General features: G+C 44.1%; 1 protein-coding gene and 3 long non-coding RNA genes across 9 annotated transcripts; all 4 read left to right on the top strand.

Moving 5' to 3' along the window:
* Window positions 1–10995: 10995 nt before the first annotated feature.
* On the top strand, window positions 10996–44244 carry LOC123627249. Of its 6 annotated transcripts, none has more exons than XR_006731219.1 (5): window positions 10996–11051; window positions 11998–12175; window positions 13484–13548; window positions 35414–35457; window positions 44130–44244. It is a non-coding gene; the product is annotated as an uncharacterized LOC123627249 (long non-coding RNA). The 6 variants fall into 6 exon arrangements; XR_006731218.1 differs by lacking the exon at window positions 10996–11051 and adding an exon at window positions 11586–11907; XR_006731217.1 differs by lacking the exon at window positions 10996–11051 and adding an exon at window positions 11586–11911.
* A 1505-nt stretch (window positions 44245–45749) lies between these two features.
* Window positions 45750–60624, top strand: LOC123627251. Its single transcript, XR_006731221.1, has 4 exons — window positions 45750–45838; window positions 48066–48235; window positions 59398–59500; window positions 60429–60624. It is a non-coding gene; the product is annotated as an uncharacterized LOC123627251 (long non-coding RNA).
* Window positions 53239–54612, top strand: LOC123627250. Its single transcript, XR_006731220.1, has 3 exons — window positions 53239–53445; window positions 54119–54224; window positions 54332–54612. It is a non-coding gene; the product is annotated as an uncharacterized LOC123627250 (long non-coding RNA).
* Window positions 60625–62297: 1673 nt separating the features above from the next.
* Window positions 62298–68898, top strand: LOC123627282. The gene is made up of 8 exons (XM_045536746.1): window positions 62298–62588; window positions 63462–63513; window positions 64299–64460; window positions 65353–65404; window positions 66246–66415; window positions 66821–67058; window positions 67749–67917; window positions 68025–68898. Exons 1-6 carry the CDS (start codon window positions 62298–62300, stop codon window positions 67027–67029), a joined length of 936 nt encoding a protein of 311 aa, XP_045392702.1. The 3' UTR covers window positions 67030–67058; window positions 67749–67917; window positions 68025–68898.
* Window positions 68899–71490: the final 2592 nt, after the last annotated feature.

Raw genomic sequence — 71490 nt, 5'->3', positions numbered from 1 at the left:
ATTGGCACCAATTGATCAACATTTATGGGCACATACAGAAGTAACATTCATCAGGTGTCAGGCAGGTGGGAGGGGTGAGGAGGGGATGGGTAAATCACACTTAATGGGTGCAGTGCACACTTTCTGGGGGATGGGCACGCTTGTAGCTCTGACTTGGGCAATGCAAAGGCAATATACATAACCAAAGTGTGTGTACCCCCATAATATTCTGAAACTTAAAAGAAATTTTAAAAATTTAAACATAAAATCAAATAAATTTAAAACACACACACACACACACACACACACACACACATACACACACACACAGAAGATGAACAGTATCCAGAATGCATAACTCCACAGAGACATTGCAGATTGGTAGTTGGCGGGGGCTGGGGGTGGAGGGAGGAAGGGGCAATGACTCATTTTAATGAGTACACGGTTGCTTTAGGGGGCAATAAAAATGTTTTGGAACTAGATAGAACTGGTAGTTGCAAAACTTTGTGAAGGTACTGAAGGCCACTGAATTGTGCCCTTAAAATGGTTAATTTTATGTTATGTGAATTTCACCTCAATTAAAAGAAATGAATTAGCAGAGGAATTATTTGAAATGGAGATTTAAAAAAATTCTACTTGCTTTAAAACTATTTGATGAGTGAATTCAGTTCGTGGTTAAGTCTAAATCAATAAAAATCAAACATTATTCTCATAAACAAAAAAGTGCATGGATTGATTCATAGCCTATTAGGCTCATTATCTCTGAGAAAATATGTCAATGAAGGTTTTGTGATTATTCTTCAAGGAGAGAAAAAAGAGACATCTGCATTGGGTGGAAAGTGGCACTATAGTATGATCCAAGTGAATTTGCTTTTCTTTTAAAAAAACTTAATCTGTTTTCCTTAAAATAATTTCAATTTTGTTACAAAATTTCTGTTGCTATTTGTAGAACATTTGGAGAGAAATCAGAAAACATTAATGAGAAATATAAACTACTTTCAATGACTATACAATGTAACACATATGTGTGATCAGAGTACTTAACTATTCTTTTCCTTAGGTTGCTTCTAATCTTCAATTTTATAAGGAATACTGCTATGAAACTTGTGTACATGTTCATTTTACATTATTGCAATAAGATAGGTAACTAGAAGTAGAATTAGTTTGTCACCAAGAGACCTTTGAACTCTAATATTTAGTCAGTTTGAGTATAGTTGGCCCTTTATATCCATGGGTTCTATGTCAGTGGATTCAACCAACGGCTTATCAAAAATATTTGGGGAAAAATGCTAAACAATAAAAAATAATACAACAATAAAAATAATGCAAAAAAATACAATATAACAACTATTTACGTGGCCTTTACCTTGTATTAGGTATTATAAGTGATATAGAGATGACAGAGTATACAGAAGGATATACACAGGTTTTATGCAAATGTACGCCATTTTATATTAGAGACTTGAGCATCTGTGGATTTTGGTATCTGCAGGGGGTCCTGGAACCAATTGCCCTTGGATCCTTAGGGGCGACTGTATCTGTTTGGGAAATCAAGTGTCCGTGGTCCAGGGAAAGACGGATGAGGAAGCCGCTGCAGCCCCTAATAAGAATGAGTGTGGAAACCGACACTTCAAAACTCCTGACCCGGCGGAGGAGCCAGCAAACCAGACGGAAGTTGAGCAGCGGCAGAGAAAAGAGCATTGATCAGCTTTCCATCTTCTCAGGACACCTATCCAACCATTTCATGGTGATCTTTGCTCAGGCAAATGGTTTTTAAGCATAATAGATTTTTGCTGAAGACCCAGTTGCTGTTTCAATGCAAGGGAACAGTGAGAGGCAAAGGAAGGTTATGTGAGGTTGGTTCTTCTCAACATAAATACAGAGAAGAATTTGCTGGTGCAGAATGAAGAACACATGTGAATAGAGCATTAGGATGAAAACCTCTGACGGTGTGTGAAATAGATACCTACTAGTTAGGGAAACGTCTTAGCATCAAATAGGATAATATCCTTCAATATTAATACAAAATTATAAAATGTAAAGAAATGATTTGTTTGGATAACTTAGGAACAAGGTAGTAGAATAATTCTGGAGGTAATAACTACACCTGTTTTCCTACTACTAAGGCCCTTTTCCTCCTTTCACAGCTGCTATTAATCTTGATCAGAGTTTCCCAAAGGGAGGTTCCCTGACTAATAGCATCAACATCACCTGGGAGGAAATGCAAATGTTTGCACCCTCCCTCCTACTCCACTACCCAGACCTACTGAATTAGAAACTCTGAGGAGGAGATAGGGTGCTTTGGAGCCCAGCAATCTGGTTTTTAACAAGCCCTCACAATAATTCTGGGTTTTTGTACATGAGCTTTCTGTTACATGACACATAGGCAGAGGACTTTAATGATAAGACTTTAATAATTCAATACAATTTGCTCTCCGTTAAATGAAATACATTTTTACTTCCCTGAGACATTGATTTTAAAGAAAAATGATAAAAGCAATATAACATCTGAGATCCTACATGTTTTAAGCACTATATATAAAAAAGTCTTAAAAATCATTCCATATAAAATTTTCATGTAACACACATTCATAGTTCAGTTTATTGGTAGGAATTTGTTAAAAATTTCCCTTAAAATTTGAAAAGTTAATGCCCTCATATTAGTAGACATTTAATATTCTCTATAATCCCAATCACTGTTCCTGAGCTCTCCATTTTAAAGTACTCCACTTCAGCACTTCCAACTAGACATAAATTAATTCGTTCTCAACAAATACTTATTGTGAACCTACCATGTGCCAAGTATGTTGCAGGCACTAGGAATACAGCAGAGATGGCCCCACCTTTCCTAGAAGTTACATTCTAATAATGGTATACAGATAATAAAATCGTAAATGACATAAAAGTAAGATATTTTCAGATAGCAGGAAGTACTATGAAGAACATAAAACAAGATAATGGGAGAGACAATGATTTGGGCTAGGAAGTCATTAGATTGAGAGGTTGGGGGCACCTTTCTAAGGAGGAGGATACAACCTGAGACCCCAATAGCAAGAAGGGATGATTTCTTGGAAGAGGGAACAGGTAGCATAGGGATGAACCGGGATGGGGACAAACTTGTCCAGCCCTTAGAAGACAAAGGCCAATGTGGCTAGAGCCTAGTGGACTAGCAGGACAGTACCAAGAGATGAGAATGAGGCAGATGGAGACCAGTTCATGAATGGCCCACTGAGCTATGATAAAGTGTTTGAATTCTATTGTATGTTTAGTGAGAAGCCATTACAGGATTTAAAGTAGCAAATTGACATGATCTAATTTTATGTCTCAAAAACTTAGAACAGTTACTGCTTTACAGAGAAAGGAAGGTATACTGGTGGGAATGGAAGTGGAAGACCATTTAGGAGGCTATTGGAATAATCTATAAATGAAAAGTCATGGTGGATTGGGCTAGGGTGAGAACAGTGGGGAAGAAGAGAGGAAAATGCCTTTAGGACACTTTTCAGGGATAAAAGAACAGGATGAATATTCCATTAGATGTGAGAGTGAAGCAAAGTTTTTGAAGTAAGAAAGACTAGAGGAACAGGGAGTTTGGGGTAGAAATCAAGGATTTAATTTTGGCCACATTAAGTTTGAGATGTCTATCAGATATCCAAGTGGAAAACTCAGGTAAGTTGTTGAATATAAGTCTAAAGTTGAGGTGAGAGCGAGATGTAAACATCGGGTGAGCAACAATGTTTAAAGTTAGGGATGCAGATGAACATATTTAGACAGAACTGGAGAAGAACGAGAGCTAAGGACACAGCTCTGGGGCCCTCCAACCTTAAAAAGTCACACAGAGAAGGAGGAACCAGAAGAGAAGAATGAGAAGAAACAGCCAGAAGTGAATAGGTTAAACGGGGAGGGAGTGGTGTCACATAAGCCAAGAGAAGAAGGTGTTAGAGGAAAGACTGGGCAGCTGTTTGGAATGTGATTGAGATCAAGTAGGCGGAGAGACAAAATGGCTGAGGGATCTAGCAACACGGAGGTCATGGTGGACTTATCAAAAGGGACTTCAGTAATGTTCAACAAGGAAGCCATTCTCAACGAGGATGAGGAGAGAACAAGAGGCATGGAAGTAGGAACAGTAACTCAGTAACTATAAGCGACACTTTTTTGGAAATTTTGCTGCAGACTGAAAGGGTAGCAGGAAGGGGGAGGGGAGCAGACGGTGAGGTTAGGGAAGGGGTGTGGATTATTTCAGCGCAAGTCCTGCAGTTGTGCTGTTAATCTTGTTTTTCAATGAAACAACAACAGATGATTCCAACGAATCCTATAAGTCCTCAAACATATCATATTCTCCCCAGTCTAATCAATTGGATCATAACTTCCTCCACTCACAGTCTTGAGTATTTTACTAAATGATTGTTATTAAATGGCCCTGTTAGTCCAGCACCTTTTTGCCTCACTATCCCTCTCCATGGTTTAAAATATTAATCTGTTACTGTCCTCCCTGTTAATGAGGCCGAAATACATCAGAATTAGATAACATCTCAGAAGTGCTGTAAGTCTCCTGGAAGTACCCTGTATCAGTGAGGCTTTTATTATTTTTTCCTCATTCACTCATTTCCTTTCTCTCTCTGGGAGGGCACTTTTGAGATTACATGAGGTTGGAATTTATGAGTTAAACAACACAAATACTTAACACAGTACTAGCACTTAAGGAAAAAGGGGTAGGGATCACTGGAAAATACTGTAAATTTTGGGACTAACAATTTGGTTTTGTGGGCTTTCTTCCTGAGGCTGTGTTCCAGAGAGGGCAATAAAGGGTAAACTCGTTAGTGCATCATTATCTTTTGTCTGAAGGAAACAATGTGTGGTTTCTGGGCAGCCCACTTGGTGTTTGCATTGGTCCTGGAAACATTTCAAAACAAATATATTGTTTGAACAATTCCCCTTCTTGAACATGAAAAGACCACCACTAAACCACAGAGTTGATGCTAAATTACTAGATGATGACTCCTCTGGCTCCTAAAGGTTTCTAGATCTCAGTCATTGAACTCATGGATTTTTCTAATGTGAAAGATCTAAGCCTTTATGGTAGACCTCCCATGCAGTCCGCCACCCCATGCCACCCCCCACCCCCCGTATGCTCCATGGACTTCTGAGAAGTTTGGTTTGCAATCAAGGTCATTGAGCTCTCTCCACCCCTATTTTTCCCCTAAGAGATGGGGTCTTGCTATGTTGCCCAGGTTGGCCTTGAACTCTTGGACTTAAGTGGTCCTCCCCCCAGACCTCCTTGAGTAGCTGGGACTATAGGCATGTGCCACTGTGCCTGGCTTAAACCTGACTTCTAATAGCAATTCTGTAGGAACTGCAAAATAGTCTTAGATCAAATCTGCAAATTCACAGTTATGAGTAACTATATAATTCATTAATAGATTTGATAATGAAAATCCAGTCTGATTTCTCTTTATCAAAATGAAGCATTAAATGGATGTTGGCGATTTTATTTGTAATCTGTTATTCTCTAACCTTACGTACCTTCCATGGCTTCCTTGGTGATTTCATTGGACTCTTTTTCTTTTTTTTGTTTCTTTTTTTGATTGGTGATAATCAGAAGAGCATTTATGAGGAAACCGTAAAACCACATTTGGGGCCATCTGGGAAGAAAACTCCTTTCATAAGGAATTCCAGTAAGTATAATGCCATATATGGTGTCTCTCCAAAAGAGTATTATTTGATTTGTTGCTTCTTGTAATCAGTTGTCTAGATTTAAACAACAACAGAAATAATTACCTATCTCCTGGTTTGTATTATTGCCCAATTATGAGAAAGTTCCGGGGTTGTAATGTCAGAGACCTAGAAAACTCTAAGTGCCAGAAGAGTCATCGTATAGTAACAGAGCCTTGATTCTGAGCCTGAATTGTGGGTTTTAATTTTTGTTATTATTATTATTCTACAATCCAATGATGCATTAATAACATATATTAGAAGATGGTAGTCAGGCAGGGTGATTTTGAGTGTGAGCCCTGGAGCTAGATCACCTGGGCTCTAGCCCCGTTTCAGATACTTACTATTATACTAATGAACACGTTAGCAAGTTTTTAAACCTCTTTGTGCCAGGATTTTCTCATATATTAATTGGGGAAAAGAATACCACCTGCTCATGATGTTATGGTGAGGATTAAATAATATAAATCTTCCAGAATAAGTAGGTTTGTCAATAAATATTTGTCAAAAAATGAAGTCCCATTTTTCAGATAAGAAAACTGAGCTTCCACCACTATTAAGAGCCAGGATTCAAACTTATAACTTTCTGACTAGAAGTTTCTTGCTTTTTTCCTAATATATCACAATCACTTCCCTTTACCTTTTTATAGTTTAACAATTTCCTTTCCTATTGCATCATTTTAAGTATCTAAGGAAAACTGTAAACTAAATAATATTTAAAAATTGACACAATCCATTGTTGGGTCATCTTGAAATTCTTAGTAAATTTTGTGCAAAGAGACCCACACTTTTGGTTGTCACTGAGTCCTACAAATTATAGAGATGATCCTTCATGTGATCTTATTTATTTGGAAGGTTTATCTCACAAATACAAAATGACCCAGACTTCCTGGCCCTCTAGATTGGAATTATATTAGTGATGCTAGGATAAGCCATAGCATAGATTCTTACTTCTTTTTGGGCTAAGAGACTACATAGGCTAATATTTTAAGGAAATGAATAGTATAAACAATGAACAATGAATGACAGACAATGGAGACTTGGAAGGTGGGGGAGGAGGAGGGTGGATGATGAGAAAATACAATACCCTAAAGCAATCTACACATGTAACAAAATTGCACTTGTGTCCCATAAATTTATATAAATAAAAAGAAAATGAGCACTAAAATTCTCTTAAATCCATTCATCAGACCATACTTATTTAAGAGTTTACTATATGCTCAAAGAAGTGGTTCCCAAATTAATTGCGCACGTCATGGCACATGTGCACAAGCACAGAGATGAGAACACGCAAATCAAAGGGCTCCTGGGGGTCCATACATGAGCACGTTCAAACCTCAAGGCCAAGAATTCTGGGGCTTGGCTCCAGGCCTCTCCTGGCCATCCCTGATTTCTGAGGCACATTTATAATGTCTGGCATGTGGATTAGCAAACCCTTCAATAAATTCAAGAGACATTCCATGATTTTCAAAACAATTATGAATGTGTTGAAAATAACAAAAATTCTGAAATGTGACATTATAGCTAGGAACACCCATAGTGCCAGCCAAAAATAGGAATCCTACTATATAGACTCACAACGTACCCTCAGCTTGCAAAAGCCCAAATCCTATGTGGCATCAATAAAATGCATTTTGGAGATGCTGAGAAAGTGAAGATGCTACTTTACAAAGCACCAACTTTCACCAGCAATGTTACCTCTATTCAGTTTCACAGTAAGGACAAAATTTTGTGATGCCTGCAAATCATGCCCGTTAAACTCGTTTCACAGCAGCCAAAGAGTTGGTTTTCACGTATCTAAAGATATCAATTTCTCCCAACTAAACTGGGGTATCATTGACCTACTTGTGCTCTGGGAAGGCACGTATATTCTTGGAAGGGCAAGGGAATAAAGAGATGCCAGTGTAGAAGCAAAAATCACAAAATCACAAATTTGGATAAAAATTTGCATGCATGGTTTGGCACTGCTAAACATTGCAAATTGGAAAACAAAAACTCTCAAAGTACGTATGGTCTTTACAAATGACAGCTTGCTTATATTTCTTGATGAATTTATTTCTTGACAGAAGGTCAGTTAATTCTAAAGACCAGTGTTCTTATGGGTTTTCAGGGTGCATTAAATTTTTGTTCTTATTGAGAGTATGCTGCTTTTTCCAGGTTTCCTGAATTTAGGGAAGGAACAAAGCTGATTGTCAGCTTCAAGATACATCGTCTTGGTGGAAGCCAAATATTAGGAATTGATTCATTTTTATATGTGTTAGGCTGAAAGCTCATAACTATGTGAAGGAATCTTACAATGGTTCTTTTAAAAAGCTGATATTTTTGGAAGGTGAAGATTCACTCCCTAAATTTTCTAACTGTACAATTCACATACTAGTTTAAGGAAAAACAAAGATTAATGATAACGTATGGGGCTACTTGCTTGCACAGTGAATGGTCGTAGATTGGGGGTAATTGGTATTTATTCTCACCCTGTCCATGATAATACAGGTAGCTCCTTGCTGATGTCACTGTTTGGAGACAGGGAGGGACAATAACTGAAATTTCAAAGAAAACCCTGAAATGAAGAGGAAAAGATTATTAGAGAAAGAGCCCATATTAAAATGAAAGAGGAAGTATAGAGCACAGACTCCTGAAATGACTCTGCCAGGCAAAGCCTGAGGAACACTCTGGGCAAAGCCCCACCTTGATCACAATGACTTTGGCTTGTGGCACATTCAAGGACCCAGTGAATGCTCTATCTTGGCAAAGCAGTTTTGGCGAAGTAGTAACTAAGAAGGATAGTAGAGATTTAATGGTAAATACATTCTACAGCCTTTCTGTTAATATTAACATCCAGTGGGGAAACAGAACAGGAACCACTAATAATGAAAATGTACAGTAAATTTATGAAATGATTCCAGGGAAATCTTTAGAGGTCCTTAGAGAAAGTCACCAGTGTCAGCAGTAAAAGACACCTCTATGCTATCAGTTCCTTTTATAAGAATGTTTGTCCTTGGACCTGAGAAAACATTGGCTTACATGTGTATAACTTCTAGTAATTTAGGTTACAATTCTCTCCAGTGTTTGCTGGGACCAAAGCCTGTTTGGTCAGATACAATACATCAAAATTCCACGCCCCTATTTTACTCTATTGTTTGGAGGACCTTTCCAGGAAAGAACACTTCTTCCATGTTGAAACAACTCGTGTATAAATAGATGTCTTGAGCTTTTCAAAAGAACAAGGAGCCATAGGGAAGAAACAAAACAAACAAGTCAAATCAAAGATTGTTCTTTACACCTCCTAAAAGACTTCTTTGTAAAGAGATTCAACAATGACTTTAAAAAAAAAGTAGATGATAGTGCTACTTATTTATTTTTGCATGAATAGTGTATGTACATATAGGAACATAATTCAACAATTAGGAAATGGAATACAGTGAGGAGTTTCTAGCCCTCCCTAACCCTTAGCCCAATGGGTATATGATATAATCAGTTTGTGATCATCGTTCTAAAGCAGAGTTTCTCAACCTTAGCACTGTGAACATTTTGGGCTGGACAATTCTATGCTGCAGGGAGCTGTCCTGCATATCATATTAATAGAATGTTCAGTAGCATCCTGGCTTCTACCCATCAGATACTAGTATCAGTCCCTCCCTCTCTCCCCAGATACCACACCAAAAATGTTCCCCACACATTCGCAAATGTCCTTCAGGGAGACATTTAACAATGTATCTAAAGAAAACTCTGTAAGGGTACATAAAGAGTATTCTCACTGTTTGGGGGAACTGCACAGTCATTCATTAAGTGAGTTCTGAAAATGTATTTAGCTGGTAACTTATTGATGATTCTTTATATATGTTTGCATTATTTGCAGTTCCATGCAGGGTTGCAATAAAAAATTTTATACATAGGTCTTTTAAATATAAATATGTAAAATTTTAACTTTATTATAAACTCCTGGAAGAAAAACTGCTAGGTGAAAGGCTGTGTGTTTGTAATTCTGACAGGTATTTCCAAACAGTTTTCTTTAAAGAACATACAAATTTACTTTCTCAGCAACAATATATTCTTGCCAACAGAGTGTGATGTTAACATTTGGATTTTTGCCAATCTCATAGGTAAAAATTGGTAGCTCAGTGTTTTTTTTTAATTTTCATTCCCACATTAAGAGGTTAAGTAACTTTTCATTTGTTTAAGATCTTATATATCTTTTTATGAAATGTCTATTTGTATCTTTTACTCTTTTAGACTGATTTTTAGAAGCCATTTAACTATTATGCTCTGTGTCTATTACATGCATTACTATATTTTTTTATCCAGTTCATTGTATTTTGATTTGATTTGCTTATGGAACAGGATAACCAGTTCATAAAAAACATGGTGTATGAGTGTGGTGTGTGGTGTGTGTGATGTGTGGTGTATGAGTGTCATGTGTGTGGTGTGTGGTGTATGAGTGTCATGTGTGTGGTGTGTGTGGTGTGTGGTGTCTGTGTGACGAGTGCGGTGTGTAGTGTGTGTGTGGTGTGTGATGTGTGACTGTGTGGCGAGTGCAGTGTGCGGGGTGTGTAGTGTGTGGTGTATGAGTGTCATGTGTGTGGTGTGTGATGTGTGACTGTGTGGCGAGTGCAGTGTGCGGGGTGTGTAGGGTGTGGTGTATGAGTGTCATGTGTGTGGTGTGTGGCATGTGACTGTGTGGTGAGTGCGGTGTGCGGGGTGTGTGACTGTGTGGTGTGTGGTGAGTGTCATGTGTGCGGTGTGTAGTGTGTGGTGTATGAGTGTCAAGTGTGTGGTGCGTGGCGTGTGACTGTGTGGCGAGTGCAGTGTGCGGGGTGTGTAGTGTGTGGTGTATGAGTGTGGTGTGTGGTGTATGAGTGTCATGTGTGTGGTGTGTGGCGTGTGACTGTGTGGTGTGTAGTGTGTGGTGTATGAGTGTCATGTGCGTGGTGCATGAGTGTGGTGTGTGGTGTGTGTGATGTGTGGTGTATGAGTGTCATGTGTGTGGTGTGTGGCGTGTGACTGTGTGGTGAGTGCGGTGTGCGGGGTGTGTGACTGTGTGGTGAGTGTCATGTGTGCGGGGTGTGTGACTGTGTGGTGTATGAGTGTCATGTGTGTGGTGTGTGGTGAGTGTCATGTGTGCGGGCTGTGTGACTGTGTGGTGTATGAGTGTCATGTGTGCGGTGTGTGGTGCGTGGCGTCTGACTGCGTGGCGAGCGCGGTGTGCGGGGTGTGACGTCCGTCGCCCACAGGCGCAGGCCGGCGCAGCCCTGTCCCTGCCGAGCAGGCGCCGCGTCTCTGGGGCCGCAGAGCCGCGGCCCGCGGGAGCAAGGAGGAGCCGAGCAGCGGCGCGAGCTGGGACTTCGCATCTGACACGGGAGGACCCGGTCCGTGGGCGCGTGGTGGGGACGCTGCGAGTCCCGGGACTTTTCCGAGGACTTGGTGTGGGGCGGTTGGAGCCGCGAGGCCCTGGAGCTCGGGCTGTCCTGGGACAGCAGGGCTGGTCCCGTGCTGAGGACGCGGGGCGCCCTGGCGGTGCGGCTCGGTCGCAGGGGGCACGTGGCCCTCGGCCGCCCGGGCGCTGGGACCCCGGCCCCGCCTCCCCGCGGCTCCGGCCGCAGCCGCCGCCCAGGTGCAGCCGCCGGGCGTCCCCGCGCGCCCCTCGCCCGCCCGCGACTTCCTGGTTTGCGGAAGGTGCCGCGGCGCCGGCGCAGGAACTGCGGGGGCTGCGGGGGCGGGGGCGGCGGAGAGGGGGCGGCCACGCGGCTGCTGTCGCGGAGGCTTTGGGGGGTGGGGGGCGGGCGTGGGCCCGCCGCCACCGCCACCGCCGCGGCCGTGAGGAGCCCCCTGCCCGGCGGCGCGACCCCGGCGCCCGGGCGGCGGCTTCCAGGCCGGCGGGTGGCGCTGCCAGGGCGCGGCGGTGGGAGCGCCGGTGTCGCCGCGTCGGGGGGGAGGGGCGGCCGCGGCGCCGCCCGCTGAGGGGACCGGCCCGTCCCGGGTGTGTCCGGCGGGACGGTCGCTGCCCTGTGAGGCTCCGGGAGGGAGGAGCGTTGAGGTGGAGCGGTCGCTATTTGAAGCGCTTTCTGAGCATCCAGGTCACCGTGTCTTTCTGACTTGCATTGACCAGTGTGTCTCGGCTGTTCCTTCTGCAGTTTCTTCTCGTTAACTTGGCCTCTGACGTTTGTGGACGAGGCGCCGGGTCTGCAGGGTGCCCGCAAATGCCACGCGACTAGACGGCACTTTGTGTGTGCGCTAAAGTATCCGTCAGTGGCTATGTTACTTCAGGAGATTGGGTAAAAAGCGGTTTAATAACGATGGTGACTTTGTTTCTAGGTGTCTCGGAGGCGTGAGCTGCGCATTTCCCTCCTGAAACTCCGGGGAGAATCCCCCTCCCCGCCGCCTCCCGCCGCCCGCGCCCCGTCAGCGTCGTGTGTTCCCGTCACTGGGAACGGCCTTTCGGATCTCACAGAAGCATGACTGAACCAATGTTTAACTTTTACCCCTAAGAGAGGTACTAAAGGGCATTAGGCAAATAGGAAAATTGTGTCATTTGGAACTGTTTTCATTGTTTGACATCTGGTGGAAAGGGGGAGTAAGTCCACCCGGGAGGCTGCAGAAGGAATCAGAGTTGAGATTTTTTCCCACTGAAACCGGTTAATGGTGGGAGGGCTGAGGAAATGTGTATCTGTGAATTAATTTATATGGCTTGTCACTTTCTATGTTTCTAGATCATGTCTTGTAACAAAAATTTTCTAAAAATCAGTATTTATTTAGAAGTCAGAGCTGGCTTTATTTTCTTGAAGGAGGTACGTGTTAAAAACAGCCAATGTGTAATACAGAGACACTAAAGTCTCGTCAGCAGGAATAACTGAAAGATGGTAACACTTTGGACTTGTGGTATCAGACTAGGCCTATTTTTTTACCCTCTGATGGAAAGAGAGATAAAACAGAACTCTGTTTTGAAAAAAAAAGTGTCTTAATAGATTTCAATTTACAATTTGAAATTTAACCAATGAATAGGTTAAACGTGTGGCAAGTTAGTAAAAACAGTAAGTTCTGACTGATGCAAATCAGCCTTACAGTTTGTAGCGGGAAAATTTAATCTGGGGGCTGATGTCCAGTTTCCCCAATGATAATTGGTATGAAAGAAGTCTTTTTTTGTTATCTTTCGAGTCTCTGAATAGTTTGCTACTTTAAACATGCCTAAGTACCGTAAATACATCTCAAGGAAAGTATATGCAAAGTATCCCATTCGTGGACCTTTACAAATGTCCTATGGTGATCTATTAATAGAACGTGGCAGGTGGAGCCAGGTATTCGTCATTTACACTCAGATTGCAAGTCCTTGGAAGAAAGGCTGAGAGCTTGTGTTAAGCTCCATTGGCAGGATCTAAAAACACTTAGGGACACACTGGCCTTCCAATTTTGGATGCAATAAGATAAAAGCGATGATTTGCATTTATACAGCACTTGATTTATAATGTAATTGCCCATATATTATTTGACTTGTAATACAATTATTCTGTGAAGTGGACAAGGCACTTTATTTTTTTTTTTTAAGGTAAGAAAATAGTCTCAGAGGTTAAATGCTTTGCCCCAAGTCTCAGATCTCAGCTCCTAAATATCAGTAATCTTAAATTTCTAATCTGAGAAACATTTTCATTGTTATTTCTGCTATACTGTAGTCATATAGTTACATTTAATATGTAGAGGTAAGAACAAGATTAGTCTTAGAATTAAGAAAATACAAGCTTTATGGAGATGCTTATTTGTTATAGGAAATAAATATAACAAAGTTTTTTTTTTTTTTTTTTTTTAGGGCCAATCCAGAAAGAACCTTTGACTTGGTATTGAAAGTGAAATGTCATGCCTCTGAAAATGAAGGTATGTGTGTTCTGTAAATTCTTCAAATAACTGATTGAGTCTGTCAAAGCAAGTGTTAACATTGTGGAGTACTGGAACATGATAGTATCAGAAAATAACAGTACTAAATGTGTATTCTGCATTGAGTGTCTCAGGTTTCTGGTAGTAACATAGATGCTAGGTCTTTGCCTTGGGGATATAGAAATCATGAATGTTATCTGTGCAGCTTGAATTTCAGGTGTGTGTTAAGCCCATATAACTTACAACTCAACTTTACCATGATTCATTGATAAAGTTACTGTTAGTTTTGGGAAAGGGTTTGTCTTTTCATTTTCTTTCATTTGTGTTTGAAAATTTAGCATCTTTTTAAAAACATTAAGGCAGATTCTCTGCCAGTATCAACGGAAGCTACACCAATTCCCTTCTAATGTTTCTGGAATGCAGAATGTAGACTGAGTAGCCCCTTGGGCTGGATTTACTTCAGTGGCATAGCACTTTCAGAGAGAGAGAAACAATGGCGTCACATTACTTGGAAGGGTTTCAGTTGTCAGTTCTGTATGATTTCCTGAAAATATGAGAGTATAGTACTTTAATATCATGATTGTTATAATTTCCCCCCACATTTGCTATATTGTACATGTGCATGTGTGTGTGTGGGCATGGGTAGCAGACAAGAATGAAGAATGTCTCCTTGCTTATTCTTCTAATATTTCTTTGCATGGTGCATCTTCATGGATATCTCCAGTGTAGGACCTTCCTTGTAGTGCACTCAGATCCTGGATAGCATGATGGTTAAGTGTGGGGTTTTGTGGAGACTAGTGGGCTATCCTAAAGCCTCGGTGGAAAGTTTACTGACACTCTTATCTCCAGAAACCAGCCAGCAATTATCTTCTCTTAAGCAGTTTAGAGCTGTACACCTTAAAATAGAGGAGCCCCACCCAGCTGTGGTGAAATGGGCATAGCTAATTTTAGGTAGGAAGTCACCCACATTTCTGGCTCCACCAGCCCTGCCTGCTGCACCTCTGGCCTATTTGAACTGCTGCTGTTGTCAGGTATGTCCACGGGCAGAGAGTGATCCTAAGTTGCAGGGAACATTCTCTGATTAAAGAAGTTATTTTGTGTTGTCCTACATGGAGTAAAGTTTGTCCATTTGCATTCTTTCCAGGCCCAATGAAGTCCTCTTTGCAGCATGGGTACTCAAATGGATATATTATTTTTTCAGTTCCAGTTTAAATCTATTCTGTAGTGTATTTGTTATGAATTAATCTTGAAAATAATCATAGCATTACCTAAGGTGTGTGGAATAATGCTCACCTGATGTTGTTGGTAAAATAGGCTAAATTCATTTGGAAAATGTGGATTTTTCCATAACTTTAAATTCATGCTAAAGTGATCTTGAAAGATAGATCAGTCTGCCTTATATAACATTCAATCTATGCATGAGTAAGAGAGGTTGTTACCTTTTCATAAAGACTTGTGAGTGGTTTACTCCCTCCTTCCTCCCTTCACCGGTTCCTACTGTTCATGAACTAGTCATTCCAGTTTGTATCTTCTATTCCTGCCATGCTTTTATTACTGTCTTTCTGCTGTTACTGTTTAAATCACTAGTTTTTAGAAACATCTTCATGTGTATTTTAAGTTTATCCAGCTTAGTAAAATTTGAAATATAATAAATGATTAAAGTAAGCAATTTTGGTTTCTCTAGGTTGCGATTAATACATTCTATATGGCTAATTGGCACAAAATTCTAAAGATTTTTTTAAAAGCTAAACTCACCCATGCAAAAACCAGTAACCTTTCTTCTTTTGAAGAAGGACTTAAGTAGTATGATAACTAATATTTTAGTGTCTAACAAGTTACAACTTTTTGTGCCCTAAAAGTAATGCTATCTGTAAGAGTAAAAGTAAAATTTTATGTTGAATTGAGTGTTTATGTAATGTTTTCTCAATTTTCTGTTTTATCGCTAAATCTTAAATGGATAAAGTGCAGAAATTATTTAAAAAGTTATTGGAATATTCCTATTTAACTGTCAGTACTTATTTTTATTTTTATTTTTTTTTTGAGACAGGGTCTTGCTCTGTCGCCCAGGCTAAAGTGCAGTGGCATCATCATAGCTCACTGCAACCTCAAACTCCTGGGCTCAAGTGATCCTCGTGCCTCAGCCTCCTGAGTAGCTGGGACTACAGGTGCGTGCTACCACGCCCGGGTAATTTTTCTGTTTTTTGTAGAGATGAGGTCTCATGCATGCTCAGGGTCATCTCGAACTCCTGGCCTCAACCACTCTTCCTGTCTTGGCCTCCCAAAGTGCTAGATGTGAGCCACTATACCCAGCCCTTAGACTGTTATTTTCATCTGCATTCAAAGCTGGGTCACTAACTGTGTCCAAGTTTAAGCCACAGGACAGGCAAGAGAAATACTTAAGGGAAGAAATTTCTTAGGCAAGGTAGGGGAAAATTTGATACGTCACTTTCCTTGCTAAGAACTTAGTCACACAGTGATACTACTTAGGTATAAGGGAGATTGGAAAACGTCATCTTTAACTTTATGACCAAGTGCTGAGGGAAAAGGGAAAAAACATTTAAGTAGATCAACCATCATTTGGCCACTCATGCCTGTACTGAATCGGCATCTTGTATGATTTTAGGAGCTCACCCCAGTCCAAGCAGCTTGGACACGTTATTGGCCCAAACTTGTTTTTTGTTCTTCCTTTTGTTTTTCATCCTTCACCTCTGATGCAAACCCTTACTTACCTAATTTCTAAACTTAAGCTGCTGTACGTATCAATGGATTTAAAAAGAGACAGCAGGGAAGAATGGTGGGAATGGAGTTACTCTTTGTGCTAATTCTAGCTCAGCTGGCCAAAAATGGCCAGTTACATTTGTAGTAGAAAAGCACTTAAAACTGTGAACAAGCTTCATAAAAGTGTCACATATTAGCTAAAAATTAGTTCTTACAGGAAAAACCCTGACTGGCCTCCATCAAGCCATAGCATTCTCTTTTGTAGCCTTCCGTTATGTTTCTCCCGTATTTTCTTCTTCCTTTTCTTCCCTTGTGCTTCATTTATTCTCAGAATGATTTATTTCTAACATTAAGCTTTCTTAAATTTTTAGAAGTTGGAAAGTTAATATATTTTATCATAAGCCAGATCAAATTTAAATTTTTAAAGGATGCATTGAAATTCTTGATTTTTGGTTTGTTGGAAGAAGTGACTATACAGAAGTACTTTCAAATAAGAATGTTTTGTTATAAAGCATTCTTGTTTCCAAAGTTAAGTTACTCTATAAAATAATTAATTTTTCTATTAACTATGATAGTAGTCTAATGCTGATGGATGTATTAATATATAGTATATTTATGAGTATATATGCATACTTACTGATGGAAATTTGGAAAATAAAGACATGCATATACAAGAAAATATAAATCATGCCTAATCCCATAATCTAGAAATTACCATTGGTAAATGTTTCCTTCATGTCTTGAACGTACATACAATATTGATTTTTAAGAGTCATGGTTAATTGGTTGTCTCTTTTCCATCATTTTACTTAGGCATAATTCATGGACAGAAAAGATATTTAATGATAGGCATGATAGATCTATTTAATCTTAGGTTTTGTACCATTCTGTTAACTATTATACATATATAGATTTAACTAAATTTATTTTCTTATATTTTTCTGTTTTATCAAATGTTCCTTTTAATTTTGTTAAATTTTGTATACATTTTTTTTCTACAGAAGTAGGAATGAAATATTTAACATTTCCTGCCAGTCATTGCTTATGCATTTTGTTCCAAAGTCCTCAATGTAAATGGTGTTCTTTGCCAGGCTTAGATTTTCATGTGACTCTTTTTTTTTTTTTTGAGACAGAGTCTCACTTTGTTGCCCGGGCTAGAGTGAGTGCCGTGGCATCAGCCTAGCTCACAGCAACCTCAAACTCCTGGGCTTAAGCGATCCTACTGCCTCAGCCTCCCGAGTAGCTGGGACTACAGGCGTGTGCCAACATGCCCAGCTAATTTTTTCTATATATACTTTTTTTTTAGTTGTCCAGATAATTTATTTCTATTTCTAGTAGAGACGGGGTCTTGCTCAGTCTGGTCTCGAACTCCTGACCTCGAGCAATCCACCTGCCTCGGCCTCCCAGAGGGCTAGGATTACAGGTGTGAGCCACCGCGCCTGGCCAATTTTCATGTGACTCTTAAAAGAATAGCACATACTTCTCCAAATCAGACATCTGCTATGTATAAGCATTGATTTTTTTTTCCTCATAAGAATAAATTTATTTCTTTTGTGAAGTTTGTTGGTCATGACCTATTGAAGTTGTCAGGCTAATCATCATTATAGGTTAAAAAAGGGCATGTTTATATTTCTCCTAAAATTTGGGGAATCAATTTATATTACTGTATGAACTACGTAACCCATGATTTATTCTTGAATTCTGAATACTATAGTCAGTGGTTGCACTCTTACCTCTCATGAATTCCTATCCATTGTAGCCTTTTGAACTATTCTGATTATTCTGCACAGTTTATTTTTTACATTATTCATGTTAAATATTATGGACAATTTTGAAAAAAGGAAAAAGATTCTTTTTATACCAATAACATAAAAATATCTATTTTTGTGCATTTTGTTTCAGATTTCACTATGAGCTTATTTAATATGATTATAATCATATATAATAAGTTTTCACTTAATAATTTTCAGCATTAGTTGTTTCCATGGATGTGAATTATAAGGTTATATTTTAAAAACTGTAGTCCTCCCCACAATCATTGTAAATATTCATGAACTCACCCATAACTTAACATACTTAAGGGAATTGTTTTTCTACTGACATCATATGACCAAATTTAAATTTGTTTAATGTGTTTAACATTTTACAGGTTAAAAAAATTTACAAATAGTTTTTATAAGTATGATTTGTTGTATGTATGACTTTACTTCTGTTTTAAAGCTTTAATTGAATATCTGCTTTTGGTTTACTATTTGTCTTTTGTTCAATATTAAAAACTTGTAAAATATATAAATATTAAGGGATGTGAAAAGATATGACAGTTTTCTTTTGACTTCTGCATTTTGACCAGTTCCTTCAGCGATAAACACAATAGTAAACTTTCTAATGAGAAATATCTAATATAAAAACTGCAAATAAAAAATGGTCTATTGTAATATTTTTGAATGTATCCTTTAGTTAGATTTTTAAGTGCAGGAGATTAGAATGTCATAAATAAGCCTGTGCATTATTTTAAGAGAGCGTATAGAGGAAGGGGTTGTATGTTAGTAAAATACATTTACTGACCCATGTGTGAATTGGTGACCAAGATTGTTAAAGCATTGAGTTCTAAAGGTTTTTCTCTTATCTTTATGTGCAACAATGGAAAGTTTTACCGTGTGGTCACATAACATCTTCATCAGGTTCTCAACAGGATACCTTAGTTAATTTTCAGCTGAGTGCTTGACAGGATTTTCTCTGGCTAGCTGGTTGGGTGAGAGTCTAGACACCGAGAGGCCAGGCTTTCGTTTCCTCACAATCTCATCATTGTGCGTGTTGAGTAGGAGCAGCTTCCTCTGATGTAGGGCTCCAGGCACAAACAAGGAAGACAAAAGACACAGCTTTTGTTCTCCAAGAGAGGAGCTAATCTGACTGCTGCACACTGTGAAAAATTATAAAGAGAGGAAAAAAAACTTTCCTGGAAGGTGAAGGGTTAACAGTTTAACCTCTGACCGCAAAATAAGCCAGTAAGAGGGGAAAAGTGTTGGGTAAGGTAGAAGAGCAGGAGGAGAAACACTCATCGAGGTCTGTGTGTTGTGTTTGTGAAAACAGGTCAAGCAGATGACTGTCAGCGATGGATACTTGAGTTCTGATAGTACACATGTATTTCCAACTGTGTCTTTTGACTTACAGTACTTAAACATATATTTAAACTTCTTAATTTGGAAAGTATATGTTGCAGACCACACTATAAATGCAGGAAACAATAGATATGTAATGTTTGTCTTTTGCTCTTTTTCCCTAATTAAAAAGCTGCATTACGGACTTTTGTCAAGGTATTAATATTTATTTCATTATACGAGAATAAAATCTGGATCCTTTTTATTCATTTTTCCCCAGTTTCCTTATTTAATATGATCGTGTATCTCTGCAGAAATAGAAAAGTTGGGTAGAGCACGTCTCTGGTACATATTAAGACTCCTGTTTGGTCTGTGGCATTTTGGTGCCTATTCTGTTAGTACATACAGGTCTTCAGGTGGTCAGTGTTGTTATGAAATAGTATACAAGTCCAGGTAGGAGATGGTTGTAGTTCTAGCGTAAAAAGAATTTGGAGATTTCTGTCTGATCTTATATTGATATTAATGTTATCAATACTGAGAATTTAGTTATAATCCATTTAGAACTGATGGAAGTTAAGGTGCTAATCCCTGTGTCACCTGCTGGCTTGGACCTATCGATCTGGACCAATTGCTTCTCCTTCTGTCAATCAGATATCAGTCTTGAACAATAATTAAGGTTTTCTGCACTTGGGCTCTTTGCTTGGCTGTGTTAGTGTATGTAACTCATTCCTGAGAGTAACCACGTGTAGACGTGGGTGAGCAGCTGCTTGTGTTGTATTGTTTGCGGCTGTTCTAAGGTGCAGGATGCTGTGGTGTCATCTTGTGATGACTCTCCTCTTGCTCTGACTCCCTTTGGTAGTATGAGGCGCTTGTTCCCGTGGTTGCCTAGCTTCACTTTTACTCTGAAAAACAGAAAAGGAGAAAGAGGGGGAGAAACAGAGGCTAGAGATTGTGCTGGCTATCCAGTGATAAAGTGGTAAGGGCGAAGAAAAAGGGTAGAAAGTAGAAGGTGGCAGTGAGCTGAAGGAAAGAGACAAGAGGTGAAACACGTGAAATGTACACGTTAGGTCGGAGTGGGCGGTGAGCTACTGTGCAGCACTCTAAGTTTTCAGCTAATAAATAGTTGATGAAAATTTGATAAGGAATCATTCCTTAAGACAGAAGTATGCAAGGATGGTGTAAAACAAGTGACCAGACTTAGGAAGGTCCTGGGGGTGGAATGAGGTAGATTTATGTGAAGATAAAGAAAAAATAACAGCCAGTCATTTTGCCTCATGCATTATCTCCATTCACCATGGCCAAATGTCTGCATCTGTGTCATAGCATTTCCCCCTTTTGCCTGACAGTACTGAATATGATGATAGTTAATGACGTAAGGCTTCCGAAGTGTCAGGCGCTGTTCTAGGCAATGTGTGTATGTAGGCTCACATGGTATTCATGAAATGTTTAATTATTTTTTCCAATATAAAATTAGGTGATTTTTTTTTCATAAAAATTCTAGCTTTTCTTGAAAAATCACAGTGTCTGTCAACACTGGGCCCACTTTCCACGTGGCTGGAGCTGGATGATGCTGCCTTCTTGAGAAGGGGTCTGGGGTCTCTTTTTTACTGCATCCTTGTGTTGTTTCCTGCAGGCTCACTGCACTGATTTACACCACCTGCATCTATATGTGTGGGTACACCTGTGTGCTCTAAAGGCATTTCACCTTGAAATCTTTTTCTCCCTTGTACCTATAAAGAGGGAATATATTTATGTAACAAATAAATAATTATACCTTGACTTTTTCATAGGTTTTAAAGAAGATCTTAATTTTTTAAAAGCTTATGCGACATTTAAACATGATTTTATGCTGTTTTCTAAATTCTTTGTGTTATGCCTGTGCTTCTCCACATGGAGTCTGGGGGGCTGTGGGGATCCTCTGGAGTCCTTCGGGGGTTCTGTGAGGTCAGAACTATTTTCATGATAATCCTGATATGTTATTAGCCTTTTTTACTCCCATTTTCACAAGTAGGTGGTGGACTTTTCTATAGGCTTTGGGATGAAGTTATTGCTCCAATGACTGATGAAGTGTGTACTTGGGACAGTAAACATCATTTGCAGTAACTCACCTAAACAGTAGTTCTTTGATGACCTCAGTGATATTTAAGAGTAAAAATAATTCCTGAGACCAAAAAGTTTGAGAACTTGTGTTCAACGTTATGGAGGCTAACTAAAACACATCAGCAGCCAATGTCCAAGGACAATTCTGCATAATTACTATTTATTCTATGTAATTACTGTTTAATTGACCATTTATTTCTTGAAGCGTGGTGCTTTCTTAATTAGTGATGGCTTTACCCTGTTCATTTGCTTGTTATCTTTAGTGAAAACATATAAGGGTGGAACACTTGACTCTCTTTGATATCAACAAGTATTTGATTCATTATATTGCCTTTAAATCAGAATTGATCAGACTTATATTAAAGTAGGCTAGCTACTTAAACTAAGCACGTTGATATAAGTATATTAATGTCATGAGATTTACTCTGAAAAAAGTGATATGATAGGGAAGAATTTTATATGCATTATACATTTCCATTGGCTGGAAGGAATGAAAAATAAATTCCATGAAAAAAATTGAAAAGACTGCTTTTATGAAGTATACAGAAAAAATAAAAAACATGATTTCTGCCTTCAGGATCTTTATTTAAGTGAGGAAATATAAAATAGTTAAGTAGAAGTGTAAGGCAGTATAACATATTTCAAAATAACTGGCTTAGGTGATATGTATTGCCTGGAAGCGAGACCGTCCGTGAGGTTGCAGTGTTTTGGGAAGGCCTCACAGCAATGGTCCAGAACAGAGCAAAGAATTTGGAGATACAGATAAAAGTGAACATAGTATTTGAGGAAGGGGGTACAGCATGTATTGAAGTATGAGTAAATCCTTGGAATTTGTCATTTTATGTACGTGAAAGACTGGATGCCTGGATTGAATAGAAAATTTATATTGGAATGTAGAGGGAAATAAATTTTAGGTAGGATGGAATTGGGTCAGAAGTGCCAAGTTTGCTACATTGACTGGTCTTAATATGTAGAGTTATTTATTGTGTTAAAATTTGAATATTCTACTTGAGGTATTAAATACCAACATAGATTGAGGAATTGGGTTTTCTCAGTGTAAGCAGTGAGAAGCCACTGAATATTTTTCTTTGAACAGGGGCATAATAACATTATTTTAGGCTGGGTGTGGGGTGGCTCATACCTATAATCTCAGCACCCTGGGAGGCCAAGGCAGGAGGATGGCTTGAGCCCAGGAGTTCAAGGCTCTAGTTAGCTATGATTGTGCCAGTGCACTTCAGCCTGGGCAACAGAGCAAGACCCTGTTTCTAAAAAGCAAGACAAAGGACAACACTATTTTAAGGAATTAATTTAGTGGCAGTGGGATGAGAAGAGCTAAGTGTCAGCCAGACTAGTTAGTAAGAATTTAGAGTAGGGTTAGAATATGACAGAAGAGGAATGGATGAGAACTACATTTCAAAGGAAGAACTAACATGATTAGCAGCCGATTAGATGTAGAGGATGAAGAAGGTGTGTTAAGGCTGATTCTGAGATTTTCAGCTTTGGTGCCTGGGTTTCATTAGTAGAGTGAGAAGGGTATGATCAGTTTAGACACTAAGGGAATGGTGTAATGAAGTCATTGGAAAAATTTGGCTTAAGATACGAAATTTTGCTTTATGCTTATGAACATCTATAAAAAACACTAATGTTTTACATGTGGAATTATGTATTATGTTGTAGTTTTGAGTCTAGTTTGAAACACCTGAAGCTTGAAAAAAGGCTGAAATTTTTTTTTTTTTTTCCAGAAAGATTGAGGTAGTTGTTCCCAGCCAACGCTACACATTAGAATCACCTGGGGAGTTTTAAACAAAAATTAATTGCAGACATTTAGTATGGTATGGGATAGGGTAAAGAGGCCACCTTTTTCTTTTTTAAATGATGTTCCTTAGGCAATTTAATGAACAGAAAGGGTTGAGAACCACCACATTTATGTAGAGGAAATAATTTGTGAGATACGGGAAATAGAGTTTCAGTAACAGCTTTTGGGTTTGTTTTAAATTACATGTGGTGATGTTCCAGCTTTTCAACAAGAGAGAAAAGAGTTAAGTTCTCTTGTGAGAGATTTAGTTGGACATGGGGAAGAATTTTTATTTATTTTTTAAAAATTTTTATTGATTTGTGGGGTACGTGTGCAGATTTGTTACATGGACATATTGCATAGTGGTGAAGTCTGGGCCTTTTACGTCACCTTCACCTAGTGAGTGTACTTAGTACCCATTAGGTAATTTCTCATCTCCCACCCCTCTCCCACCTCCCACCTTCCACCCCCCTGCCCCTCCGAGTCTCCAGTGTCTGTTCTACTGGGAAGAACTTTTTAAGACTGGTCAAGTGAGGCCATGGGAGTGGAGAAGGGACAAAGGAATCTGTAACTGGTTGTGATCAATTAGTTGTAAATACCACTGCACTGAGACCATCCTACTGGGAAGAACTTTGAACCATTAGATTTATTGGACACTGCAGGAGGGAAACTTGGGAGGTTCGTGGTAGTGTGTGTGCGGAGTGTAAATGGATACACCCAGTTTGGTGTAATGTGAAGGAGCCGGACACGCAGGGAGAGGGAACAAGGCCTCTTGTGACCCCTCTAGCCTATAATCTCCAGTACGTGGTTATTTTCATAGGTAAACTCATGTGACAAATAATCCGTGTGAAATTGTGTTTGCTCTTGCAGTCTGTGTATTATAGAAGTAGAATTCAGTCTAGTTGGCCTCAAAACCAGATCACTGTTTTCTATTCTCAATACCTAGCAAGGTCTTTCTAATATAATTCCCAATAACTTGATATTATGTGTTTTAAGAAAAATGAGTGAAAATTACTCTAGGAGTTAATAATTGGTAAGCATGTTCAGACTAACAGCTTTCTGTCCCTACAAGGAAATGATTCTTTTTGCCAATATCAGTGTTATATTTACCAATCATAATATTGACCTCAAAGGTTAATGGTATAAACTCATTATTAGTTAAGGAAGATGCTATCAGGGAAGATTTTAGAATTAAAAAAATGCTTAATTAGTAACAGTGAAATATTTGTTCACATCTCTACTTCTTTCATAGTATAGCAAGAGAGACCTGAAATATAATACCTGGGTTATGCTTGTTTTGCTTATCATTGTACTTTGTCATTAACAAGTTTCTTAATTTTATCATAGATATTTTAAAAGTGTTGCCCACAAGTCCGTAGGCATCACTAACTTGAGGGTGGAGATGACACATTGAAATTCAGACTCAGTTGTTGCAGCTTGATGACCTTTATCTGAGCGCCTTCTGGGTCTTAGTCCAGTTTGAGGTGTTCACTTTGGTTCCTATGTCCGTGGTCCCCCAGGGGCGTCTCACAGGTGGAGGAATCGCTTGTCTCCCTCAGCTGCTGTGCCTCATGCCTGTCCCTGCAGTCGTCTCCGTATGACTGACGCAGTCGTCTCTCCAGACCTTGCTTGGTGCTCCACCAGGATGATGCTGGTGACGCTGGCTGGTGCTGGCAGGGACGCGTGCCATCACCTTCGAGCACTGTTTGAAGTGCACCCTGTGTCACTGCTACTGCTCTTGTCACCTGGGCTGCCATTCGTGATGGTGTTGCCGGTCCTTTGTACTTTCAGCGCCACTTGATCCTTCATAGCCCGGACTGTGAGTCCAGTCCCTGCGGAGTAGGGAGGCAGCTTCTCATGGTCTGTGTTGAAGTTCTGCAGACCTAGAGCTCATTAGTCATTCTATGAAACACTTTCCACAGTGCCCGCTTGCTGACAAGGTCCCTGAGTTAGATCAGGTTCATAAACACCTGCTGTAATCCACTGGGAGAGTTTCCCTCTGACTCGTAGGCCTCTATTGCTCTTGGGATGAATTCTGTCTCAGGAGGGTGGATCATCTTATAAATCTTATATTATTTGCTGCTATATTCTTCCCTGCTATTTCACCACAGATTGTCAATATATGTCTGAATTCTAGTCCTAGTATCTATAAGGTGAAAGTTCTTTTCCCAGGATGTTCATTTAAAATATTATTTGAATTATTCAGTAGCCTCATACCTGGGCTCATTATTTTGTCACTTTTCAGTTTATGCTCAACACAGAAGCCAGAGTGATCCTGTTGAAATATGTGAGACCATGTTACCTCTCTGCTCAAACTGTTCTGTGGCTTCCTTTCCCAGAGTTCAAGGCAAGTTCTTCTTTATGACTCTTAAGGTTCTTTATGTTCTCCTTGTTTCCTCTTATCTTTCTGGCTTCATCTAGTCTCCTTTTTTCATTTAATACTGTATTTTGTACATTTTTTTTCATATGAGCAAATGTAATTTTTTCAAGACTGTAATCTTTTTCAGGGCTGTATAGTATGTCATAGAATAATAATAATATAACCATTTTCATATTGATGGACATTTAAGGTTATTTCTAAAACTTTGTCAATTGCAAACAGTGCTTCAATAAACATTGTTGTATATATTGGTCTGCATACATGAAATATATGATTTCTTGCATTTTACACTTTCCTTAGGGAGAATTATTCTTTTTTCCTGCTGTTACAATCTTTAGACACTCCTTTAGTGAGAATCTGTTCTTGGTGCATGTTTTAGTTTTTGTCTTTCTGAAAATATCTTTATTTTGCCTACATTTCTGTTTACACGGTTTTAAATGACAAGGATACTTTCTTAAAGGTTTTGAATATATTATTCCACTGTCTTCTGGCTTCCATTGCTGCTATTGAGAAGTCTGCTGTCAGTGTAATAACGTGTCTATTTTTCTAGTTATCTCTTTTCTCTGTAGGATACTTTTAAAGTTATCGACATCATTTTGTGCTTTGCAACTTCGTTATCAGGCCTCAAATGTCTTTCTTGAGCTCTAGCTTGGGCTTGTTGTGCTTTCTGAATCTGAAGCTTATGTTGTTTGCCAGTTTTGGAAAAATCAGTCTTTATTTCTTCTAATATTATTTTCTTCCCTCCCCCATTACACACACTCCATTCTCTTTGGTCTGATTTTTTAGAACTCTAAATAGATCTGTGTTGTTATTTTGGTCCCCATTTTTCTTAACCTCCTTTAGGTTTCTCACTGTTTTTATCCTTGTGCCTCATTCTGTTTACTATCTTTTGTGTCTGATTTATTTCACTATTTCTCTTCTCAATTTTATAAGATTTGCTATTTATTCTATCCATTGAGCTTTTAATTTCAAAAATTATATTTTTGAAGTTCTAGTTTTCAAAATCTGTCTTTAAAAATCTCTTATTGTTTGCTCATACTTGGAATCCTTATTTTCTTTTTTAAACATTTTAGATATTTTTATTATATATGTTGTTTCAGATAACTTTAATATCAAAAGCCTTTGAGGCAGGAGCAAAACAAAATATTTTAATTCTGTTTCTGATGGGTTATAATCACAGGTGTTTAGATTTTCTATAGTAATTTTGAATTGCAAATTTATGTTTGGCAAGACCTGAGTTGAGTATTTCTTCTTCCAGAGGATATTTATATTTGCCTCTGTCCTGTGCCTGATATGAGATCTCTCTGGGATTACAAAATCAATTCCTAGGCTTTGTAGATAAAAAGATAAGTAGTTATTGCATTTACAGTAAATTTCTTAGTGAATTTATTTGTTGAGTCTTAAGTATATTCTACATTTAATTTGATCCTAACTTGGATGTATTCTGAAAGAAATGTGACACATGGCTTAATTTGGTTCTTTAATATTTTGTTTTATTGTATTTTCATTTTAAAATATTTTTAGTAATTCTTAATGTAGCTTACAAATATTTTCATCTTAGTAAACTTTGAGTCATTTTAATAGTAGGTATGATTCTACTCATAAATTTTAGCTTATTTCCAAATTATTGAAACTGTGTGTTATATCTAGGAGTGCCAGGAGTCTGTTGCACTTCAAACTATCTTTATGTCAAATGGGAAAAGCCTTCACTAAGTTTGCATTTCTACACAGAATTATTTTTTGGTGTAATATGAAAATTAAATGTTATGAATAAAATGAAACTGTTTTATGAGAGGGTCAGTTAATTTTACATTTCTGAAGTTTCACGCTAAGGCTGTGTTTCTTTAAAATGTTTTAGTTCAAAGAGTTAAATATAAGGGATATTGTGAATAAAAATACATGTTGTCTTTTTGTTTAATCACATACTTGTAGGAAGAATTATTAAAAAACACTGTCTCATGCTAAATTAAAACATGGCCTCTTGTCTTCCTTCCTCTTTAAGGGAATCATAATAAAAGCTATTGCTTTAGGATAGGATGCACATCTTAGCTGACTAAAAGGTGTATCAGGTTTTGAATGACAGATTGTCTTTCTGCAAGCAACCTATTAACTTCTTTTTCCCCTGTGTTCTTATAAAAACTTAGTGTTGGCTTTTTATGATTGATATCTGAAAAACGTCAAAACATTGATTCTCAGTTGGAAGTTCCTTGTCATAGATTAATCAAAATTGAACATCTGTGGAACAGCATTTCTTTCCCTTTTTTGTTGTTGATTTTTTTTTTTTAACTCTCATGAAGGGCCCTTGGGACAGATGGCCCCTCACTGTTGATGGTTCGATTACCATGATCACCCACAGCTTCAGAGGAGTGCCAAGAAAAGAAATTGCTTTCTTTGTCAAGGTGTTTTCAATTCAATTCTCACCCATTAGCCCTGTTTGGTTAAGTTTGGAATTACTCTATCAGGTGATTGATGAGAGTTTTCATTTTATTATAATAGGTCTTATTTAAAAGGAGTGGAAGTAGTAAAATGATATATCTAACACAGTATGGATTATATGAGATTCTTAGAAGTTTCATTTTCATTACCTTAGTTAGAATTTGCTAATCTATGAGCAAAAAGAGCTTCCTTATTTTGAGTTGTGATGCTAATTTTAGGTTATTCTGGGGAGAAATATTTAGAACGACTAGAATTATCCATTAAGTTGTTTCTATGGTTTGCATTTCAAAAGCACCAAAATTATTTTACAGTAGTAGAAGCAGTTTGATTTTCCAGATGACTCTTTAGAATGAAGATAATCACAATGGGATCATTACATTAGATTTTATTTCTATCACTAATTATGTACATTTTTAGGATGGTGAACAAATGGACAAATTTCCAAATTTGCTTGCTTTTAAATGTGTACATCATATAAAGCAACAAATAGAAGTGTGATCTCTATTTTTGCAACTGGTTATAAAGTAAAAGATCTTGAAATAATGTTTTCATTTCTATAAGGTTTTTGTGCATGTAAGTCAAACTTAACATGATTATATGAAGAATTATTTTAATTCCAGATTGAGAGGATATTAATTTTAATACTATTAATATTCTTTACAAGGTTTCTTCACATACAGATTTCCAAGTATTGTTCAGAGGAAGTCTGTAAGATTTAGGCCATTGTTTTACAAAAAAAAATTTAAATACTTGTTTTGCTGAAAATATCTTCTTGTAGATAATTAAGTGTGAATGTACTTTAAACTAGTGTCCAGTGAATGACCATTAAAGTCAAAGGTAACCAACCAGAGCAAACTGGGTTTACTTGTGTGATGCTGTACGTGCAGCGGCGTGTTTCAGAGAGGATGTCCTGCTAGAAGCCGGGATACCTGGATTCCAGTCTTGGCTTCGATAGTTACTAGCTCCAGAACCGCAGGATGAAATATAACTTTCCTAAGTCTGAGTGGTAAAAAGTACCTTTAAGGTCCTTTCTCATTCAGAAAATTCTAAGATTCTATCCATATATAATGAAACTTTTTGTGAAAATACAAAATAAACAAAAGCCTTAAATTTTTTTACATTCACAGATACACCTACTGTGCATTTACCCTTCTGTTGTTCAAATTGGAACTTAATTGCTTAAATTCTACAAAGCAAAGCATTCTAAGAAACCACAGCAAAAAATATTTCCTCACGTATCTGACATGGAAAGGTACAGACAGATGTCTGTCTTGTTTAGATATGGACTGTCAATGTGTCTGTATGTGGTGTACATAGAGGAAATGAATAGCCAGTATATCTTTATGTTCACATAACTAAAGTTCTCCATCAATTATATAGGTCCAGTGTCATAAAACACTCAATTTTGAAATAAAATTCTTTTCTTTGGGATATGGAAGTAGAATTATCCTATTAGTAGACTTACTAGCACAGAAAGGGTTTTAAAAACATTTTGGTAGTGTTTTTCTTTCTAAAAATATTTCCTGCTGTAATTGCTCTGGGTGGTGTTTCTTCTTGGCCCTGTGAAGATCTACCTATCGTCAAATAAAAAAATATGTAATAAAGAGAATTTTTAATTATTTATTGCCATATTAGAAAGAATATTTACAATCAGGAAGTATTAAATTCCTTAACATGTGACACATAATGGTAATCGTTGTGAGAGATACATGATCTGTGCTATTAGCTCTCAAAGTCTGGTGCTTAGACGAGTAGTGTCAGTATCACCTGGGAACATGTTAGAAATGCATTTTCTCAGACCAGCCTCAGAAGTTCTGTGAGTAGGACTCAACAGTGTGGATGTGTAGACATTTCTGTTGCATGCTAAAGTTTGAGAACTGCTGAACTAGACCTTTAAAAAGATACTAAAATTCTATATTCTCATCTGCATGTTAGCTTTAAAATAATTTGTACACACATCTGATTATGTTTTATCAAGATTATTTGTAGTCTGAATTTAAGATTTTTCAGCAATGAATTTGTTTTTGTTTTCACTATTGCTTGTAGTCTTAACGTTTGTAATGTTGTGCAGTCTGTAATATTGTGTTTTTTTTATTACTGCTTTGTCAGAATGAGTGATATTTTTCCATCAATGCTGTAAATCTGTGTTTTGCTGGGGTACATGCAAGGAAAAATGGCATGGTGTTGGTTCTCTGGCTTTCTGGTTTCGCCAAGGTCATTTGTGGCCCTAAATGATTGAGATACTTCCTGAAATCCTTTTTTGCAATCAGGCTGAATATAAAATTACAATGATTAGTGGGTTTGAAAACTACTTTGGCAGATGAAATAAAAATTATAATTTTAACTGTAGTTATTAAACTTCATGCTTTTCAGTCTTTTTCATATACTAGCACATGTAGAAAATGATAGTTACATAGGATACTTGGATAAGCAGATGAGACACTGTTCTTTTAAAATCAACTTAGAGAAGCGGAGAAGGAAATTGATTCGCTATTTTTCAATACCTGCGTCTGATCACAGACGGAAAGCATTGTGTTACTCATAGGTAGAAGACCAGAACTTAAGCTGCCTAATTTCATAATTCTACTTATGCTTCCATTTATTTATTTCATCTTATTTCTCAATCCTACAGTCTTCATATATATGTAGTATATCTTCAACTGAAAATAGCTGTTTTAAAATGTATTTGCATGTTTTGGTATAACATAATATTAATAGATTTTATGGAAAAAAATTACTTGATTAGGTTTAGATAAGTAATTCATATCTATAACTATTCTATTCAAATTTTCTTTCCATCACACATGGCTGATGGAAACCTTAACCCTGACTGAATCCACCAGTTATCTTTTCTGTCCAGGCTGTTGCAGTTAAATGCCAGGTTGGACCTGTACCTAAATCGCATACTCAGCTTTCCTGAGACAGCTGCTCACACCTCCTTTTGAAACCTCCAACAACCTCTCCTGGCAGAGAGCTTCGCTTCAGAGAGCTTCCTACTAAACAAAAAAAATGAGCAACTTTTACACAAAACTCTTATTTTTGTACCACAACAGATTTACTTAGATTTATGGCTTTCTCTTCTGTTTTTCCTATAACAATGGCACACGTCCTCCAGCTTCTGTCTAAGGCTCGTCTCACCCTCCTGACCAGGATTCCAGCCCTGGCTGTGTTCTCGGGGATCTTAGGCTCTTGCTTTCGCTGGCGCTCTGCTAGCTCATCACTTCCTGTCAGCCTTTAAACATGTGCAAGTCTGTGCCCGTCTGAAATTAAAACACAACAAATCTGTCAAACTTAACCTTTCTACCCACCTTTACTTTCTTCTGCCTTTTATAGCCTTTCTTAAATAAATTGCCTCCATACAGTCTCTCTTTCCTCACACTCTTTCCATAATCTTAAATCTGCATCCTTCTTCCTGCCTTTCAATTGAAGCCCATCTGACTGTGGCTGTATGTCTTTAAATACAGTTGCAGTTCTTCAGTTGTCACTTTTCAATGTTTGCAGCATTTTTGAGGATTTCTTTTAGATGCACTCTGTTCCCTTGACTTCATGACAACACACACTCCAGCTGCATTCACCATACCTTTCTGGTGGTTCTTCCTCACCTGGTTTGTGCCATGTCTGCTTCAGTGGCTTTCCTTGCCAATCCGGCTTCATCTCTTGACGTTGTCTCCCTCCCAATCTACATTCTAGATATATTAGATTTTTTTTCAGTTTCTAAAATGTGTTCTGTTTTCTTGTAACCTCCAAGACTTCACGCATATTGGTTCTCCACTCAGTAGCATTTTCCCTTGCCCACTGTATGGCACAAATCATCATTTTCTTATCTAACCTGAGTGTCAATTTTCCTGTCCTTTCCTTCTGAAGTCCTGTAGTGGCTCTCTAAATTAGGTTAGATTTCCTTTTTATGTGCTCCTGCAGCATCCTATGCAGCTAGTACCATAAAATTTTACTGTATTATATGTTTTGATGCTTCTCTTTTCTATGAGTGGTAAGGACTCTGCTTTGTTCACCATTGTATCCCTACAGGTGAAAGAACAAAAATCACACATTTTCTTTAATGATTTCTGCTCATTTATGTTTGGAAGACCTCATTCCTTCATTAGTCATGTTTTTTGACATTATTAAGCCGGTGACTTTTCAAGTTGAGTTGAAATGTTTCTACCTGATAACCGTGCCTGAGACAAAGCTTTGAACAACTAGGTTTCCTCCATGGGTGTCGTAGGTCAGTGCCCGGCAGGGACTTTTCCCGTTTCTTTAGTACCGCATAGCTTTTTCAATGAAATGAATTGAACTTAAGTTAAATGTGCCACAAAAATGTATAAATTATTGGAAATTATTTAAAGTAAGTATTCTTTACATCTCAATTAAGAAAGCTCCAGGCTCTGACATTAGCTAGCTGTATGGCTAAGACAAACTCCTCATTGTTTTGACTTTAATTTCCTCACACTAAAGTTCTGATTCTACAATGTAGGTAAATCAAGTACAGAAAGCTATAATCATGCAAAACACTAATAGGATACATTCTACCTTTTCAAAAGTAGTCTCTGATTTGCAATTTTACAAATGTGTGATTTTAAAGATATTGTATATTTCATCATTGAATTCTACAGAATTAAATAAATATTATTCACTTATGAAAATTACAAACTTCTTCCTGCATAATTTTATAGTGAAGTAGAATCACATTAGTATTCTAAGTAATTTTAACTTTTGTTTTTAATTAAGGGCCAGAAAATGTGAAATATCTGATTGGGAAAGAAAAGAATATACTGCTGAATTTATCTTACTTTACATTTTAAAAAACCCTTAATGGATTTGGAATCTTTGTGATGGTGGCACACAAATCATACTTTAAATATTCACCTTCCAAATTTACTAATTTAATAAAAATTTGTATTTTTTTTACTACACTGTAACATTTCTTATTAAAATAAGAAATTATATTTATGTCAAAATGAAGTTATATTTTTATCGTTACTTGGTTTCTAGATTGTTGGCAGCAAAGTTTTTTTTAAAATTAAAATATGGAGTCTCTTTTGAATTACTAGTAGACGTTAGCAAGAAGGAAACGCAGTGTGTATCAGTCATCACTGGCAGCGATTATTCCCACCAGCGGTTCTCATCCTTTCACTCATAAAATCAGCATAAAATTGACCTAACATTGCCAGATCAGATTGAGTATCTGGAAAGTAATCCTCAGGGAACAGAAAATTCGGTCTTTGTGCATAAAGTTGTAGAATCGGATTATTTTTTTCAGAGCTCTTTTGTTTCTTCCTTTGCAGTACTTCTGAAAAGTTGCCACAAAGATGCATCAGATGTGCTCTAAATCTAATCACATAGGCAGGAACCAAGTTAATCCATCTCAAAATATGGATGCACATGATTATAATAAAGTTTTGAGGGCTGAAGGATAAAATTCATTTAATGAGAAGAAAAGGATATTTTCCACTTTGTGATGAAACCAGTAGATGCTATTTTCATGTATTTACTTGTTTTCCCTGTGTGGAAAAGCAGAGTGTACAGAAAAAACTGGTGGAGTAAGAGATGAGGAAAAGTGAGACAGGAAAACACACTTAGGTAAATGCTGCAAACAGTACAGGCAGACGGTAAGGGCTGCACAGCAACGTGTAAGAAACTTGTCACAAACATTTTCTCAAATGAGAACTACAAAGTTGAGTTGTTTAGAAGGGTTGTTTGAAATATTCACAGTGAAACCTCTTAATTCCATTGTTTATGAGAACATTATGTAACATTTCTGCATTATGATTTGTTTACGTGGCTATTAGTTATTGTAGTAATTTATCAAGGTAGTAACTTTTGTTTCCTATTTGATGGAGATTCCATCATATACTTTTGTCTTATGAGATTTAGATCTTAGCAGCTACCATTTTGCTAAAATTGCCACATATGTATATTTTTTCCAACTGGGAACATAGTTATCCACAGGACATTAATGTTTGAGTATTTTATGGTGATGAATAATGCATTTCAAATTTATTTTAGAAATGGAAACATTTTGTTTTACATGAGGACATAATCATTTAATATTACCTTTATAAGTTTGTAATACATTATTTTCATATAAGATGTTTTAAATGATTTATTTATGTTAACTTATATGGGAACTTTTTACTCCTTAATAAGTAAAAAGTTTAATTCTAGAAAGCATGCTTTTTTTTAAGTTAAAATATTTGAAAAATATTCTGTTAAATAAAAACACAGGAGGAACTAGCTCATGCTAAAAATGTTGCTAGACATTTATTAAAGTTTGGAATTAAAACTTTTGAAATTATACATCCTTAAATAATATTTCTTAAAAAGCAATATGGAGTAGTAGAAATAAGCTGTAGATTTCCATTGGTTGAGTACCTGGAGTGTGGATCTTTGGTCCACCAGGGCCTTTTCCTTGGAGTGGAGTTCGAACCCTGTCATATAGGTTGTACTTGTTGTTCATATTTTATCTTGGGCTTTCAAAGGTTTTTGTCAGAAGTAATAATCTATTATTAAACACTATCCTTTTAAGAGACATTTAAAGTATTCAGAAGTTTTTGACAAAATTAAAAAATAAGTGTATGACCAACATATTTATTAGTGATTATTACAACTAAAACTTCACTTTCTTATGCTAAACAGAAGAGAAGTATTGTGAGAAATAAAGAAAACAAAAAGCTGATGTGAATATTTATAAAGCAATATTGATTTATATAAATTACCAAATTACTAGCTATATTAGAAAAATTTCTCTGAACTGTCCTGCAAATACCAACTGTATTTTAAATAAGCTGCCTTTTACCTGCCTGCCAACTCACCTATTACTGCAAAGTCTAGGACTCTTAAAGCCAATATGAAGCAAACATTATTACAATTTTTGTAAATTTTTATTGGGGATTTTAAATGGAAATTTAAGCTGTATATTTTAGACTAGTCCCTGAGGGCTATAATGTATGTGATTACATGTTTACCACATTTAAAATTTTCTTTTCAAATTAAAACCAATATTTTTGTAAGCATAGTTAAAATTGAAAATTCAAAGTTCAGAATCTTTATGACATGTAAATAAAAAAGTGAGTTGCTAAAAGAAATACAGTAATGGTTTTTGATGGCCTAAGTTACTAATTTCATTTGTTATATTCCAAAGGTCATTAAAACCCTTAAAAGTTCAACATATTTAACTCAATCAAGGAAAAGAAGTGAACCTCATCAACTGTAAATGTTTCAAGAGAAATTTAAAAATTATAATTAAAGTAGCTTTGACAATTTTAAGGGTATTTAACCAGGACTGTTGCTTTAAATGTGTTCTTTTGCCTCTGTTTAAGGATGTGTGTCAATTATTTACAGATCCTGTGGTTTTGTGGAAATTCCCAGAGGACTTTGGAGACCAGGTTGGAACCACATAATTTTTTGTAAAAAATTTAAAATTGAAATATTACAATTACTCCTACTCTTGCTGCTGCTGCAGCTGCTACTACACTACACATGAGTAGCTATAATTATTTTCTCTTGATCAACTGTGAGGAAAAATCTTTCTCAGGTAATTCTAACATTTCTGTCAACTTGATGTTGGAATCTATTGATTATCTTTTTTCTTTCATTTTGAGATCTTCCTAGTTCTTGGTATAATAAGGGATTTTCAACTGAAACGTGGACATTTTTGTATTACATTACAAGACTTGGATCTTTTTTAGCTCTTTTAATTGGCTTCCTTTCTTGGGTACTACCTCATCACCAGCAGGTGGGGGTAGAAGTCCAGATTCCTCACTCGGCCTCCACTGACAGGTGAGAGGGATTCTTGTTACTGCTGGGTGGGGATGAACATGTTCTAGTGCCCTTTCCCCGTGGTCTCCCCTGACACAGTAGCAGGGGCAGAAGAGCTCACTACCCAGTCAGCAGAAAGCCCCAGCACCCTACTTGGTCTTCTCTGACACCTCCTCTGTGGGGGTGTTGGTGTGCCTTGTTAGCCTTGCCAGGGTGGAAGTTTAGGCTCCCCATTTGGCCTTTACTGGTGTGGGCCATAGTTTTGCTGTGATGCTTGGGTAGAGGAGAGTGGTTATTGTGTAAGAGTTTTCTCTCTTGTTCAGCTGCCCCTTTCCTGGTCCTGTAGCTTCTAGAGAGAGCAGGCTTTTGTTGGGACTTTTTTCATCTGTACCCATTGGCATTTCTCGGTTACCAGCTTGTTCTTCTTCAAGTCTGAGATATATGAGGCAAAAGGAAAACCCAGGGAACTCACCACCATAGCATCCCTCAGGCTGTGAAGTCCCTGGCCCGTCTGCCTTTTTCTCTCTCCCATGCAGCGTCATCTTTTTATGTATATGTGCAATCCGCCACATCTCTTACGCTCTCTTTCACATGTTCTGTCTTCAACTCTCTATAATATATAAACACACACACATATATAGTGTCTAGGGTTTTCAGTTGTACTTAATGAGTGAAACAGGGAAAACTACTTCTCCATCGTCCTGGAAGCAGAAGTCCACCTTGGCTTTAAGGGTAGTTTTTGTACATCAAATGGTACATTAGGTTGTTTTCATGCCCCCCATCCCCCAGCCTGTGCATATAGGACCCCATTGCTTCTGACCTTTGGAGTCTAGACACTGAGTTTCTTTGTGGGGAATTTTTTCTTTTTTTTTTTTTTAATTGCTTTTACAGCCTTTGTCTTTGGTCTGCAGTTTCACAATTACGTATTTATGTATGGATTCTTATTTATTCACATGATTCAATGTTATTTTTTATTCTAACAATCCTTTAATTTTCATTCTATAAAATTTTCACCCATTAATTCTTTTAATGTTGTCTCTCTACCCCCATTCTCCTATTTCTTTTTTTAATTCCAAAATGCCTTTTAGACCCTTTCCTTCAATCCTCCCCATCTCTTAAGTTCTCTATCATGTGTTCTATCTTGAACTCTCTATACTGGTGCCTGGTAATTTCCTCCAGTTTCTATTCTAATTCACTACTTCTCTCTTCAGTCTTGCCCACTTTGCTTTCTAACATATCCATTGAGTAATTTTAATTACTGTAATTTTTATTTGTAGATATTCTAGATTCTATTAATAGAAATCTATTAATTCTTTCAAGACATCCTATTCTTTTTTTTTTAGGATTCACTTCCTTTTTTATGGTATTGATCATATTGAAGATACTTTATCAGGTTGTTCTTTTTTGTGTGTTTTGCTTTGTTTTGAGACAAGGTCTTTGTCTCCCAAGCTGAAGTGTGGTGCCACTATCATAGCTCACTGCATCCCCAAACTTCTGGTCTCGAGCAGTCCTCCTGCCTCAGGCTCCCCAGTAGCTGGGTCTACAGGTGCGAGTCTACAAGTGTGCACCACCGTGCCTAGCTAATTTTTTTTATTTTTTGTAGAACAAGGTCTTGCTGTGTTGCCCAGGCTGGTCTCAAACTCCTGGCCTCAAGCGACCCTCCTGCCTCAGCCTCTGAAATTGCTGGCATTACAGGTGTGAACCAGCACACCCAACCTATCGAGTTGTTCTTTTATTGAAATCTTGAAGGACTAAAGTATAGTCTGGCTGATTCACTCCTGGTGGCTTGTTTCCTTGAGTGTTTTGTGGTCTTACGTTTATTTTTGAAGCAGCGGTGCGTGTGGGGATTGTGTGTGTTGGGTGAGGATATGTCCTTCCAGAGTGATCTGCGTTTGCTTCTTCTGGGCATCTCAGTGATACTCCTTTCTAGAGCCACCTTTATTTTTGCTAATTTCCTAACTTGGGGGTTCATTGTCCACATGGTTATTTAAATTTGAATCCCAAGCCTACTTGTGGTACCAGCCCATAATTAATTTTCAAAGGGGAATGTTTATCCCATTCTGCTGAGAGAGCAGGCAGAGTCAGGGAAGATTCCTTGCCTGCCTGAGCTAGTGAGTGTGCTTTTGTTTTTCATCTCACCCTTTCACTTCGGGCCTAACCCTGAAGAAAACTCAGATTCAGTTCCGTACTCTCTCTGTCACGTGGACACCAGCTCTTGTCCCATCCCAAACAGACACTAAAGCCAATCTCAGTCTAGCAGCCCCCCACCCAAGGCCCTCATTGCTTTTTTCAGTTTCTTCTCTGTTCTAAGCGTCTGAAGATTTCCTAAAAGCTCAGCTATGCATTTTTAAAGTATGATATACTTTATCTAGCATTTTTATGTATTAATATTTGATCCCAAAAGGTTTTCAAACCAAAAGATTTTATATTTACTCTAAATAATTATCTTTTTGTTTGCTTATTAGTTTTTATTTTTAATTATTATGGATATATAATAAGCAGTTGCACATATTTATGGGATACATGTGATATTTTGATACAAACATATAATGTGTAACATTTGAGCTACAACTGCAGTCTCCATCCCCTGGGCCATGGACTGGTACTGGAATGTGGCCTGTCACTAACCAGGCTACACAGCAGGAGGTGATTGGCCGGAGGAAGAGCCAGCAAAGCTCCATCTGTATTTGCAACAGCAAACCATCACTGCCCAGTGCCCACATCACAGCCTGAGCTCCATGACATATTTGTAAATATGGTAATTATATATCTTTTGTCCAGCAAGGTACAGTTCAATAGATATATTACCCTTTGGCTAGTTGAGACTATGATGCAAGCTGGATAGTAATAATAATAGAGTATATTTAAGCAAAATTACCATAGCAGAAAATGATGATTTTTTTTTTTTATGAGACAGAGTCTTGCTCTGTCACCCAGGCTAGAGTGCTGTAGCATCAGCCTAGCTCACAGCAACCTCAAACTCCTGGGCTTAAGAAATCTCCTGCCTCAGCCTCCCAGGAAGCTGGGACTACAGGCTTACACCAGGACACTTGGCTTATTTTTTCTATTTTTAGTAGAGATGGGGTCTCACTCTTGCTCAGGGTGGTCTCCAACTCTTGAGCTCAAGCGATCCTCCCACCTCAGCCTCCCAGAGTGCTAGGATTACAGGCATGAGCCACCACACCTGGCCTGGAACAAATATTTCTTAAAGTCCATGCTTAGCTATATGAATAGTTTAAGTTCCAGGATTACACGGATTTGTGAAATTCATTTTTCTGTGTACCTATGTACAGAAACATTTGAATCTTTAAACTGTGTTATACATTGTTCTTTTTCTCTCTTAAGACATGCTATTGCCTACATGTTGCCAGCTTCTTGACCTGGTTTTCTTCTTCTCTTTACAACTTATACAATGTATTGGGCTTTATTTCTTAAATAGAAGAGGGTATTGAACAAAACTCAGAAATTCCAACATTTGGGCTGGGCACAGTGCCTCACGCCTGTAATCCTAACACTCTGGGAGGCTGAGGCGGGAGGATCACTTGAGGTCAGGAGTTCAAGACCAGCCTGAGCAAGAGCTAGAACCCCATCTATACTAAAAATAGAAAGAAATTATCTGGACAGCTAAAAAAATATATATAGAAAAAAATTAGCCAGGCATGGTGGCACATGCCTGTAGTCCCAGCTACTCAGGAGGCTGAGGCAGGAGGGTCGCTTAAGCCCAGGAGTTTGAGGTTGCTGTGACCTAGGCTGACACCATGGCACTCACTCTAGCCGGGCAACAGAGCGAGACTCTGTCTCAAAAAAAAAAAAAAAAAAAAGAAATTCCAATATTCTTGTTAGTCTGACGAGCTTGACCATTTTCCCTTCAATTTCTTGGGTTGTAAAAGTACTCAATGAAAATGATTAAGCCTGGCATGCATTATTTATTTGTTTGTTTATTTTTATTATGGCAAAATATAGGTAACATAAAATATACATTTTATGTGTACAGTTCATTGGCATTAAGTACAGTCACATTGTTGTACAGATGTCACCACCATCCACCTCTAGAGCTTTTTCATCTTCCAAACTGCTGCTCATCCCCATTAGGCAGCAGTTTTCCACTCTCCCTCCTCCTGCTCCTGGCAACCACAGTTCTTCTTTGTGTCTCTGTGAGTTTGACTCTCATTTAAGTATTTGTCCTTTTGTGACTGGCTTATTTCACTTAGCACAGTGTCTTCAGGGTTCATCCATGTTGTAGCATGTGTCAGAATTTCTTTCCTTTTTAGGGCTGAATAGTACTCTGTTGTGTGGATATACCACATTTTGTTTATCCATTCATCCTGCTGACATAATCCTAACAGCACTATTCTTTGAGTTCAATTGTCTGTAACCATCTGAATATCATGAGAAGTTGAATAGGGTTCACCTCTGAGTGATGATGAATATAGTTCTTAAGAAACAGGCAGGGCTCAGTGGCTTATGCCTGAAATCTCAGCACTTTGGGAGGCCAAGGCAGGAGGATTGCTTGAGGTCAGGAGTTCAAGAACAGCCTGAACATCATAGCAAGAGCCCACCCCCATCCCCTACAAAAAATAAAAAATATATTAGCCAGGTGTGATGGCATGCACCTGTAATCCCAGCTTCTTAGGAGGCTGAGGCAGAAGGATCACTTGAACCCAGGAATTTGAGGTTGCAGTGAACCCACTGCATTCTAGCCTGGGCAGCAGAGCCAGACACTGTCCCAGAGTGACAGGGCTGGGCCAAATGTCAGGAAAGAAACAGACTATTGGAGCTTAATGTGGGGAGGGAAGGTAGCCAAGGTTAGGGAGTGTTTGATCTGGAAAAGGAGCGAACAAGGGAGCCAGGACTACGGAGCAGGATGTTCCAGGCCACACAACGAGCTGGGCAGCAGTGGGGCTTGGTGGTGGTGAGTCAGGATCGTGGGTGAGGGCTGGGCTCAGCAGTGGAGTGAAAGGGAGAGGGAGTTGGTGTTCTCCTAAACACTTCGGTTACTGTGCTAAGCAGAACGCAAGTTCTTTGCTAACCAGAAAAAGTGAAGTGACTCACCAAGGAAGGTTAAGTCTCCAGTGGCCTGGCACAGTGGGTGGGGGGACAGCCTGAGCACAGGGCTGGCTTTGAGGACTTGGGCTGCCCTGGAGAAGGACTAAGGCCCGCGAGGCAGCGGGGTAGCTGCCAGGCGACCGCAGCGTGGGGGCAGAGGCCTGGCGGTGGTTGGGTGCGGAGGGTGCAGGTGACAGGGGAAGGCGTGCCTGGAGCAGGATGTGTGGGGTGTGAGGGATGGGACTTGGCCGGAGATCGAATGTGGAGGTGGACAAAAAGGAGTCGAGGATAAACGTGGGGGTGATTTGCTGTGGAGCCTGGGCGGGGAGTGATGCCCCTTCCTAGGCCAGCATGGGCCTGGAGGGAGGGACCAAAAGGAATTCTGTCTTGTAAATGTGAAGTCTGCCGTGTTTATCAGGCAGTCTCATGGCCGTGTGGGGGCATCAGTGGGGTCTTAGTGAAGGAGTCTGAGCTGGAGACAAAATTGGAGTCGAATGTCACCAGGAAAGAGAGGCCAGGACCCACGCAGTGGAGCTGCAGTCCCCACAGGGCAGATTGAGAGGGTCCGGCGCTGGGGTGGCGGTGGCCGGCAGGTGCGAGACCCAGAGATGGCGAGCCGCAAAGGCGGGGTGGACGAGGACAGGAGTGCCCACTAGTTTTGGGCACACGGAGCTGGGGGACCTCGGCAGGCTGCTGCGGAGAGTGTCAGAGACGGACCCAGGGCGGGCACAGCAGAGAAGGCGGCGGAGGCAGGGCTGAGGACTGCGGGCGGCCGGAGGGAGAGTCGCCGACAGGACCGCCAGCATGTTTTTGGTTGGTGTTTTAGGATGGTAGGTGCCAGGGCCACCTCTATTTTGCTGATAGGAAAAAGATACAGCAAAGGGGGAGAGATGGGTAATGCGGGGAGAAAGCGTGTTACTGAGAGAGAACAGTCCCGCGAGTGTGCGCAGGGCACGGGGCCGGGGCTCGGTCTCCTGTCTGGTGATGGGCAGCGGTGACCGTGGATCCTGGCCGGGAGACGAGGCGGTTCCCATCTGAGGACATCCCTGTTCCCTAGAAGAGGCGGAGGGGACTCTGGGGAGCCCGCCTGGGCTTGGCGGTGGCTCTTCTGCCTGCAGATGCCTCGCCCTCCTCAGGAGTCTCAGGGCGAGGTCCACTCGGGGCTGCTTCGGCCCTGAGAGAGCGTCCTCCTGTCCCAGGCCGGCCTCCCCACCTCCTGTCGTTCCTGTGACCTGGTTTCAGACAGCACAGCTCCCCACACGTGTGTTCAGTGTCTTTCAAACGTTTCTATTTTAGAACAACGTCTGCCCTGTGTTGTGGTTCACAAAGCAAACGTGGGTGTTTTTGTGGGAAGATGGTATTTAGTAGTGAGGGTCTCAGCTGGTTGGAAGTAAAGCCAGTGTCACTCTTCCAGGTCCGTGACAAGAAGTTACTACAAAGGCGCAGCCGGGGCGCTCCTTGTCTGCGACATCACCAGGTGATGCCAGCTCCCAGGGTAGAGGAGGCCGCCCAGCACCGCGTCTGCAGCCCGGCCCTGGCAAGACGCCCTGTGTGCCGTGTGTGCCGTGTGCTGTGGGTGCCCGGGCAGGCAGTGAGGGTGTCACCCAGGTGTCGGGCAGGCAGTGAGGCTGTCACCCAGGTGTCCGGGGCAGCCAGTGCAGCCGTCACCCAGGTGTCCGGGGCAGGCGGTGCGGCCGTCACCCAGGTGCCCGGGGCAGGCGGTGCGGCCGTCACCCAGGTGCCCGGGGCAGGCGGTGCGGCCGTCACCCAGGTGCCCGGGGCAGGCGGTGCGGCCGTCACCCAGGAAGCCCCTTACTTCCATCTGGGTCTGAGAGGTCTTGGAACGAGCCCCCACCACTACTTTACCACGTAGAGAAACATTTTTACAAGGTTTTAGGTAGATAAAGCAATTCTTCATGTTTCATTACATTTCTTAACATGATGCCTGGACACTTTCCTCAAGGTTCATGAAGCTTTCTGTGTGGTGAGTTCTTAGAAGTGAGTTTCTCTGGGCGGAGATTGCCTGGGTTCCAGTCCTGGTCCCGTTACCAACTGGTAACAGGTGCTTCAGCCGCCTGGACCTTGGTTCCCTGGTCCGTAGATGAAGGTGATAATAATCATGTCATCCTCATGAGGTTATTGGAGGTTTAAATTAAGTTAACGTGAAACATTTATATTGTAGCTATTAGCTACCTATGGCAATTTAAATGAAATTAAATAAAGTAAAAAATTTAGTTCCTCAGTTGCACTGGCCACGTTTCAAGTGCTCAGGGTCCACGTGTGGCTGGTGCCTGCTGTGTTGGACAGGGCAGGTTAGAGAACATTCCTGCCCTGAAGAAATCCCGTCAGATAACCCTGACCTCAGTGTTTGCCAGCACAGACCTAGAAAGGTGTCGTCTAAACGGTATCATCAGGGGTTCCTTCCAGGTGGGAACCAGTTCAGTGAGGAGACATCACCCGGCTGCTTCCCTGCTCCAGGCCGTGTCCTCGGAGCTGGGTGCTCTGCGAGAAGGCAGGCAGCTCCCGGCCCAGCCCGCGCTGCGCTTGCCCGAGGAGAGGCTCAGCTTGCCAAAGTGTGAAGTCATCAATCAGGGTATCAAAGTGTCATGGTCAGAAATTTGTTCTTAGACACATGAGAGCTGGAAACAGCAGGTTTGAGAGTGGGTCCTGGAGTCAGCAAGGTCCTGGCTTTACCACTGGCTGCTGTGTGACTTTAGGCAACTTAATTAATCTCTCTGGGCCTCAGGTTTCTCATGGAAAAGGGGGGGAAATAGCAGTCCATCACAGAGTCCTTATAAAGCGTCAGTGTGATAAATTCCTACAAAACAACCCTGCCAGCACGTTGCAGGGTTGACTCGGTGGCAGCCATCAGCTGTCATCTTGCTCACCAGTCAATGTCTGGACCGTGCCTGGCACATACTAAGAGCTCAACAGATATTCATAAAAAAAAGGAAGGAAATTCTGTTTCCTTTTGCTTGAGCAAACAAAAAACAACAAACTCTCTGGCTTATTGTCTCATTTTTCTGGAAACAAAATGAAAGAGACCCTGGGAGTGTGTCATGTACTTGGTGCATTCAGGTTATGTGAGTTACCTTAAAGGTGTTGTTGCCATTACCTCAAAACGTTGAAAAGCAGTGTGAGTAGTGAGAATGACTAGAAAGAGTTGCTGGCTTTATAAAATGCATGTATTATTTTCACAATCTTATATTACGCAGCCGAGAAACCTACAATGCGCTTACTAATTGGTTAACAGATGCCAGAACGCTAGCGAGTCAGAACATTGTGATCATCCTCTGTGGAAACAAGAAGGACCTGGATGCAGATCGCGAAGTTACGTTCATAGAAGCCTCCAGATTTGCTCAAGAAAATGGCAAGTGACCTTTTATCTCTTACTGTTTTTCAAATGGCAAATTTGGGGGGTAACAACGTTTCTTTGAGTTTAAAACATCTATTGGAGTTTCAAGGTTATATTTAGGAAATGTAGAATTTGAGATTGTTTTTACTATAAATTTAGACTTATTTAGTGTATTTTCAGTATATTGCATTCTGCCTACAAAAGTTACTATGATGATAAAAGCAAATCTATTAACATTCATATGACTTTAGAGATCTTGGGTTAAAGTGAAATTTATTTATTTATATATGTGCAGGGGGGGCAATGGACACACACACACACACACACACACACACACACACACACACACACACACACACACACACACACACACACACACACACACACACACACACACACACACACGTCTCTCTGTTGCCCAGGCTGGAGTGCAGTGGCGTAATCATAGCTCACTACAACCTCAAACTCCTGGGCTCCAGCAATCTTTCTGCCTCAGCCTCCTGAGTAGCTGGGACTACAGGCATGCGCCACCACACCTGGCTAGTTTTTTGTTTCTATTTTTAGTTGTTCAGCTTAATTTCTTTCTATTTTTAGTAGAGATGGGGTCTCACTCTTGCTCAGGCTGGTTTTGAACTCCTGAGCTCAAGCAATCCTCCCACCTCGGCCTCCCAGAGTGCTAGGATTACAGGTGTGAGCCACTGTGCCTGGCCAAAATTCAGACATTTTAAATAACTTTAAGTTTTAGAACCAATCAAGAACTACAATATCCTAATATCGGTGTTTGATGGGATTCTAGGACTACCGTATTACATTCTTGGAAACTGACTAGTTTCTTGCTAAGAAAATAAACATGAGAGAAACACATAAGCCAGAATCATGACAGTTTTCAAAGATCTGTTTAGAAATACAGAAGCTAAGAATGTTAAAAGCACAAAAGGAATTTTCATGTGACTGAAATGTCCGCATCTTTAGAAGTGAGGACACAAGAGGCTGGAGAGGTCGTGGTTTGCCTGGAGAGCAGCGAAACAGGCCTGTCTGAGGACCGGCAGTCCCTCTGCTGGGTAAAAGGAGCGTTCATTCCTATAGGCCTCTCCACGGGCAGAGTGACAAATTGTGATACAGTCCCCTAGAAAGTACAAAGATGTGTAGATTGTACTTGTGGTAACATACAGATTGTTTGAAGAAGGAAATTGCTGCTTTTGGCACAGCCGTGCGGCCGGTGCCTTCTCCCGCTGGGCAGTCGTGCCGGCTGCAGAAGCCTCATTGCTCCTTCCGTCTCTCCAGTGGATTAAGTGCTAACACAAGATGGCAGCTGCTTTTCAGAAAAAGTTAGAATGCTTCTAACATTTTAAAAAACATAACTGACACATGTTGATTTTGTATTTACAGAATTACATAGTTTTATGTCATATTTTGTCTGCTGTTCTAAGAATGCTAAATGGGCTCCTAGTAAGTGAAAATTATGATTCATCTTCTAAATATGGTGTTGTATTTTGTTTGATATCAATTTCAGAGCTGATGTTTTTGGAGACAAGTACGCTGATGAGAGAATGTGGAAGAGGCTTTTGTACAGTGTGCAAGAAAAATACCTAACAAAATTGAATCAGGTAAAAGCCTTTCCATTAATAAACTTTTCATCTGCGTGTTTTTACTCTCTAGCTCAGTAATATCACCTTTTAATATTTTCAGGAGCAATTTGGTCAAAGAATATTCTCTCTGCGCCTGCCAAACTAAAACCGCCACTTACGGGTTTGCAGGTCACGTCCCGTGGCTGCGGTGAAAGCCGCCCTCTGGCCAGGATGGTTTCCACAGCGATGAAAGGGACGGGAGACCAGCTCGACTGGGGGGGGGCAGTCAAGGTTTCAGCCAGTGTTTGCTCTTAGAGCCACAGTCTCCCTGGGCTCCTTCGCTTAAAGGAGGAGGAACAGGCCTTTGTTCACTCTCTGTCAGCAACGTGCCGGTTCTGTTGGGCCTGGGCCACATGTAACGGCATGATGAGCGCATCCTGGAATGTTGGCAGTTGCAGATGGGGCATCATGGAGCTGTGCAGTCAGGAGTCATTTTATTTCTGAAGCTAACTGAGCATGCCTCGATTGTAACATGCCTCGTTGTTATATTTGTTGCTTTGGTAAAAATAACTTGAAATAACTCTAATAACTGATGAAATACTATGTAGTTGTCCCTTACTAGAGTTTTTATTTAAATATTACCGAACATATTTGGGTATTCACTTTTTAATCATTCAAATATCTGAGTGCCTATTCTTTGCCAAGTGCTGGGATACAAAAATTAATCACAATTCTTGCCCTCAAGAAACCATCTTTCAAGGGAGACAATCAAAAGATAATGATAATCCTGTGAGGCTGATGCAGCGATTGAGAGATGCACAGGTCCCTGGCATAACAGAGAAGCGGGGCCTGCCCCACCCAGTGTCTTCGGGGGGCCTCCAGGAGGAGGTGATGGCTGAGCTCAAACTTTCAAAGTATAAGTAAGAGTGAGCCAGCAAGGGAATGAGGGGGAGGGAGTGGCAGGAGAGAAGGTTGAAGAAAGGCAGGAGCCAGCCAGTGGCCCTAATCGAGGATCTGGAACTTTTTCCTGTAGGTTACGGATTCTCAGTGCGGGCTGGGTGCTAGAGTCGCTGGGATGCATGGGAAACTGTAATCCCAGGCCCCACCTCTAGGGACGCCAACTTCACTGGGCTGAAGTGTGGTTTAAGCATCAGGCTTTTTACATGTTCTCTCCTGTGATTCTAATGCTCGGCCAAGACTGAGAATCACTTCAGTGGCGGGGTGGGGTCAGCTGGTGAGTGACGTGGTCAGGTTGTGACTTGACATCAGTCATGTAGCAGGTGGTTATGTTGAGGACAGATTGAAGGGAGGATAAGGCTAGGGGCCAGGATATCAGTTAAGGCATTTTTGAGTAATGCGAGTAAAAAATGACTGATTAAAGCTCAACAGGGGCCGGGCGTGGTGGCTCATGCCTGTAATCCCAGCACTCTGGGAGGCCAAGGCGGGAGGATCATTTGAGCTCAGGAGTTCGAGACCGGCCTGAGGAAGAGCGAGACCCCGTCTCTACTAAAAAAAAAAAAAAAAAAAAAAAAAAAAATAGAAATTAGCTGAACAACTAAAAATATAGAGAAAAAAAGATTAGCAGGGCATGATGGCGCATGCCTGTAGTCCCAGGAGTTTGAGGTTGCTGTGAGCTAGGCTGACGCCACGGCACTCTAGCCCGGGCAACAGAGCGAGACTCTGCTTCAAAAAAAAAAAAAAAAATATCAGGAGGCGTCCCTGCCGTCTTCATTGCGGGCCCAGCCTGCTGGCAGGGTCTCCACAGGAAGAAACGTAACTAGACAAAAGAAAGTTCATGTCAAGAAGGCACAGCAACTAGGCACACGATGCCCCAGATATAAACCTACCTTTGCAGACATTTCAGAAAAACTGCTGCACATTCAGCAAACATGTTGCAGGATCCATTGAAGAGCTGCCTGGGGCCGTGGGGTGACCCAGGGTTATGGGTCCCTGTGTGCTGTGTGTCCTGCCTGCACCTGACAGGGCGTCTGGGGGGGATCTCTTCCTCCTCAGCTCCTCACTTGTCAGTGCACTTTGCACTGCCCTGTGACCTCTGTCTCTCTCTCTGTCTCTGTCTCTCTCTGTCTGTCACCCCCATGGCCAAGGCAGCCGAGCTGTGCCCAAGGCCGAGGAGGGGGTGTCCTGCCTCCTTTGTGAAGGGAGGCCACACGCCATTGAACCCCCCCTTCTGGTTCCTGTCAGGCCCCACGGGGTGCTCAGGGGTCTCATCCATCCTGCCTTCATCTTTGGTTCTTCCTCTCCCCAGTGGGCCCAGTGAGCTGCAGGAGGACGCAGAGACTGCAGGGCTGTCACAGGCACTGACGGAGCAGGGTTTCCCTCCTGGTGGTGCTGACCTGTCTGACTGCCGAGAGCCGATCAGAAGCGCCACCTCCCTGTCTGCTGAGCCTGAGGCCGAGTCTGTTCTGGATGGAGCGGGTGAGTCCTCCCGTGATGAAGCTGGTCAGTCTCACTGGCGTCCCAGGTGGCCTCACTGTGCTCAGTCCTCTGCCTGGGCTGAGTGATGTCCCTGCAGGCCGACACAGGAGACATCGTTGGTTCCCGTCAGGTGCTTGGGCAGAGTTTCCTGCACAGAGGGGAAGTGGGTCTGAGAGCTTTGCCGTCTTCCCAGCACCTGGCCGTGTCTCTGCCAGCCCGGCCCCCACTGCCCTGTGCAGGCCGCAGATGCACAGGCAGGTCCCAGCCTCTTCAGCATGTGCGCAGCAGGGTCTGCCCGAGTCTCCCCTGCGAGTGGCATCTCATGTCCCTTGCATGTCCTGGGCGGGGCCTCCACTCTGCAGGTGGAGCTGCAGCTCCATGAGACCCATTGGCAATCAACCAGGGCCTCCAAGGTCCTTGTCTTTCCCGCCCTGTCCCCAGGGTCTCTGCTCTCACCTTGGCTGTCCTGGGGCCCTTGGAAAGCTCCAGGCTCAGTCGCACAACTACCCCGCCAGGCCTGGGCTCCCGTGAGGAGGACGGGAGATGCTCAGACACAGGTCTCAGAAGGGAGCTGAGTGTGGGAGGGGACGGCCCTGCCAGGCATCACTAACCACGGGCCAGGAGAGGCCAGTTCTCCTCTGCAGTGGGGTCACAATCACGGAAGGCCACCTCCTGCGTGGCCTCCCTGCGATAGTGTGAACCGTGTGTGTGTGCAGTGCCCAGCCGGGCCGTCAGCGGTGGCACAGGCGGTCTGCCCCGCCCACCGTCCCCCTGCAGGGAGAGCCCCGGCAGACACAGCACGAATGTCACCTAAATGACACGTGGATGTTTTAGCAAGGATTTTCTCCACGTAGCCGTGCAACACCAGGCACGGAAGTCGGGAGTGTGACGGACGCTGTCCCTCGCCCTGTGCTGGGACAGCATCTCCGTCTCCGCAGCGTGGGTTGCGTAGGCTCCGCCCGGAGGGAGGAGGCTCCGGGCAGCAGCAGGAACATGCCACATGCCCAGCCGTGCTGTAACCGTCCCCTGTGGGACCAGGCTGGGGAGACCTGGCTCTGCAGCCATTCCAGGGAGGGCGGGAAGGGGGTCCATGCAGCTCAGGGCCACCAGCGAGACCAGGCTGTGTGGACAGCCCCTCGGTCTGCGTCTGCAGTGGTGCAAATGGAACGTCCCCGCGGGAGGACAAGACTCCCCGGGGCGAGGTTGGGTTAGGGACACCTGTCTAACAGTCTATGGAGGAGGGTCCGGAATCCGTGAGGGCCACACGGCTGGACACAGGAGAAACCTGACAATGATCACCCTTGACATTCGACACCATAGTGCGGTGACGCCCAGCTCAAATATTTGAATGACCTAAGGGAGCCGAGGGGAGATGAGCTTTGTGACAATCATGAGGCTAAATAAGTAAAAACGTGAAGGAGCCTTCAGGGCGTCAGGAGTTGGCCACATTCCCAGGAAGGTTCCAGACCACCTCGACCGTGCAGGGAGGGAAAGGCAGGTGGGGAGGGAGTGAGTTCACCTCCAGGGACAGTAGAGAAGGGACCAGGTGACGTGCTGGGTCCTGGGGGAGATTCCTGCCTCAGTGCCCTTCAGTCCTGCCGAGTGTGCGACGCTCGTCCCTGGGCTTCACAGTTCCTTCCGCAGACAGGCGTGTCAGGGGGAGATGTTTCCCCAGGAGCCCAGCAGGAACTCTCACCAGCTCTTAGTGAGTGTCCCACTGGAGTGACGGTTCGCGGTGGCAAACTGTGCCTTCAGTCACTATGGGGGCCACCAGGCCGAGGGAGGAGCCTGTGCACAAAGACCTGGATGCTGGAAGGTCCCTGGTGCAGGGCTGGGGGGGACAGCCTGACCCCAGGGGACGATCTGCACAAGGACAATTTGGGGGGAATTGAGGTTGGGTGAGAATGTTGGGCCACAGTGAGCAGGACCACAAGGTGGGGGGTGTGATGTGCATCGTGTTGTGGGCCGTGGAGAGGAAGGTCTTGGAGGCAGAGCAGGACGTGGTGAGAGGACTGTGGGGGCTGAGCCCAGTGAGGGACTGACAGTGTGGAGGTGGCAGCATCAGGGTCCCAGTCGGGAGGACACTGGGGAATCCAGGCGGCGATGACGAGAGTCTGACACAGTGTGAGCTCTCAGGAAGGTGACACAGAACACTTGGGGGTATCTAAGTTTGAGTGTCTTCCCCTTTTGCCAGCAGAACCAGGGAGCCCCTCGGCTTCTTGCCATTTTCACATGCAGCCACCAGAGGGCAGTGTGGGACTGCTTATGACAATGCCATTGTTCCACTTCAATACTTTTTTTACAGGTTAGCATTCAGAATGACTTCTACTGTCTTGGAGAATTTTTTAAAAAATGTTTACTTGCTATTATGCTTTAAATCATTTGGAAATAATGAAAACTTCGTAGAAGAAACAAATATAAGTTTATCCCACTGACTGGAAGATCTCTTTACACATGTAGACATGTAAAATTATCAATCAATGAGTCAAGGTGGATCTTAACTGAACAAAATATTAAAAATTAACTGAATATGGATAAATAATTAAATTTAAGAACTAAAACTAAAGGTCTTAGAAGAAAATGTAGGGGGAAATCTTTATGACCTTGGATTTGACAGTTTTGTAAGCATGTCACCAAAAGCTTTAGCAGTAAAAGAAGAAAGAAAAAAACAGATAAATGGGGCACCAACAAAATTAAAAACTTTCCTGTCTCAAAAGACACTCACAAGAGATTGTAAAGACAGCTCATGGGATAGCAGAAAATACTGGCAAATGATAAACTTATTAAGGATTTTATACCCAGAAAATATAATGAACTCTTATAATTCAAGTACAGAAACACAAACATCCAACTAAAATGGGCAAAGGAATTATATAGACATTTCTCCAAACAAGATACATGAATTGCAAAGAAGCACATGGTAGACGGTCAACAGCATTAGATATAAGGGAAACATGGAAGAACCCAACAATGAGACCCCAGTCCACACCACTAGGACGGCTATAATTAAACAGCATCAATAGTTGCGTGAGTGCTTGATTGAGGTCAAAGCCTGGATGAATCCTCTGTGATGTGGGGCTTTGCCTCTGGGCTCTTGGCTCTGCACATATTTCGTCTTCATTGGAATCATTACTTTTCTCTTTCTTCTCACACTCATTGCTTCTTCCTCTTCATCCTCAGGACAGCACCTTCCCTTAATGGCTTGGGACATGCTTCCCACCCAAATTGGTCTCACACTGACCATGGCATGGTTCCCACTGTCTCCCGTGGGGGCTGCCCTCATGGTCTCAGGCTCCTCGGGGTCCTCTGTGCTGAGCTGACTTCTGCCGGTCCCGACTGCTTTCACCTCACCTGGATGGTTTAAGGGAAAGTCCAGGACTGCAGAGAACCAGAACCAATCTCTGCCCGGGCTATCTCCAAGGGGGAGAAAATCAGAGGGATGTTTCTAAAACAATGACCCACATGAGAGCTGAGGTTCCCCAGCAATTAAATCAGAGGGAGAAACCTAAAGGAGAATGGAGGAGCTAAAAGCCAGGCTGGGGAAGTGGGGTTCCCACTTGTGTCCCCTACCAGGTGGGACACCTTATGTGGAAAAGGGGACAGTTCCCAAAGGAAGGCCACCATGGACATGGGACGTGGTCTGCTCTAGCTGAGTTGTTCCTGTGGCTATCAGAGTTCTGGGGACCTTTTCCCAGGATGTGCATTTAATGGTGGCCTTTTTTCTTACGTGAGAATCTCTAGGGATATTTCTCTGAAATAGATTCCTGGGCCTTATCTCCAGAGATGTTTTAACAAGTGTCCCAGTGACTCACATGCATGTTCTTTAGCTCTGTGTCTAGTAAAGTCCGGGATGCCTTTCAGATTCATGTTATTCTATTTAACCATCCCAAACCCTAGTGGTGACTGCTGCCCTATTTTCCACATGAGGATTATAGCCTCAAAGAGGGTAGAGAAATTCTCCTTTGAAGTATCCCTGGCCTGCGAGAAGCTGCATTTGAATCTCAGATCTGCTGAGCCGAGGCTGTGCTGTTGTTGCTTCCGCACTGACCCAGGATGGAATTTGGCTGGGACAGTGGTTGGGATGAGAGGTCTTTGGTAAAAGTGAATTACTCTTAGTGACGGGGAATGATTCACTTGATTAGTACTGACTGTTTACCGTAGCAGGTGCTTGTGGGGACACTGGAGACCTGTCATCACCAGGGCGGACAGAGTCCCTGGTCTGCTGAAGATCATCTTCCTACTGAAGAGATTATAGATAATCACCTAATATACTTCTTTTGTGATTCTGTTACATATAATTTATCCTTTGTGTATCTTTGTCACCTGAGACCAGTCATTCATTGAAAACTGAGTGTAGGTAGTAGAACTGGATCAGGCATAGTGGATCCAGCCTGTAATTTCAGCACTTTGGGAGGTCTAGGAGATAGATCACTTGAGGCCAAGAGTTCAAGACCAGCCTGGGCAACATAATACTACAGCATTTCTACAAATAATATTAACAATAATAATAATAAATGAGCTCTGGGTACTGGTGGGCACCTGTTGTCATAGCTACTCAGGAAGCTGACGCAGGAGGATCCCTTGAGCCCAGGAGTCTGGGGCTGCCGTGAGCTGTGTTCATGGCCCTGCACGCCAGCCTGGATGACACAGCAAGACCCTCTTCTTAAAGAACAAAATATAGGGCTAAGAACTATAGAACTGTGATAAAAGATATGTCCCAGGATGGAGACATCTAAGATGTTTTAACAGTGGAAATAGCCATGTTGGATCCCAAATCCCAGAAACAGAGATGTGAGTTCCTGGTGGTAGAGCTCGGTGCTTTGGACAGGGAAGCTGAGGCCCAGGCTTGTGAGGTGGCCCTGCTGCCAGCAAGGGGTGAGGGAGCTGGGGACAATCTCTTAGTCCTTCTGGGCCTCAGTTTCCCCATCAGAAAGTGAAGGTTCCAACTGCACCTCTCCCAGAGACCTTCCTGCCGGGTTTGCTCTGAGTCTCTGGGGGCTGAGCTGTGTGGTAAAGGTGCCCTGCGACCCGCAGTGGAGACCTGACCTTGGTCCCTACTGTGACTATCTCCTGCAGGGCCCTGAGCTGAGGCCACACCCTGAGAACTCAGAACTGAGGGAGCAGATGGAGGAAGGGGAGCCGGCAGGTTGGGGGATGAGAATGACCGAAACAAGGACACGGGAACGGTGGTGCAGGTGGACACACACGGGGTGAGAATGAGGACAAATTGGGTTTAGAGATCAGGAGTCACTGAGAGACGCCTGTCATCACCCAAACCCTCCAGGGCCAGACTGGGCAGAGCAGTGGGGATGGGAGAGGAGCTCAGGGCACAGGGATCCTGGGCACCTGGCCAAGGACACCCACAGGCGGGACTCAGAGCTGGTTCACACTGAGGGAAGCACCAACCCCAAGAGGAGGAAGAAGTGACCGTGAGACCCTGCCCAGCTCCAGCAGCCTCATCCTTGGGGCTGCCCTGGCAGTGGACGCCCTCCAGGTCAGGGTGGGCTGAGCAGGAGAAGGGTGGACATGCTGCTCTAGGCCAGTGACCCGGGGACAGGGGACCCTTGCACATGAAGTAGTGACACTCGGCTATTCTCTGTCCCTTTCAGTTGAGAAAGGTCTGGTGGCAGCCCAGGGAACGGGCGGAGAGGTCACAGACACGTCATCCCCATGACGCAGTGAACAGGAAGGGAATTCCTGAGAGCAGTCCCGGTGTCACCAGACCCCCACAGGGGACTGTCCCTGAGTTCTGATACTGTAGGGCTGGGGTCTCTCGACAGAAGGAGACGTGCAGCTCCCTGGCAGGAAGGAGGGTGTCTCTCACAGAACACTCGGGGAAGGAGTGTAGACGGGGTGCTGGAGTCAGAAACCACTTTTATTCAGTCACTGACGACCACTGCGGGGAGCCCCCTGGTGCCGGGCCTGAGTGGGAACCGTGAACACGGAGTTGGTGAAACCGTGTCCCAGCATCCACGGAGCTCTCAGGCCGGTAGGCCGTGCATCGCGGCAAGTGTGGTCACGGTGAGGGAGGGTCCCATGGGGTGTGGGGGTGACCTCAGTGGCTGTCCTGGTCCCCCTTCTGTTTGTTTCCAACAGCTGGTGGGCCCTGGGTGACAACACTCCTGACCTCCCAGGACACCACCAGCATCTGCCTCCAGGTCGTGTCAAGGTCAACAGAGCCAAGGTCTCCAGGGGGAGCTGCTGACTCCGTCATGGCCACCTGGAGACATCATGAGGCCAGTTTAGTGGGACCCTCAAGTCCATGTCTGCCAGAAAGGTGACGCTGGTCCCTGTTCTGGTGGATAATTACATGTTTCCATACCTTCCTAATCTCCCATCACATCAAAATTAATTAAACGATGACTCTATTTTTAGAATTTCAGTAGCTCATAATTTACTCTCAGATCTCGCAGTAAAGAACGAGTGTGGAGGGAATAAAGCTGTTTCCGTGTTTGCAGGGAACACGCAGGGACTGGGGCTGGACTGGCTTTCTGCATTCACAGGCTCGGGGAACATCGTGACTCTTGTGCTCAGAGACACAGAAATGTCCCACACCCTTGTTTCACTGTCTGTCCACCTTGTCCCTGTCTGAAAAATCCGACATCTGTGCTCACCTAGGGACGCTGAGCTAAGTCAGTTGAGCTCAGCGAGGGCAGTTCCTGATCCCTGTGGGTAGTGTCCTGTGCTCGTCACACTGGGGGGCAGAGGACAGGAGCTCCAGTCCCCACTGAAAGGAGCTGAGAGTTGTCTGCTCTGAATTCAGCCAGGGGTGTGTGTAGGTGGGGAATCAACAGCTCACCCCCTCGCTCCCCTGCTGATGAGGAAGAGGATGATGAGGAGCAGTGACGGCCCTGGGCTTTATGCCCCTCCTCCTGATTCATGCCCACAGCATGTGGAGAACGTCCTGCAGAGAGTGTCCCAGCTTCTTGTGTCACAGTAGTGTCACACATCCTCAGCATGGCTCCTCTCCATGTGTGTACGTCACAGATCATGTCTAGATTGTAGCAGCAAGAAGAGAAGCAGCGCAATGACGGACTGGAAATCCTTGCACGATGTCTGCTTGGGCAACGGGTCTCTACAAAGGTCAAGAACCTGCTCAGAAAGTGACGCTTTGGGGAACACACGGATGAGCCGGGTCCAGTGTCCTGTGGTGGGAGACACCTGACTGCATCTCGCAGCACCTGGTGACTTCAGGAGCAAAAACACTCTCCACTTGCCCCAAATGGTGGCCCTGTACACCAGATCAGAAGGTCTTTAATGCAGCAAATAAGCTGGGAAAATGGCTCTGCTTCTACGGCCAAGGAATGACATGGGTCTCCTGGGGATGACACAGCAGGAAGCAGATGGAACTTAGCACAGTGGCCACAATACAGCACATGAACTGGCTGCCTGCTGTGGAGCTGTGAGTGAGCTGCTTAGAGAAACAGAAATATTATCTTTTCAAAAACTGTGTTTGGTTGAAATGGGGACCCAGTGGCCACTGGGGCTTAACATACATCTCATAACTGACATCATCCACAGTGTAGTGTGGGAGTGTTTTAGGGTGGAGGGAGACACTGTCAAACGTGGCCGAGCAGTCCTCCTTCCTTCACTCTGACATGAACGCTTGGGGCCTGCGATGACATGAGTTCCTCCCTCAACTCAGGCAGGTCCAGCAGGTGAACTGCAGAGACCTGGGCCACAGGGCGTCTCCCAGGTGTCAGGCTCACCAGACCTGGGTGGGACTGGAAGCCAAGAATGTGAGGAGGTGGCACAGGGGTCCCTCTCCCCTGCCTGCCTGTCCCTCTCAGCTCAGCCTCACCTGCTGTGTCTCTAAACCACATTGCATGTGGGCACCATGGAGGCTCATCACCCCAGCCAGAGTCATGACCTTGACCTTCCCATGTTCAGTTAGTGGAACACAACCACAGCTCAACCGTTTCAGGTCAACACACAGAGCTACAGAACAAGGTTTCATAAAGGTGCTCTGGATCCCTGTCCTGTGCAGCATGTGAATGAAATGACCAAAAATGTAAAACCTGCCATGAGGTTGACAAGTCTTTTCAATAGAGATGGTCACGTCGTGTATTCAAGCACCTGCACATGAACTAGTTTAATCACTGTGACGGCTGGGAAAGGGAACACAAGGGAGTAGAAAGAAATCCATTAGCAGCAAATATGAAGTTTAATGTTCAGTGAGAGGAAGTAACAACCCAAAGCACCCCACACACGGGAGGACATAGGTGGTGGGAGGTCACACGTGACACAGGTACAAGGAGAGACACAGCCCCCTGTGAGACGACTGAAGCCAACGTAACCCTGGAATGCAGCAGGGACACTCAGACAGGACAGAATTTTGTTCTATACTTTCTAATGGATTTGGAGGGATGGGAGAAGATGCAGAGAAGAAAGTCACGAGAGATTTACATTTTTACATCGCAAAAGTTTGACGTTATTTAATTTAGGAAAAGTCGTAAGATCTGTTTTCATGGTAAAGAAATGGTTGGGTGACTACACAACCATGAAGGAAATAAAACTGGGGGGGAAACTGTTCCTACCTAGATATTTCCATACAGACATGGGAATGGACAAGAGGAAACGTGCTGAGATTTACTGAGAAATGAAGGGGTCTGTGGCATGAGCACGTGTCGGGGGTGCCCCCATCAGTGGTGTCCCCTTTAGGCCAGACCACCTGGCTTGTGCATCGGCATGGCCCAGGCACCTGGGGGGTAGGGCTCCTAACATTCCGTGCACCCGCACAGAGTTCTGTTATGGCGACTGAAGACCGTTACGTGGCTCGCTGAGCTCCACTGGCTCACTTTTCTTGGGCTCTGAGCTATAGTCAGTGACTTCATCTCTGAGCTCCGGCGTCCTGAGCCTGATTGACTACAAAGTGAAGGACTGTTGAGTGCTGTGGGGTGTGGATCACGTTTTTCCAATAGTAAGTGAAGAAGTCCAGTGTTGGTCCTCCCTCAGTCCTGATGAAACCTATTGGATTTGATTTGTTGTTCACCCACCGTGTGTTTGGGTTTCTTCTCCCCAGTCCCTGGCTGTGCCTCTCCTGCCACAGCGGCCAGCATGGCAGGGTCCCTCTGCTCTCTGTCCAGGCAGAGGGCACAGATGGACATCTGGGAACAAAACAGGGAACTGCGCTCCCAGCTGGTGGAGGCTAAACAGCAGGTTCTGGACCTCAGGGAGAAACTGGACATTTCCGAATCAACTGCTTTCTCCCTGGCCAACCAGCTGCGGAAATACAGTAAGTTCTGTAGGTTCACCATGTTCAGTGACAGATGGTTGTGTGTATTCTCTCTGAGGAAATAAAGTTTCTAGACTTGGTGCTTCTCTTCCCTTTATCAAAATAAATTTCATCCTGCTATATTCCCAAGAAGGGAAAAGGGGGTATTTTAACCCTGTTTTTCTGAGGATGGAGAAACTGAGGCACACAGAGTTTGGCCATGATTCCAGGTGAGGAGTAGGGTGGGGAATGAGGTAAAATGTCAGTTATTTATTTCTGCAGCTGCCAAGGAAGTGCCTGTGATTTGGGCACAAGCTACACCTGTTTTTCTTAGGAGCCTGTGTACTGCACAAAATCCTGCAGTCACATAACGTCACTGTGGTTGTAATTTCTGGGACTGATGAGCTTCCGTTCAATTGTGGTGAGGCCCAACAGGAAAGCACTGAGCTGCCCCCTGGGGAAGGTTGGGATGGACACAGCCCCTGCTTCAGAGGAGCTTCCAGAGGAGCGTACTCCTAATGGCAGTTGTGACAATCCTTAGTGACCCTGTCCAGGGGGCCGACCCTGGTGGGAGAGAAGCTCTGCATCCTGGGACACCAGTTCTACTTTGAGTCCAAGAAAGTGATTTGAAACTTAGCTGGAAGGTAGATGGTGCTTCTGGTTATGTCAGGGACACTTTCCCACCCCTGTGTGTCCCCTGAGCTGGGGAACCTTCAGGGACACAGGACAGCCAGCAGGTGCACGTGGACCATGATGGCCTGATCTAGCAGATGTTGGCCCACGTGTGAACAAGGGACGAGGAGGACAGCAGCAGCCCCTGTGACAAGCAAAGCAGTGTGTGGGATGGGCCCCCACCCCCACCCCAGTGCGCCTGGCCACTGCCAGCCCTTGTCCTGCTCAGAAAGAGAAGCCTGAGCAACTGAGGGGTCCTGGGAGCAGGGCACGCGCACAGCAGCAGGATTGGAAGGAACCTCGCAACTCTGAGGCTGAGCTTGCATCCTTTTCCTCCAAATTATTTTCCAATAAATCAGAGGATTATTTTTAATCAAAAGGAATTAAAGAGAAGATTAAAAATTGAAGCCTGTTATGGAGGTGAAGAGATGAGTTCTGGGAAAGGACAAACTGTGTTTTATTAACACCTTTCCATCTAATCATAACATAAGCATGTGAAGTACTGTGAAGAGGAAGAAGATGGAAGAAGGCTGAAGACCATGTGTACAGCAGGGACCCTGGGAATGTCTCCGGGCACCAATGCAAGTTGTTTGTCTATGGTGTGCCACAGTTTCCTCCTCTGTTTACACGGTGCTATTGTATCACCTATTAATTGGAGTTGCAATGATACATTCATTAATTCCTGTGTCGCTTTTACAGCAGAGCCTGACAAGAGGAGCCACTGTGAGCTCGCAGGTCTCTCACTTCCAGTGTGACCCGAGCCTCACTAGCGGGTGGGAATTTTCTCTCGAGTCCTCGTGGTCTAACGCCTGATGTCTCCCACAGGCGCATCCGGATGCGATTTCCACCTGTGAGAGGCTGGTGCACTCTTTGCATTCCCAGCACGAGGGACCCACAAATCGTGGGGTCCTCGGGGCCTTCCCAGCTGTGCAGGTGTCACTGCCTCATGCCCAGTTCAGTGATTTCCGTCACAGGCTGCAGCTTGGTCACGAGGCCCGTGATCAGAGTCAGACCTTGGGGGAGAGAACTCTGACTGTCCTAAATCCCAATTCGATTTTTCCCAAGTACCTTTATGTGCCTTTCAGCTTCTCCTTCCTCATCTTGCAGTAGGGATTCTCAATGCCATGGAGACGGGAGGGTGAGAATTAAAGGTGTAGAAATCCCCACATAAGACCTGGGACTGCGGACACTTTGGTCCCTTGGAGGGACCCTGCCACCTCCCCTGTGGGCAGTGGCCACAGCTTCCCACTGAGGCCAGCGTGTGTATCTTTCTCAGAGTGTGGCGAGTTCAGGGATGTCCTGGAGTCCGTGCTGGGGGTGAGGCTGGACTTCTGGGAGGAGGAGCGGGCAGAGATGCCGACCCTGGAGGACGAGCTCAGGTAAGGCTGCTGTGTGTGGGGCAGACAGGGGGACGTGTGAGTCTCTGATGTGGGCAGCTCAGCTGGGACATCTAAGAGCCCACCTTGCCAGGGCAATGGCAGGAATGCATGAGGCCGGCATGTTTTTCACAGATATTAATAAAACAAGATGAAAACAAAACTAAGGATGTATTCTGGCCCACAACTGTGACTCAGAGCCAGGTTTTCTCCTTCCAAACAAGAAGTTGTTAGGGTGAAAGTCACGTAACATAAAGGTAACCAAAGGACAGTGACAACTCAGCAGCATTGAGTGTAGTCACACTGCGCATTCAGGTGATGGAAACACTAAAAGCCCCGACTCCACACTGTGCGATATATCCCTGTGACAACACTGCACTTGGACCCGTCACAGACATACAATTAAAACTGTACAATGTTGTGCAGTCATCGTCCCATTCACTCTGAATCACACTCACCCTGACTGAATGTGGCTTCTGAGACTGTTACCCAAAGAACATTGTCCCCTTGGCCTGGTTATCCTGTGTCTTTCCTGCTTTCAACTGGCCCCAGCTGGAGCTGGCACATTGCTTCCTGTGGCTGCGTGTCCAGTCTCAGCAGAACGTGCTGGGTGTGTCTTCACGTGGAAAAGGCCTTGGCCACAGTGAGGGACTGAGGGACACCGTTGTGAAGCCGATTCAGGAAGACACCTGGCTCCTCTACAGAAGGAAACAGGAAGGGAGCATCAAGGATCTCACAGGGACACTCTGTGATGCACGGGAGGCTTTCCCTGCACATTCTTCTCTCTCTTTGCCACAAGCAGGTCACCAAATACGTGCTAGAATTGCACTTGGAAGGCTTCCTGGGGACACCTTCACAGAACTGTCTGCTACTGTGCATATACTCTATTGTCAACTGTGCCTTTTCATATTTGCTTTTGTTCCCACCATAGGGAAGCCAACAGGCTCATTGACCAGCAGGCCCAAGAGCTGACCCGATTGAGGCAGGTGTTGCGAGAGGGGAGAGATGGCTCGTTTCTCCTCAAGCAGCACCTGCAGGCCATCCTCCTCCAGGACAATCCTGACAGCTGCCAGGGCCAGGACCTCCGTGAGCACCTGGCAGAGGGGCGCAGGCTGGCAGAGCACCTCAGCCCAGGTGAGTGGCCACAGGCCCTCAGGACTCTGAGCTGCTCCCAGGTGCCAGCTCGCAAGACACTCCACTCACAATGTGGCTCTTCACCCAGCTGTCCTGGTTTGCACGTCACATTTATGGCCACGACAGGATCAGGGCTGGCCAGCGGGAGCAGAGGACAGAATACTCAGGGTGGAGGTCCCAATGTCCCCACTCTGTCCTTCCTCCTGATGCACCGTGGCCTTGAACTTATCAATTCTTTTTTCATGGGTTTTGCTTTTGTGTGTTGTGTCCAAGGACCCAAATCTAGGTGACCAATCCCAAGGATTTGTTCTGTAAAATTGCATTCAGTCAAAAGGCCACACTCAAGGATCTGGAAAGACACATGTGGCCCCAAGGTTCCCCACTCCTCAGTGGACCTTATACATATGTAATTAGCTTCATACTTAAGAATGTCTTTTTTGAGCTACCTTAAATCGCATTGTGTATTAATTTCAAATTCCAGCTCTTCATTGCTGATATTTAACTCATCAATTGATTGCATATATTAGCTCTGTATCCTGCAACCTTGCTACCAATGGCTTATTCATTCCAGAAGCATTTTGTTGGTGCCCTCATTGCTAATTCTTTGGGATTTTTTAATATAGACATTAGCTTTTATTTCCTTTCTTTGTCTTATTGAAACAATTAGACCTTCCAGTGTGATGCTCAGTAGGAGTACACTTCTGAGGGTTTGGGCACTTCTGTGACTGCAACTGCCTATTGTTTTATTTCTCAAATTTCTGCAGACTCATACTCCAGCAATTGGTCAATTATGCCTTAGGTTTTCTTACCATAGAAACGGTCCACATGTAGAGATATCTGCTGGTGTTTGTAGGGGTAGTGTGGAGCTACTCAATGTCTGACTGGACATTTCTGAATTTCTATGCAGAAAACCACAAAGATCAGGAGGAGGAGAAGGAAGAAGAACCACCAGCCCCCAGGTAGCAATGAGCAAGCATGGCCTGGAGGAGGGTGGGTAAAATATGGGAGGGCCCAGTTGCACTGGTCAAGGTGTCAAAGTAGCCACAAATTTCACAGCAAAGGTGTGTGAAAACTGTTTGTTCTTTGATGACATTCTCACAACCAGTGAAAAATTCCTTCCATTAACAAGGTTGTTCACTGTCTTCAAGGCATTTCCCAGTAACTAGGAGAAAAAGTCAGTCTTAAGGATTTCTACAATCACAGATTCTACCTGTTCTCCCTCCCATGGCTGAACTCAGTATGAGATGCCCATCTGCTTTCTGTGTGGTTGGCCTTCAAATGTTGGAAGTGACTCCATAGCAGGGGATATGAGCAGACTGAAATATTTGCACCATGTCACCGTATTGCTAGACAGGGTCCTAGAAGGCACAAGAGCTCCTGACCTAACTGTCAGGAGCCTGTGCCCACTGTGCTGCTGCGGGAACAGTCAACACGGTCCATGCAGGAGGCTGAGCCACTGCGTGGTTCTCTGTGTGTGCTGCCTGCTAACACGGTACCAAGGGGACAGTGTCCCCTTCGTCACCATCTCCTTACGTGGCCAGTGCACAGAGCACTTGCTCCTCTCTCACTCCTGCCCTCGAGGCTCCCACATTCTTCCTTTATCATAACAGGATAGCTTTCTTTCTCTTCAAAATGAAAGCCCCTTGCACTCTGTGGCCAGTCCTTCATGCCTGTCATCAGCACCGCCTTGGATCTGGTGTCCAGTCCCTCTTGGTTTGGTCCTATTCTTTATCCCACGAGGTTGAGCAGTGTGGAGCAGGAGGAGAAGGTGAATGGAGTCCTGCAGAGCCAGTTGGGTGAAGGCCACCTGACTTCTGCCAGTCACCGTGACCTGTGTGACACCGACCAGCCTCCCTGCACCGGTGCCATCCTGTTTGATGAGCAGGGAGTCTCCAGTGCGCTGGATGCAGCTAGTGAGTGCTCTGTTATAAGGGAACGACTCCACATTGTCCTGTGGGTAGGCTCCGTGCCTGCTGGGCTCCATGGCAGGTTCAGGATGGTGAACACAGGGCTCACAGAGTGGGGAGACTGAAGAAATTGTGACAAACCACAGCCACCACTGACGCATGTGCACACAGGTGTCTGCAGGAGTCCATTCTTTGCAGATGGGATGTCTGTTGTCTCCTGCAATGTCCTTTCTAAATGCTGATCCGAACAGCATTAGTGACTGTCTGAGTGGGTGGATATTCTTGCCTATATCTTTGGAGATAGTGTTGACTCCTCAACTCCAGACCACGGTTTCTCTTTTCTCTGTGTTGACCTGTCCTTGATAAATGGCCGTCTAACCACCAGAATACAAACACCTCTTGAATGAGTCTGGAATTATCCCTGAAAACAGGGCAGGGCCCTTGACACCCTCCATATCCTTGAATGAAAAGTATCCTGTTCTCTAAGTAGCAGCAAAGATCTTTCCTATTTGAGGGTATGGAGATTGCACCCACCATCTGATCTCAGTGGATCATCCCATCTGTACCCATAGCAACCACAGCAGCTGATGACTAAAGTCGGCATCTTGTAGCCACATGTCTAGAGCCACTAGGCAGGCTCTTCCTGTTCACTGGGAAAATATGTTTCATTGTTTGCCCAGACACAGGACAGAGGACAGTGTGACACTAATGGACCAATTCAGGGACAGTCTGCCCAGGGACTCAGAACAGGAAGCCTAGCCACTTCTCAGAAGACATAGCCTGAGGCCTTCTGGAATATTCCCCAGGGAAAACTGATCTCCCACCAGCAGTACTTTCCTCCATGCATTACACAGGCCCCTGGGTTTGTGTTGACCATGAGACAAGTACCTGTGGTGACTGGTCCTGTCTGACTGTATTTGCAGCAACTCGAGGTGACAGCAACACACAGAAAGGACAAGAGCCCATGGAGACCGGGTGAGTGTGACAGTCATGAGCTATGAGCGCCACAGCACCCCCTGGAGATCTCGCTCCAGGGAGCAGCAGAGGGTGCAGCCTAGATCCCCTCACCCGGCCTGCCTGGCAAGATGCGTCTGTCGACCTGGTGGTTCTTACACTGGTTTCCACTTCCCACCAATTTCTCCAGTTTAATAAGCTGGAGTCCTGTGACCCCAGATGAGCTAACCAGTCTCAGGTGTCCCTGCACTCAGGGTGACCACCTCCCTCTCCCATGGGAGGTGACCGGGAGGACAGGCACAGCTTCTCTCTGCAAGGGTGGCCTTAGGTTGTTGGCAGGGATTCCACAGCAGGTAGTATACGGAGACAAGAAAGAAAAAGAAAAATGTCACGTCATTTCCCAGTACTGAGAGAACAAGGCCTAGAAGGCCCGAGATCTCCTAAAGGCCATGCTGCCTCAGGTGTGTCTATTCCCTGCAGCTGGGCAGGGAGAGCGGGACTCAAACGCACAGCAGCTGCGGCATGTGCTGCGGGTCGCTGCGCTGCGTGTCCTGATTGCCCCGTGCAGGGGAGGGCGGTGTCTGTCCTCATCACTGTGCCCTGTGGCCAGTGCACTGAGCGCCTGCCACTACCTCAGACCCCACGGCAGCCGCCCTGAGCCGCAGTCCGAGGAGGGCTGTCTTCCTGTTTCAGGGGTGGCCTCGCCGCCTCTGGGACCTCTGCCTGTGTCCCCTGATCAGGACCAGCCGGGGACGCCACGGTGCCCGATCTCTCTCAGCTTAACCTACTCTCCTGTGCACCCCTAGGCTCAGCAGGGAGGAGGAGGAGGCGAATCCCACCCAGCAGACCTCACTGCATGAGCAGCGTGTCACCCTCTCCAGTGGCCAGGACCTCTCTGAGTCCCGCCGCCCTTCACACTGCCCTGCTGCCCGATGCAGGAGACGACTGCGCCTGCCCGGGTCCAGCTGGTGAGTGTGTCTGGTATAAAGTAGATGAGTCCCAGTGTCCTCCCAGGGAGCCTCCACGTTCTCTGTGCCCCGCACCTGTCACCAGGTAGAGAGATGCCAGCAGACTCTGGAAACACACTGATGTGGATGAAGGTGGCCGTCTGAGCATTAGGCACAGACATCAGGGGTGTCAGGCAGCCAGGTGACTCCCAAATCCCAGGCCAAACACTTACCCAGGGGACACAACGACAAGGTCACAGTGGGCACCACAGAGCTAGGCAGAGTGGGGAGACTGCAGAAACTGTCACCGACTCTCAGCCACCGCTGATGGCCATGCACGGCAGGGGTCTGCACGAGCCCGTTCTTTCATGTTGGGACTTGGGACCTGTCCTGCAGGGTCTGATAATTGTTACAAAAGCACCAGTGACTGTCCCAGTAGGTTGGTGTCTTGCCTGTGTCTGTGCAAATGGTACTGTAGTTCCTGGATTCCAGGCACAATCTCTCTGTCCACTCTAATTCAACTGCTCCTTGCCCAGGGTGTGTCGGAATACCAGAGGAAATACACCTGTCATGGCCACATGTGGAGTTGTCCTTGAGAGACGGGACACATAGCTGGAGAAATCCGGAAAAAACCCGTGCAAGTGTCCTGTGACCTTGAGACTGAAATATTACTTTTCCCAGTAAGTTCAGAGCTCACCATGACAACGATCCGCCATGTTGGGGGCATTTTACAAGATGGATCAATACGTGGTCCCTCCCTACTTCATCAACGTCTGCAGACGATATGGGCACAGCTCTCTAAGGGTGTCCGAGGTCACACGGGTCATCTGTCTCCAGGCACAGATGGGCCCAGCGTGTGTCACGGTGGGAATGGCACTATTTAATGTCTGGACATTTCTCAATTTGTTTGCAGAGAACTATGAAGAGGAGGAAGACGAAGAAGATCTAGAATCACTGGCCTCCAGGTGACAATGAATTATCAGGGGCTAGAAGCAAGAGTACGACATGCCAGGGCAGGGTGGTGTCTAAGGACAGAATGTGAGGCCAAAGTCACCAAGATTTCACGCTCAAGGCAAACCCAGCCCACTGGTTGTACTGATGCCTTCACTGCCCCAGAGCTGGCAGAGCCTTGCAGCAAGGGTGTCACCTCCCCCATGGTCCGTCTCCTTCGTGGCCCTAGTAGCGTGAGTCTGACCAAGGGAACTGACCAGTCTCAGGGCGTCTTGCCCTTGGATAGATCACGTGGTCTACTGCGTGAGGCTGAGACCAGCAGGGTGTGCCTGTCTGCTGTCCACACTGTGGCCTTGGGTCATTGACAGGAATGTCCTCGCAAACAGTCTCCCCATGGCACAAGTTTGGAACAGCAGACCTAGAACACACAAGATCTCAGAGAGTCTATAGGGCCTCAGGCCCCGTGTTCCCTGCACTGCTGCATGTGAAATTCACCGTCATCTGTCCCCAGGGTTGACCCAAGGTTATGGGTCCCTGTGTGCTGTGGGTCCTGCCTGCACCTGACAGGGCATCTGGGGTCTCTTCCTCCTTAGCTCCTCATCTTGTCAGTGCACTTTGCACTGCCATGTGGTCTCTGTCTCTTTCTCTCTTTCTCTCTGTCTCTCTGTCTCTGTTTCTCGCCCCCATGGCCAAGGCAGCCGAGCTGTGCCCAAGGCCGAGGAGGGGGTGTCCTGCCTCCTTTGCGAAGGGAGGCCACACGCCATTGAACCCCCCCTTGTGCTTCCCGTCAGGCCCCGCGGGGTGCTCAGGGGTCTCACCCCTCCTGCCTTCATCTTTGGTTCTTCCTCTCCCCAGTGTGCCCAGTGAGCTGCAGGAGGACGCAGGGACCGCAGGGCTGTCACAGGCACTGACGGAGCAGGGTTTCCCTCCTGGTGGTGCTGACCTGTCTGACTGCCGAGAGCTAATCAGAAGCGCCACCTCCCTGTCTGCCGAGCCTGAGGCCGAGTCTGTTCTGGATGGAGCGGGTGAGTCCTCCCATGAGAAAGCTGGTCAGTCTCACTGGCGTCCCAGGTGGCCTCGCTCTGCTCAGTCCTCTGCCTGGGCTGAGTGATGTCCCTGCAGGCTGACCCTGGAGACATCGTTGGTTCCTGTCGGGTGCTTGGGCAGAATTTTCTGAACAGAGGGGAGGTGGGTCTGGGAGCTTTGCCATCTGCCCAGTGCCTGGCCGTGTCTCCACCAGCCTGGGCACCTGGGATCTTTGCTTCCCCAGGCTCACACCTGACTGGTGACATCTCCTCATATACTCAATGTGTTGCCAGAGTCACTGGGTGGTCTCACTGACCTGCAGGGACATCAGAAATGGGTGTTCTGGGAGGACGTAGCAGAGAGAGCACTAGGATTGTTCCCACTGAAGCCTCTTCTCCTTTCAGCCCCCACGCAGGAGGCCTGTCCCCAAGGGCCTTGGAGTGGAGACTTGAGCCCCTGCGTGTCACAGGTGCAAGCTGCAAACACACAGCTGCAGCCAAGCGCCCTGGTGACTGACTGTCTGCAGCTCCAGCTGGACCAGCAGTGGGGTCGTGGCTGTGGCTGCCACATGGAGCCTCCCCTGCGACCCCTGGATCCTCACAGCCAGCGCTGACTCTGGGCACCAGTGGCTGCTCCTCCCAGGTGGGCAGGACAGGGGAGAAGGAGGCTCTGATGTTGGGGTTGCTGTCACCGTGCAGGGGTGGAGAGGACTTTGGGGCCCAATTGTTCAATGAAAGCTGTGACCATGTCATGTCTAGTCCTTATATCTTTCGGTGATTTATCACTTACATAGTGATTTCACATGGATTTTTTTTAGCAGTGTTGATCCTGGGCCCACAGGTCAATTTCCTCACATATCCAGGTTTTATTCCGTTTCTTTAATCTTCTTTTTGAAGCAAAGCACAATCTTTTTTTAGAAACTGTCCAAATCAGTCTCCCCTGTGACTGCCCTTCTAGTTCATCACCTGCAGGCATGGCAGGGCCATGTCCTCAGTTTCCTTCTCAGAAGGACCCACTTTGCTCAGACTGTCTTAACACAGCCCTCCCAGGCCCCACATCCTGTCCTGCCCCTCCTTGCTCTCTGTCCCCTCTATCTCCTCCTGGAGCCTGTGGCCTGGGCCTCCTCTGTCAGGCCATGCCGTCATCTGAGAGGTGACAAGCCCCAGGTACCCAGGATGAGATGAGAGTCACGAGAGGTCAGGAGCCCCAGGCTGGCCCCATGGGGAGGGCTCCTGAGAAGTGCCAAGTGCTCACAGGATGCGAATCCCAGACCCCTGTCCTGGTAACTTGTATCATCTGAGCCTCTGCCCTTCCCTCTGGTCTGTCTTCTAGTTCTTGGATTCCCAGGAGCCCAGCCAAGACTCCCTGCACTGGCCCAGACGGTCTCTCCCCTGCTCGCTGGCCCGAGTGCCCTGAAACCGAGGAAGAGTGAGAGAAAGTTGCTGTTCAGCAAGTGGAGAGTCACGTGCAGTTTCTCAGGCCTGCAGCTGCGGGTGCAGAGGTAACCCCACCTGCGGTCTCACACGCAGGCACCCCTGCTGCTCTCTGTGCAAGCGGACAGCTCCTCTCCCGCTGCTCTTTCTCTGCCACGTGTGTTCCCTCCAACAGCCGCTGTAACCTCCGTCTGGTCTCGATGGTCAAGTTGATCATTGACTTTGCAAGGCCAGCCAGGTCCCTGGAATGCGCCTGCCAGGACTCAAGAGTTTTCCTTCATTCCCATCCTTGGGAACCTGTAGCTCCCTAGGAGCAGCCCCTGCTGTGACTCCCTCCAACCTCTGAATGAGAACAGTTAAAAGTGAGCACATTTATTGCTCATGGCAAAAAGTAACTTAGAACCTGGTCCCAGGCAGGAGACCTGCAGTGGCCTTGTCAGCTTTGTGTTCAGCCCCAGAGGTGCAGGGCTCTGCGACGAGGGTGGCGTTTGCAGGGACTCAGTGTCCAGGCACTGTGGACTCATTTGAGCCGACATTAGCTGAAGGACACTGAAGGGACCCTAAAGTGACGTCAGTGCAGAAGTAGTTGCACAGGGCGGGACATCAATCCTCATAGACCATGGGGTCCTTAGACATCTGCTCTCTGTCCATTTCCTTCCCGTTTCTACCTCCACAAGTCCAGGCAAGAGTCCCTGCTCTCTCTGTGCAATTCCATTTGGAATCTCTCCTTCTTCCTTTCTTTGCTGACCCTCTCTAGGAAAATACTTTTGCTGTTTCTAAATCCTGATCCCTGTCCCAGCCAGGGTGACCCACAGCCTGCAGTGGCTTGTTCATTTCTCCATTGGACCCTTTCTCTCCTCCTTCCAAACAGTGTGGAAAGGGCCTCAGGCCGGGGTTCTAGTTCCGGGGTTGTCAGCAACAGGTCACGTGGCTTTAGTGGAGTCTCAGCCCTTCGGCACCACGCTCTCCTCGTCAGTCCAAGGGGGACGGGACGTGGAGGAGTCCGAGGTCCCTGCTGGCTCTCACAGCCGGGCTCTTCCCACAGCCGCCCACCCCTCCCTGAAAGTCTGGGACATGGGGTTATAAGAGGGCCTGTTACTCTGCCAGGGGCCCCTCCCCCTGCAGTGTCTGTCTCTGAGTCTGGTGGGTGACACTGAGCATGTCCCCCACCAGGAGGCATCAAAAAAACATCACTTTTCTGCAAACAAGGGAAGAAAGTGGCTGATAGAACCAGGTCCTGGTTGGGCAGGGACAGGGTCCCTATATCCTGCCCCTCAGGGTGACCTTAAGTTCAGGGAGGTTTCCTTCTCCCCTGTGGCTGTCACTGTCCACTTCAGCACAGCCTCCTGCAGGAGCCCAGTGTGGCCCTGGGTCCGTCCCCCTCAGCCACCCCTCCCGACTCAGCCACCAGCAGGACCTCACAGACTCTCACTGGATTTTTTTTCTTTTTGCAAATACCAAGTACTGCTGGAACTATGAAAAAACTAAAAGTGTTTCAGAAAAAGTACCATTTCTACCTGAAAAAAAAAACAACTATAACAGTTGACATGGATATCATTCAGAATAAATATTTTAATTTCCCTATTTATTTCTGTACAGTACCCTTTCCCATATTTTACCCTGTATTTATCATAAAGAGAAAGCATAATATTTTATGTTAAAATATTTTCTTTGACCTCAAATAAAGTTATTTAAAATAAATTACAATGTGCTCGCGAGCCTATTGTGCTAGTCCTTGTCACCCCCGTCCTAGCTTATTCCAGCTGCTGCGACAAAACCGATGAACCGGGGGCTTATGAGCAAATGAAATTTGTTCTCTCCCAGGTCGGAGGCTGACAGGTCCAAGGGGCACCAGCAGGCTCGCTGTCTGACGAGGACCCCTTTCCTGATTCGTCCATGGCCCTTTCTCTTTGTGTCCCCACGTGCTAGAAGGCAGCTCTCTGGGGTCTTCTATGTGGGCCCTCGTCCCATTCAAGAGGGCTCTGCCCTTAGGAACGAATCATTCCCTAAAGGTCCCATCTTCTATTGATATTACCATGACACTGCAGGTTAGGATTTCAATGTAAGAAATGGGGGGACCTGGGCCTTCTGACCATAGCACCCCCGTGTGGCATCCTGAGATGGAGGGGGAGCCAGAGGGGGATGGACAGGGAGGGTTTGGGCCTAGGAGGGGGGAGGAGGAGGAGGAAGGGGAATGTGAGCTGAACAACAGGTGATTCTCTTCCCTGGCCCCAGCATGGCAGCCCGTCTCTCTAGGTCACCCCTGGATCCCACTCTCTGCTCACAGCTCACCCTGGTCCCTCCCCCTGCAGCCTCTGTCTTCCCACAAGAGCAGCATCTCACCACTCCTCCTTTCCCTGATTCTGGGGACTCTTCCACGGGGACTCCCCAGGCTTAGGGCACATTCTACATGATGCACAGAACTGTCCCTTTGCACCACCCACCTCCCCAGACCCCCACTGGCCACACACTTACCTTGTGGTTCTGGAGAGTCCAAAGCACAAGAATGTCCCCCATGAAAGGGACATGCAGCCTGGAGCCCATGAGGTCACGCCATCCCACTGCTGAGCCTGACTCCAGCCACAGATGTATTGGTTTATATTCTGGAGATGAGAAATCTGACATGGGTCTCACTGCACTAAAATCAAAGTGTCAGCAGTGCTGTGTTGCTTTCTGGAATCTCTGCAGGGGGATTCTGTTTTCTTGCCTTGAATTTGGGTACCAAAAATGCCTGCCTTTGCACAAGATGGAGAAACATTTTCCATATGGCTTTTTTTAAAAAATCATTTCCTGTCAATTAGCTAGAGGTGTAATAGCCATTCGGCATACACTGGTTGTCACTATGAAAAGTATTCCCCTGAGGATGTGTATTCTTATAGTCCCAACTTAAAGCACAAATAGAACTTGGACATTCTAGTATATCCCTTAGTACACAAAATTTTGGAGATATCACATGCATCAATCTCTCTGACAGATGCTGGATAATAGTTTGCATTTCAAGACAAGAACCAAATTGTTATGGAGCTGGTGGAAAAGAGTCACGTGCTTCAGGAGCAAATAGAAAAACTGACATCTTACCATGAAGATCAGAAAGGCTGACTGTCATTTGCTCTCCAATTTGTCATGGACTTAGACCATACAAAACCCGGCTGGCCAGTCCAGGGCTCCATTTTGCATCTGCTCACGTGTCTGGAGAGGTGCTCCGTAGGAGCTTAGAACTCTGTGATGTCTGTGATGTCATCAACCACAGCAATAACAACTGCAATAGTTAGATTGGCTTGACTCATTTATTCATCAAAAGTTATTGGTAAAAAAAAACCCAAAAACCAAACAGAACCGCCTCCCCCCAAAGTCATCCAGAGTCTCCAAACTTCTTCCTCCCACTCTGATCCTCCTCTCCTGTGTGCTTCCCTCTCTTGGATCCTCTTGGGCTCCCAATGGTCATTCGGAAATGAAATCTCAGGCCAAACCACAAAGTCAGGAGGCCCGCACACGGGTTATTATTGCACATTAATGATCTAAAACCAGACACACCCACACACAGTCACTGATAAGTGGATTTTCAATGCGCTTAATTTATCTACACAATTTACCTCCTTGTAAAGGAAACCTGTATACACTGGTGGAGGGAATGTAAAGTA

Source organism: Lemur catta, chromosome 24 (assembly GCF_020740605.2).
Source record: "Lemur catta isolate mLemCat1 chromosome 24, mLemCat1.pri, whole genome shotgun sequence".
Taxonomy (NCBI): domain Eukaryota; kingdom Metazoa; phylum Chordata; class Mammalia; order Primates; family Lemuridae; genus Lemur; species Lemur catta.
The sequence above is the reverse complement of the archived record's forward strand: the minus strand, read 5'-3'. Positions and strand labels throughout refer to the sequence as shown.

Coding starts and splice junctions, on each gene's coding strand:
- LOC123627282 (XM_045536746.1), top strand. CDS start 62,298: ATGCCTGTCATCAGCACCGCCTTGGATCTGGTGTCCAGTCCCTCTTGG. Junction 62,589..63,461: donor GACTCCACATTGTCCTGTGG/GTAGGCTCCGTG, acceptor CTGTATTTGCAG/CAACTCGAGGTGACAGCAAC. Junction 65,405..66,245: donor CTAGAATCACTGGCCTCCAG/GTGACAATGAAT, acceptor TCCTCTCCCCAG/TGTGCCCAGTGAGCTGCAGG.